At 34.8% G+C, this 65930-nt stretch overlaps 1 pseudogene; it reads right to left on the bottom strand.

Annotated features, from left to right (window-relative positions):
- Positions 1–43017: 43017 nt before the first annotated feature.
- Positions 43018–58727, bottom strand: LOC120245564 (annotated as a pseudogene).
- Positions 58728–65930: the final 7203 nt, after the last annotated feature.

The following is a 65930-nucleotide window of genomic DNA, read 5'->3' as shown; positions in this document are numbered from 1 at the left end:
TCTCTCCTTTTCCCCTCTCACTCCCCGTAGAGGGTAGAGGGGGATCGCCTCCCACCCTGGAGTCTCCGATCCCGGCCCGATTTTATCTTCCCCGGTTCGCACTCACGTTAGAAGGCTCTCTCAGTGGATTCTGCGTCTTTTTTCTCCCAATCTCTCAGGTTTTGTAAGGTTTCCAATGGCTTCAGATCTTTTCTGTGTGATGTATGGGCGCGAGTGCAAGTACGGAGCTCCTTACTTCTCCGCCATCTTGCCCTCTCTCCTTAATTTATTATTCTTAATCATTAATTTACTGGCTTCCAAAGCTACATATTTAGGATTTTCTTTCTTTCAATAATAATATACTGTGCAGAATTTTATTGAAAATAAGAAAAAAAAACATTACTTTGTTAGGAAGAAAAGAAACTTGTTTTATTCCCTGAACTAGTATAACATTATATTTTCAATAAATATGATACAGCTTTTAAAAGCTTTGGGATACCCTAAAGTATTCTTTAATTGTTTCATTTGTTTCATATTGCATATTATAATAGTACCTAAAACAATAGATTTGTTCAGACTGTTGGGAAATGCATATGCATTTTCACAAACTATTTCAAATACACATCCTTATATATAAGTACTGCACTCTGTTTCCTCAAGAATGATTGAGTTTGACTATGTTTGAAATTGTTTCAAAATTCAAAATTCTATCTATTACAATTGAAATATTTTTTGTTTTTATTTGGGCCCGTGTTGATTTACCTCTCTTCAATGTCTCTCTGAAGGGGTTCAGAACAGCCCCCCAGAATGTGCCACTTTGGCATGTGGATTATTTTGAGCTGGAGGCACTTGAGACCGTGCATATTCAAGAGAAACTTTTGTCCCTCGCTTAACCACACAGAAGAATCTAAATTGGGAACCTTTCCCAGAATAAGGGTTATTAACAGAGATAATTTTTTATCTGAGTTACACAGCTATATGGTAGGGCAAACATCTAATTACCAAATACCTGCTCTTCTTATCACCTTGTGTCATGCATTCCTTCCCAGGATCCTGCCCCCTTGTTCTTAGTTAAGAGTGACATATAAACCTCATTTTGCCTGACTGCCTTTGGAATTTCCATGTCTGTGGATTTCCCCTACGTATGCTCTTAAATGTGATTTTCTCTTGTTAATCCTTTTCCTATCAATCTGCTGCTTAGTCCAGCCGGAAGCAACTTTGAGGGGATAGAAATTCTTGCTCCCCAACATCTCCTTATCATTTCCATTCATAATGGAATTTTACTGCTGCATCTTCTCTTTTCTCAGCTGTTATCTACCTCCAAATTTCTAACTCCGAGCATGCTAGTCAATATTCTTCTTCATTAAATCGCCAAATACAAACATTCTTTCCTATTTTTAAATTCTGAGGTTCTGATTTCAGGTAAGAGAATACTCCACTGACTTACAGTCTACAAGTTTAAGAGTAGAACAATTTCAGGAATTCCTTGGGCCTCCCTGTCTTAACAAAATACATGGAAAGGGATGATAACAGCAGATAGAGATGACTGAGCAAATTATAGCTGTTGGCTCATGTTAGGAGCCAGTCTCCATTGATTTTTAGTGTGTGTGCTCCTTGCTTACCCTAAAGCTGATTAAAAGACAGTAGTGCCCTTTTTACGTTTTGTGTTGGGACACCAGAATTTTATTCATTTCAGATCTATCCCATGATATATTTGATATTTTCTAATCCATGAAACAGAAGGGGGAAATCCAGACATTAAAATATCTTGATATTTCTGGGCATTTAGAACCACTATTACATAAAAGTAAAATATTGCTATATAAAAGAATAGTTGGAGTTTGTGAAACATGAAAATGTGAGACTTACAGAGAGCCTTTACAAATTAGACATTAAGTTAATTTTGAAAACTATATAACTCAAGATAGACTCTGCTATTTGTCCAAATAGTACATGGGAAAAGGTGTTTTAAATGATCTATTTTGTAGCTTCTTATATGCTGACATTTAAAATATTTTAGCATTATCATAAAATATTTTAAATAAGTAAATGATATGCAAGCTTCCTCAGAAAATAATAAAATGTATTTCAATATAAGCAGACTTTATCATTATAAGGTATGTGAAAGTAAAAGGCATAAACTATTAAACTTGTTTTAAATCTAATGCTTGAGGGGCGCCTGGGTGGCTTAGTCTGTTAAGCGTCCGACTTTCGCTTAGGTCATGATCTCGCGGTTCGTGGGTTCGAGCCCCGCGTCGGGCTCTGTGCTGACAGCTCAGAGCCTGGAGCCTGTTTCAGTCTGTGACTCCCTCTCTCTCTGACCCTCCCCTGCTCACGCTGTCTCTCTCTCTCCTAGAAATAAAACAACAACAACAACAACAACAACAAATCTAATGCTTGACTTCCCTCAGGTATAAGATATTTCAGTATTTGGTTTTAAAAGTGATTACAGATTAATTTCTATATGTAAAACACTCTCCCTCCAAAAAAAACAAACAAAAAAACACTTGGAATGTAGGTAATAGATGAGAAGAAGAGACTCATAATAAGGAATAAAGGCTTTATATTTTTGACTAAAATCAGAGAAATTAAATTACAGTTAGGATATGAAGATAATAATGGCTAGGTTAATTTATTAACAATTAAAAAGTAACAATTACACCAAGATAGGCAATGCATACTTCACTGACAAATTTTACTCAAGCTCATTTATGGTTTTACTTGTAAATCAACCCACTATTAAGAGGCCCTTCTAACAACAGTCTCCAGAATCTGCCCCAATTGGAATGCAACAGGGACTCCCATTTGCCCCACACCTCCCTCATCTTCCCCACCCCAAATCTCCTTCACTGTTGTCATAATAGAAGCTTTAGCCATCTCCTCTCATGTCTCCTGGTATCTTTGGATAACACCTGATGGTCATAAAATGACCAAGAATTTATCTTATTTGGTTTTACCCTATGTGCCATTTAGAGTGATAATTATTGTTGTAGACCTAGCTCTCTGTTCTTGGGGCCTGACTTTCCTACTGTACAGCACATCTGAGCCACCATCTTGGAGCTGTGAGTGGAGACAGAGGTCTACTTTTGGAGTGACACTTCTCCAAAAGTAAGTAGACTTTTGCAGACCAAAGTAAGACACGAGAAGAGTGGTGGGCTCCTGTCCTGTTGGCTTGTTCTGCCTGGAGCAGAACATTTGCCCTATTAGCAAGCTGGTATGATGGCAACCCAGTCCCCACTATCCTTAGCCTATCAAACCTGGGCTAGAGCCTTATCTCTACAAGTGGAAACTCGGTCGCAGAAGGTCTTGGCTGCACTTCCCTATGTCTATCCTCTGTAACACTTAGCTGAGTGGAATGAGAAATGCTGCCTCTCTCATAGAGGCACCATAGCCATCAACTTGAAGTTGGGGGAAGGAAGGAGGTCTATGTTCTGGGATGCACTCATCCAGAGGGCATTTTCTATTCTGCTGAACTAGGAGAAGGAAGAGAAGGAGCATGCTGTGGTTTTAAATACCACTCTTCTTACTGAGTTTTAGCAGGTATTTTTAAAATAAAGCCTTCTTCATTTTCTGTATGCTCTTAGGTCAATTTTTTAAAAGAATTTTCACCAATTATGCCTGTTTCATTGGGCAGCAAGTCCCTATAGCACTTTATAAAACTATGTTGAAAGTAGAACTCTCTTATGAAAACCTTTCATGGTGATACAATTAAAATAAATGTATGCAAACCATATTATGCTTATCTGATTTAAAAATACACAGGCAACAGAATGTTGCATACCTTTTTAAAAGAGTTTGTGTATATTATTTTATATAAAAAGTCTTCTTTTGTTTGGGATTTAAATATTTAATAGTCCATTTTAATCCTCATTATTTTGTTCCTTAATATATATGTATTTTCCCCTTCATAAATAATTGCAACTGAGGGGAATTAGGAAGCATTCCTAAGTTCATAGAGCATGTAAGTGGTAAAGCCAGAATTCAATCCCCATTATATCAAAATTGAATTGATTGTTCGTTGTTGCTATGCTCTAATGAGTTTATGGATCAAATTAATGTGATTAATAAAAAGTAAACAAACACATTCAAATGTGTTTTTCAAAGTATCCAGTATAGATTATCTTATTCTCTCATGAAGAATCTCATGTGGCTAGATCATCTGTAATAGGACCAATTTATTTGCACTGATGTGGTATGAAGATTATTTTAAGCTGAAAATATCAGAACAAAGAGAAGCTACAAAAAAATTAAACAGAAATGTACAAAAAAATCCCTAATCTGAACTTCTTTTGCTTACTTAAGCAAAGCTCCCTCCCCCCATAAAAAAATCCATTATAATTCTCCTTTCCTAAAGGTTTATAGCCAGAAAGGAGAGGCACCACTCATGCCTGAATGATAATTTCATAAACATAACCTATTCAAAACTTTCCTTGACTTCTACTTGTTTCCCTTTCTTGTTTCTCATTAGTTTCCCATCATTTGCTTTCTCTTGAGGTTCTAACTCCCTTTCTTGTTATGATGATATGTAAGCCTTTAATTCTAGCTTTTCAGGGAGTCACCTATGTGCTGCTATGTAGGAGAATACAGTTTGCTTTCTGTACTGCTACTCTGCCTTTTGTCCATTTACTCAGAGTCCCAAACACTACATCACTAAACCTCAGATGGCAGGTGGAAAGGTTATTTTCCTTCCAACTTCTGTTTTGGAAACTATATTGCTGCACCATGGTGACCAGATCTACCAGACAGCAATAGTTCCGACTAGAGAGCTATGAGGAGACTAATTTGACCTCAAATTGAAAATTAGTCACTGGCAGAATAAGATCCTGATTCTGAGGCAGCCAATGCACATAAAGATGTCTTGGAATGTTTTCAAAAGGAGGAAACAAGCAAGAGTATGTAGTAAATCTAATTGTTAGGGCTAAAGGATAGACTACTGATTCTAAGGGAAGCAAAACACTGAAAATAATAGAAAGATTTATTTGTGCATTAAATCAAAGTCAAATTAATCAAATGATGTAAAAAATTCCTCACTGAAATTTTGTCACTCTAAATATGATGCATTTTTTTTTTACATGGTGAATGTATCTCAAAAACCCTATTGGAAAATTTGGGGATGATAGATGTCCTTCCCAAATTTCTGTGAATTTCTAGGATCTGGTTACCAGGTTATCTTTTCATGATAAATACTTGGTACAAAATCTTTCTTCTGTTGAATTCATTTAGATTACTAATTATCACGCAACTCCTTTATGCTGTCTCTATACCGTAACATAGTCTGACAAGGTACTGGATCCCTTTGTCTAAATTTTAAAACAACCACAAAATAACATCATGAGAGGATCAGGGACATGGCATAAATAAAGATTTTGAGTGATAAAAGTTTATAGCATAACATTTTAAAGAGATTTAAAATATGTTTCTCTACGGGCACCCTCCTGCACTGTTGGTGGGAATGTAAACTGGTACAGCCCCTCTGGAAAACAGTGTGGAGGTTCCTCAGGAAACTAACAATAGAACTCCCTTATGACCCAGCAATAGCACTGCTAGGAATTTACCCAAGGGATACAGAAATGCTGAGGCATAGGAGCACTTGTACCCCAATGTTCATAGCAGCACTCTCCACAATAGCTAAAACATGGAAAGAGCCTAAGTGTCCATCATCAGATGAATGGATCAAGAAGATGTGGTTTATCTATACCATGGAATACTACATGGCAATGAGAAACAATGAAATCTGGCCATGTGTAGCAACATGGATGGACCTTGAGGGTGTTATGCTGAGCGAAATAAGTCAGGCAGAGAAGGACAAATACCATATGTTTGCACGTATAGGAGGATTAGGAGGAACTTGACGGAGGACCAAGGGGGAGAAGAAGGGCGGAAATGGTGGGGGAAAGGGAGAGAGGCAAACCATGAGAGACTCTTGAATGCTGACAAAAACTGAGGACTGATGGATGTGGGGGGGAGGGGGGGATGGGCATGAAGGAGGGCACTTTGGGGATGAGCACTGAGTGTTATGTAGAAACTAATTTGACAATAAACTATTTGTAAAAAAAAAATAAAATAAAATAAAATAAAATAAAATAAAATAAAATCCAAAAAATAAAATAAAATAAAATAAAATAAAATAAAATATGTTTCTCTAAAATCCTGATTAGCTTTCAATTACCTATAAATTTGATATAGTTTAACATGTTTTATCCATTTTCTTCTCTAGTGATAACTAAAATAATATTTTCACAAGAATAATTTATTCATTTACATTTAACCTCTTAAACTTGAAGGGAATAATTAACTTCAGAACCATTCTACTCTACCCTGTGAAACATGCAACATTTATGGAAACTAAAAATTATCTGCCTTTATATCACCACGATGTAAGTGAGTAAATTTTATAGCTCAAACCTTCTTGGTAATGCCTTAAGCATAAATTAAGATATCCAATATGCTAAGGAAGATCCTGTAGATTTTATATCAGAGGGTTTATAGTAAGAGATCCACAGTTTATATGAGATAAAATAAATAACGTTTTCTTATGATCATAATGTGATAGCACATTATTTCTCAGTAGATACAGAAGTATGTATAGTCTGCCATGTATAGCATTAACCTCTTTGCATCTCATATTTATTCTACTGATTGATTCATACCTCAGTCTCATTTTGAAGGTCCACTTTAACCCTCACTTTAATATAAACTAATTCTCCTTTATAATTTTTTAATGTTTATCTGTTTTTGAGAGAGAGAGAAACAGACAGAGAGACAGAGACAGAGGGTGAGCAGGGGAGGGGCAGCGAGAAAGGGAGACACAGAATCCCAAGCACGCTCCAGGCTCTGAGCTGCCAGCACAAAGCCTGACACAGGGCTTGAACCCATGAACTATGAGATCATGACCTGAACTGAAGTCTGGTACCTAACTGACTAAGCTGCCCAGGTACCCCTTGATTCCCCATCATAATCTCTCATTCAGTTATTTATTTTCTCTTATGTATCATAATAATTTGAATTGTTATTATATTTAAATAATATTTAATATGTTTCCCTATCAGTATGGTTTAAGCCTCATAAAGTGCAGACTCTGTATATTGTATCACCATGTTATAGAATCTCAAAGTTATTTATAATGTGAATGAATATCTAAATAACTCTTTTTCAATTATTTGCTTTCATATTTTTAATACAGAATTCATGCATTTAGGATTTTCAGGGTTTATTTTTTTCTCTCAGTATGATTAATGATGTTATGAGATACATGAATTTTTACATTTGCATATTTGTTTTGTTTTACTCATTTTCTCATTTGTTAAGTGTTGCAGATGTGGTTTTGTGTGGCACCAAATTAATTTGCATAAAGTTGCTATATTAAGTCACATCCATATGCTACGATAAAAAATTGCAGTTAATTTGTCCTTCGTTGATAAATTAAGAAAAAAACATTAGTTATAAACAAAGCAAATTTGCATTTACCTCGTTAGTGCACAAGGAAAAAAACCATTTAGACCATTTGAGATTATTTTGCAATTATAAAAATTTACTTAATGAAGACATATCCTTGTATCTTTTTCTTTTCTATGCCTGGTTTTCTCAAATTTGCTCCATTTTAGATTTATGTTGGCCCTGTCCTCAACATAAAATCCAGATACCATTGTGACCTATTGCATATAATTTCCATAGGAATGATGAGAGGATGTAAATTTCTCTATAAATTTGTATAAACCAAATTTGATACAAACTCTAACTTACATAGCACTTTAAGTGCCCCAACACACACACTCACATTGAAACACACACACATGCATATGAAAATAAAATCTGAAGGAGAAAATTAACTACACAACAACAGTAGCAAAAATCAGGACTACTTAGGCTTTTGTCATTGCATCTGAAAATATTTATTTAATATGCTTTTAATTTTGTCTAAGTTTATTAAAGCCAATTACTGAAAGAAGGGAGGAAGGAGTAGAAAGGAGTAAGACAGACAAAAGAGAGAGACAGAGACAGAGAGAGGAAACATAGACATTCTTGAGCAAATATTGAGACATTCCTTATGGGTAACACAGGTTTCTGGACATTTTGCGGGTACATTGACTACCTCTATCCCAGACTATTTTCAAAGATATCTGTTTAGCAGTCAGGCTAAGAAGATAAAAACTGTCTCCCTTTGGAGCTGTCATGCTTACTGCCTTTTATAAAAAAATTGAGTTTCCTAAACTAAGGATGCTTTTCATATAATGCAAACTAGTGCATTGGCCTGTATCCATTTGGACCCATCCGATTTACTTCCATGGACCTTAGTGGCATAGGGGGCTAAGGAAAAACCCTGAATGTGCAGGCTGCTTTCATTGCCATTAGCAATAAAATTCTTTGTCTCTGACCCATCTCTCATGTTTTGTCCATATCTATAAACCTGTAGCAAACTATCTCGTGAACTTGCAAGTAAAACAAAGTTACACATCTTACATGTTTCTTGACAATTTTAACAATGGTGATGGAATGCTGATATTAGTATTTCTGGAAAAAAGAATGTAGGCTTTTTATAGGTTGATTAATGGAATTTGAAGTAATTTCATCAAAACTGATAGTGAATATATTGTCCAAAGTGTTATAGTCTACTGGGTAATAAATAATCTTCTGCTTTATTTCTTGTAAATGTGGACAAATTTGGGATGAGATTGGATGCTGTACTAAACAGTAAGTTCAAAGACAAGTGACCAAATGGTGTCCTAATTGTTGGTAACTCTTTGGGAGTAGTTCTTCCCAATCACTCAGACTCAACTCCACCCTGTTTTAACAAGTTACATTAATTTCCATTCTGAGTAGACCAGAAGTTCTAAGCCATTTCAGACAACAATTACAGGTTCATCCTCAGCATAGAATCACCAGATAACTATATCACCATAGTGATGGTGGTGTGATGGTATCTGGAGACATTTTATAGGTGGTATCCATGAGAGATACAGGACTGAGGGTCACTTCTTATTGTTTTTATTAGAACTGACATTAAGGTTATAGAGAATGGCTATCAAATCATGATCTAAACTGTCTGTTTGACAAAATACCATCATCAATGGCTTCTGTCTCCAGTACCTATTAGGGTCTGCAGGATTTTCTCATCAGATGCCAGTGTTACTGTCCCTCCACTGCCACAAAATTGGCAATTTGTGAAAAGAAAAACTGTAAATACATATTGTTTTAATAGCAATAGATGATGCTTACACCACAAGTTTTAGTGGGAAAAGTGACACATAACCAACCATTTATAGAGAACAGGTACTACCTGAGCTCAATTACATTTAATGCATATGATTCAAAAAGTGGGAGAAAAGATATTTTTTAATATTTTAAAAAGATAAAGATAGCCTTTACTTTTATTTTTTTAAATTTTTTATTTATTTCTGAGAGAGAGACAGAGAGAGAGAGAGAGAGAGAGAGAGAAGGGGAAGGTCAGAAAGAGAGGGAGACACAGAATCTGAAACAGGCTCCCGGCTCTGAGCTGGCTGTCAGCACAGAGCCCAAGGCAGGGCTTGAACCCATGAACCTTGAGATCACGACCTGATCTGAAGTCGAACGCTTAATTGACTGAGCCACCCAAGCACCACAAAGATATATTTTAATTTTAAAAAAGATATCTTTTGTTTACGTCTGAGCTGTGGCATTATATGTGACTCATATTTTGTTCATTAACCTTTTTAAAATTTTCTTTAATGTTTATTTATTTTTGAGAAAGAGAGAGACAGAGTATGAACAGGGGAGGGTCAGAGAGAGAGGAAGACACAGATTTCGAAGCAGGCTCCCGGCTCTGAGCTGTCAGCACAGAGTCCCACATGGGGCTCGAATCCACGAACCGTGAGATCATGACCTGAGCTGAAGTCATATGCTTAATCAACAAAGCCACCGAGATGCCCCTCATATTTTATTCATTTAAAAATGTATTTTTATTTATTTAATTTTTCATTTTCTTAATTTAAATTTTTAAAATTTTATGAGTTTATCATTCAGGTATATTAAAGCTATTTTAAGCTGGATTGTTTTGCATTCAGGTAAAATGTTATGTCTTAATATATAAGAGGTTAGTTATTAGAATCTAATTGTTTATTAGCAGACAATTTCAATTCATTCAGGTATATTTTATATAATATGATTTTCAGACCTATTATCTCCCTTGTGTCATTCCTGATATCAAAATATTCTGTATCTTATCTGAATCTCAGAACACTGTTTTGCCTTTATATTTTTAATGCTCTCAAAAATCAAAATGAAGTTGAATGGTTCAAAAAACTTCCATTCAAATATATAAAACATGATCAGCACAATTTGTAACATCATTAAGGAGGACACAAAATGGAATAGAGGAAAAACCAAACTGTGTATTTGGATGTGCAACACCTATAATTAAATCTCATTTTCATGTGATATATTAATCAGTACTTAAAAATCACATATCGATTTATACATTATAAATAAAATTATGAAATGATATATATATTTATTTTATATATCAAATTTGCATAAGCAATATCACTTCTTTATGGCTCCAATATGACTTCATGTAGAATATTTGGTAGCAGTGATTAGACTATCATCAATACTTAGTTTTTAAAAAAAATTTTAATGTTTAATTTTGAGAGTGAGAGAGTGACAGAGCATGAGCAGGGGAGGAGCAGAGAGAGAGGGGACACAGAATCTGAAGCAGGCTCTAGGCTCTGAGCTGTCAGAACAGAGTCCAGTGAGGGACTCGAACTCATAAACTGCAAGATCATGACCTGACTTGAAGTCGGATGTTGAACTGACTGAGCCACTCAGGTGGGAAAGAGAGAAAATCATGCACTCTCATATTTGAGGGGGAGGGGTGAAGGGAGAGGGAGACAGAACCTTAAGCAGGCTCCACACCCAGCATGGAGTAGGAGGTGGGGCTCAATCTCAGGCACCTGAGATGATGACCTAAACTGAAATCAAGAGTCAGATGCTTAACCACTGAGACATCCAGGCACCCCAATACTTAAGTTTTTATACAATTCTTTTTGTGATTCTGAAGATTACATATACATATATGATTTTATTTTATACAGTCTAATTTACTTCGTCCATATTTTGCAATTATATTGTCAGTTTAATGATAAAACATAATGTTTAATTAAAAGATTGTTCAAATTGATACTTCTTTCACTCCCTTTCCTTTTCCCTTTCAATGGTCCAAGAAAAAAGAAAATTTCTTCTTTCCTTTTCCTTATTTTATTCTCTGTAGAATTCCAATTAGAACTGCATTTTTTATGAATAGGTGATTTTTCAGTCTTATGAGAGTCTACTAGGAACAGTAGCTTTCTGTGAACAAAGCATAAACCTGGAGAAGTTGTGCTGATCAATGAGGAAAAGAGGAGTATGTTTAAGATGTATTTCCACATAGAGCAATTTCTCATACTTGAGTTGTAACAGCAGCCCAGATGTTATAGAACTCACTAACCCTTTGTGATCATAAAACAATTTTTTAATATCTTTGTTGGGATATAATTGATATATAAAAATTGAAAGTATTTGGGGCACCTGGGCGGTTCAGTTGGTTGAGCATCTGACCCTGGGTTTAGGCTCAGGTCATGATCTTGTGTTTCATGGATTTGAATCCCCTTGGGATTCTCTCTGTCTCCCTCTCTCTCTGCCCCTCTTTGGCTCATGTGCTCTGTCTCTGTCTCTGTCTCTGTCTCTCTGAAAATAAATAAATAAATTTTATTTAATATTGGAAATATTTAATGTATATAATTTGATGAGTTTGGGCATAAGCATATACCCATGATACCATCATCATAATCAAAATAACAATCATATCCATCACTTCCAAAACTTTCCTTGTCCCTTTGTCACCATAACCCCTGCTACAGCTGCTGCTGCTGCTGCTGCTGCTGCTTCTTCTTCTTCCTCTTCCTTTTCTTCTTGTGGTAAGAACATTTATCATGAGATCTACCTTCTTAACAAAATTTTAAGTGCACAAAACCATATTTTTAACTATAGACATTGTTTTGTATAGCAGATCTCTAGAACTTATACATCCTGTATAATTGTAGCTTTACACCAACTGGAAAAGCAACCTGTGGAATGAGAGAAAATATTTGCAAACCATTTATCTGAAAAGAACTTAATTGCCAAAACATATAAGGAGCTCCTACAATCCAATAGCAAACACAAAACAAAAAACCCCAAAATAACCCAAAGAAAAACTTGAACAGGTAGTTCTTCAAACAGTCATACAAATGGCCAACAGATACAGGCAAAGATTCTCAACTTTAGCAATCATCAGGGAACCACTAATCAAAAACCACAATGAGATATCTCACATCTGTTAGAATAGCAATTATACAAAAAAGAAAAGATAACAAGTGCTGGTGAGCATGTACAACCAGTTCATTCAATGTTCATCCCTTTCCCATTATTTCTTGGTGTTCCCAAAGAGCTGTCTTAACCTGTATATACAAAACACTCCATAGAAGCAGTTGTAATGCAAGATCACTGCTCTTTCTCTGTGTCCACCACCTGCTAAAACTGCTAATGAACATTGCAGTTACTTTCCACAACATAAAGATGCTGACATTCACCTAAAACAACAAAGCAAAACAAAAACAAAAACAAAACTTCTTAAATCTGGATACTCTCATGTGGAATAGTGAATACCAGGTTGATTTTGAATGTGAGAAGGATTGTCATTTTAACATAATTGTGAAGTAGTAATTCTTGCATCAATGTTTCTTATCTCTAAAACCTTCTATTTTAGAAAATTCTAAACTCTCATCTATTAATTTGGAAAGTGAACCTAGTTATAAGACCTAATACTGATAGATGTCATATTATATGCACCCTTCTCCTCTATTAACACCTATGTTTTCTCTTTTATAACTTAAAATTTTTCTATGATCAGTACAAAATTAAATACATCATAGCCATCAGTTGATATAAACTGATTTAAAGTGAAGTTGTCTCAGGAGCAAAGGAAATATATATACCTGATTATCTACTTGAAACAATGCATTTAACTTTCACATATTAGTGAAGAGCTTCAAGAGGAAGCTAAAGTAAAATTCTATCATGTTGATGTATTTAGATTAACAAATATTAGATTAAGAGGAAAAGGGAAGGAGAAACAGAAAATGTTTGTTGCAGTATGTAATTCCTGCTGCTATTGCAATAAGGAACAGTGTTTCTTCAACAAAGGTGCTGTGGAGATGTGAACTTCAAGGGTTTTTTTGTTTGTTTTGTCAACAGCCATTCTCTTTTTACCTTTGATACAGAGCCAATTATGACTTCAATGTAAGACATCTATTTAGAATATAATCCATAATGACAAATTAATGTCTTCATATGGTGATCAGTCCCCAAAAAGTGTCTATTTCAACAATGAATTAAAAACTGTCTGTTTTAAAATACTTTACATGTGTTTTGAATGCAGTGTGTGTGTGTGTGTGTGTGTGTGTGTTCTACTTAAAGATGTTCAAAGAAGATATAAAGAATGAATTATTTTCCTTGTTACTGCTGACTTTGCATTTTATCACATAATAGGCAACTCAAAAACAGGTGATGAATAAATTTAAGAAGTCAAAATACTAGTACACTGAACAATATAAAATATTGATAAGAAATTAAATAAGAAACACACACAAAATGAAAGATACCCATATTCATGGACTTGTAGAATTAATATTGTTAAAATGTGCATACTGCCCAAAGTAATCTAAGGATTCAGTGCTGGTGGCTCCACACTCCCTAATTTCAAAATATATTGCAAAGCTATATAGCCAAAATGGCATTGTTCTGGCATAAGAACACATATATGAAACAATAGAACAGAACATAAAGCCCCAAAATAAACTCATGTGTACAGTCATTTCAATGTCAACAAGGTCGCCAAGAATACATAATGGAAAAACAGTCTCTTCAACAAATAATGTTTTAAAAAACATGAATATTAGTATAAGGAATCTTATCTTTATACTTATCTTATCTTACATCTATCTAACATGAATATTAGTATAAAGAATCTTATCTTTATACTTATCTTACAGTACACACACAAAATGAATTCAAATAGGATGGAAGACTTAAAATATATATCTTAAATTGTAAAACTAGCAGAAGAAAATAGAGGGAAAATGTCATGACGTTGGTATTGGCAATGGTTTCATAGAGATGACACCAATGCACAGACAACAAAAGGAAAAATAAACAAGTAGAACTACATCAGATTAAAAAGTTTCTGCACAGAGGCACCTGGGGCGCTCAGTTTGTTGAGTGTCTACATCTGATTTCAGCTCAGGTCATGATCCCAGGGTCTTGGGATCAAGACCCATGTCACACCCCACACTCAGCTTGGATCCTGCTTAAGATTCTTTCTACCCCCTCCTCTTTCCCTTTCCCCTGCTCACATGCTCTCTCTTTCTTTCTCTCTAAAATAAAAACAAATAAATAAATAAATTTTGCATAACAAAGAAAACAATCAGTGGAGTGAAAAGGCAATATGTTCAATGGGAGAAAATGTTTGCAAACCATATATCAGATAAACAGTTAATCTCTAAAATAGATAAGGAAAACCAATATTTCAATACCAACAATAATTTAAAAAACAAATAAATTGATTTTTATAATAGGCTAAGCAATTCAATAGACATTTCTCTGGGGAAGACATACAAATGGCCAATGTGTATATAAAAAGGTGTTCAATATCACTGATCATCAGGAAAATGTAAATAAAAGCCACAATGATTCTGGGTAACACACTGATCAAAGAGAAATGTCAAGAAAATTTTATTAAATTCAACTAAATTAAAATAAAATACAATCTATCATAATTTTGGAAGGCAGTGAAAGCAATACTGGGAGGCAATTTCATAATGATAAATACATACACTTAAAAAAAGGACAGATTTAAAATCAATAATGTATGCCTCCACTGAAAAACAGAAAGAAAAGCAAATTATCGAAAGAAAGAAAGAAAGAAAGAAAGAAAGAAAGAAAGAAAGAAAGAAAGAAAAGAAAGGAGAAAGAAAGGAAAAACACAGAGGAGGAGCAGAAGGAGGAGGCGAGAGTAGAAGTGAAGGAGGGGGAGAAGAGCAGAGGGAGAGAGAAATTAGAAATGACTAATCAATGGGTATTAAGTTTCAGTGAAGTAAGATGAATAAAGAAATGCTGTATAATATTATATCTGGAGTCAACAACACTGCATTGTACACTCAAACATTTCTGAAGATGATAGATTTCATATTAATTGTTCTTGCTACAATTAAAAAAAGACGAGAGTAGAATTTTCTAACTCTAGGACATACTTCTTTCCTTCATGTTAGCCACAAAAGCGTTACTTCAGACATATAGGATTTGGTGAAACACAGATTGGAAAACACCGTTGTAAGGCCATTTATGATTATTAGTGCTCATTTTTGTAATCATTAGTCCAGGTGAGTGCTTCTTACCATTTAATGTACATACAAATCACTTGAGGATCCTGGTAAATGTACATTTAGATTAAATCTGGATAGGTACAGTTATTCTACATTTATAATTAGCTCCTAGGAATTAATGTGGACTATTCTCACTGTGAGAGGCAAGGGAATATATTATATACATCAATTTACTTTATTTTTTGCAAACATTATAGCATGTATTTTGGGCCAACTCTGATATGTATCACTAAATTACAATAGATTATATTTTTAAGTTAATTTGTGATAGCCAATTATTTCTTTTTTTTAAATTTTAATTAATTTTTTTATTTTTATTTTTATTATTTAGAGGGAGAGAGAGAGAGAGCACACATGGGAGTGGGGGAGAGGGGCAGAGAGAGAGAGAGAGAAAGAGAGAGGAGAGAGAGAGAATCCCAAGCAGGCTCCACATTCAGCATGGAGCCCAACATGGGACTCAGTCCCACGACTATGGGATCATGCCCTAAACTGAAATCAGAGTCGGATCCTCAACCGACTAATCCACCCAGATGCCCCAATTGCTAATCATTTCTTAGGCACATGAAGAACTGAGTATTGGGGTAACACAGCTTGATATGTATGGACTGTCAATCACTAGAGGACACTGCTCATAATAAAAAATGTTCTAGGTAATTTCTTTAAAGAAGATAAGTAATGGCTGATAAATAATATACCATAATTATCACACATTTATTCTTAGTAGAATACTCAAAAGCACTGGGTTGTATTCCTACTTTTCAAAACAGAGGAATAATAACTCATTGAAACAATATCAAATATTTCCAACAATTCATGAATGTTGAAAATATGGTACTGCCACCTCTTGGTAAGAGATATAGTAGCAAGATGAGTGATGTTTCAGAGATTACATGTATTTTCATTGTTTTATAAACTAATATATTTAGTAATAATAGTAATATGCTTCTATCATTTTATTTACTAACAGTTGATGACATCAGATTTAAGTCACTTAGGTAGAGAGACACCAAGTATTTGGACTCATTTGTGAATACCTTACCTTATGTTTATATATTATGATAAACAGTTTCTTAGTGCAAACTAGCTAGCCTGTTTCTCTTTATTCTGGCATCAGTAGCACAAAAGATAATGTGAAACTATTTATTTGTTAGAAAGTCATATAAGTGCTGATTTTCATTAGGTATAAATTTAGGCTATTTTTTCTTCCTTCTTTCATGTAAAATTGAGCCATTCAATCTGCTTAGCAATGGAAAGAAAAAACAAGTAACTTCCCACATTATTTTAAAAAGAGGATGAGATTTTACTACTCAGTAACATCCTGGGACTTAATACATCATTTAATGTCATATTAATATGACTTCATGGACTAATTCATTATTTGGGTAGACAAACCAAAGAAAAATCAAATATGTATTTGTATATATAGTTCTTTTAGAACATGAGCTGTAATTTCAATTGCCTACCAAAGGTAGAAAAACCAAATCACTGAACAATATTAGAATATTGAGTGTCTGACATTTGATATATATTTCTTTAGACAGTAAATGATAACCAAAATGGAATGATCATACCATTGGTATAAACTGATATGTGCAAGTTTAGGAGGGAATTGCCAGATCTTATGTTTCAAAGAAATATAGCCATTTAATATTTTCTGTAAAATCTTATGTTTTGTAAATGATGAGTTCCTTTTATTCTTCTTTTTAAAACTGTAGGCCACTGGTTTGCTACCTATCTTATAGTATATAGAATCTTAAAATAGGATGTTTTTTACAAATGAAAATCCTAAAATAAAATTGATTTGACCATGATGTCAATCAAAGTGCCTGGAGTAGAAGTCAGATCTAATGATATTTAGTCCGATGTTTATTGGTAAAGTATACTGAAAAACATTTCATGACTAGCCTTACTATACAAATATTAAAGGAAAATTTAACTAGATTATATCAGTGCTTTCCCCTCATTATACTTCAGAATACTATATCTGGTGTAGGTTATAAAACACAGGGTATGCATGCATCTAACCATGATTCTTCAAAGGTATTATAGACAGTTTTTACTCTTGTCCTTAGGTGTTTTTCATTATTCATGTCATGTATGAATGACAGAGTCTCTGTTGAATATATTAAAATCTATAATATATGATGGTGTTAAAATGTCAATTCTTTGTTTATTTCTTGCAAGGAACTCAATGTGTATTATGAAACTAGCACATTAATCTTGCATTATCACTTTGAGATAGTGGAAAACAAGTACTATTTGACATATGACTTGACTTATGAATACAGAAGAGAATCTGAAATATATTTTTCAAATAAATAGGAAGATAGTGATAAGAAAGTGATTACATTTGATGATAGTTAATTTAGTGCATCAACTTGAGTGGATACTGAGAGCCCAGATACTTGGTTAAACATTATTCTGAATATTTCAGTGAGAGTGTTTTTGTGTGTGATTAACACTTAAATTGGTATCGTAAAGCAGATTGTTCTCCCTAATGTAGATGGGTCTCATCCAATCAGCTGAAGGACTGAATGGAACAGTGGGACTTGCCCTCCTCCCAGTAAGAGAGAACTCCACTGCCCAATGGCCTTATACTCTTGGTTCTGTTTTTCTAGAAAACCCTAACTAATACATACTACTTACATACTATGCCTTTTAGCTGAATGAGTGATATCTCAGTTAGTTTTAGTTTATTTTACTTTCTACAGATGATAATACAACCCCTATCATTTATTTTTCCAATAAAAATATGCTAAGTGGTGGTTATAAGCTCAGAACAATAGGGTTACCTGATTAACTCCTCTAGCTTCCCTATGAAATATTAATGAATACTCAAAAGGGGTATGATTTGCTCAAACGCAAATCATTGTAAGCAATTTGTTATATGCCAGAAACACTGAGGAATTTCTACCTTCCTTATGTCACAAGTCATCTGGTAAAACATTGGTAGAACAGTGAGAAAGACAGTTGATTATCTATGTACTCCTTTGAGTTTCCCTATATTCCAGGTATCCTCTAAACTTCTTAGAGGAACTTAAACAATTGTTTCTTCATATGACCCCTACTATCCACCCTAACGTATTGATCTTGTTAAATTGAATACTCATAACCAGGTGCTTTAAAAAAAAATGCCTTTTCTTTAAAATGAGACCTATTCAGGCCTCCTAGGTGGTTCAGTCAGTTAAGCTTATGACTTTGGCTCAGGTCATGATCTCATGGTTCATGAGTTCAAGCCCCGTGTCAGGCTCTGTGCTGAAATCAGGAGCCTGCTTTGGATTCTGTGTCACCCTTTCTCTGCCCCTCTCCCTCTGGCTCTCTCTCTCTCTCTCAAAAATAAATAAACATTAAATAAATAAATAAAATGAGAGTTATTCATCAGATCTCATGGACTTCTAAGGCAAAAGAGGAAGTGCTTTAATCATCAGCTGACTACCTATCCTGTACCATGATATATTTACAATCTGAGATTTTTCCTCTGGTTGGGCTTAGCTACTGACAGATAAGGTGGAAATGACCAATGTGGCCAATACTTATTACTTGATCTCTGTAATTGAGTTGTTTCTCTTACATGAGCAATTATTGTAAAAGACTTGGGCCACAAAAGACCATGTAAGCAGAAAATGTGCATTTTTCCTTACATTTTCATCTCCTTGGCAGAGTTTAGTCATTTTCATATCGACTGATAACAAAATGCATTAGTGAATATGTATTTTGTTTGTTGAACAAAAACATACTTAATATCTTCACTATAGCTTATTTTCTGAGAAGTATTAATTATAATTATATTAATGGCATTCTCTAAGAAATTTTCTTTTTCTTTCTTAGATTATTTATTTTGAGAGAGACTGAGACAGCATGAGTGAGGAAAGGGCAGAGAGAAAGCAGAGAAAGAGAGAATCCCAAGCAGGCTCCATGCTGCCCGTGAAGAGTCTGATGCGGGACTCAAACCCATGAAGCCATGAGATCAGGACCTGATCAGATATTTAACCAACTGAGCCACTAAGGCACCCCAGGAAAATTTCCAAATATATATGATTGCTATTTTCCATTATCTTTACTGAGAGAGTGGTTATAATCAGAAATCCCACACAGTAGACTGTATTTGTAAACTGTGTATCCTTTGAGAAGGGTGGGAAGGGCTTTACCTCACTCTCACTCCACCTCCATGCTTTTAGACCTGAGTTTCTTTCCTAAATAGCCAGTATCATTTTAGCCCCATCTTAATTCTATAGCCATTTTCTACTGCATTTCATTATAGACTATTACCATCATTGACATGATATCATAGGAGATATAAATAAAAATCAGTGGCTCGTCATAACTGAGTATGTGCATATATTACAAGAAAGTTACTAAACTCAGTATATTCTTTTTTTTAAATTTTTTTAAATGTTTTATTTATTTCTAGGAGAGAGAGAGAGAGACAGAGTGAGCAGGGGAGGGTCAGAGAGAGAGGGAGTCATAGACTCCGAAACGGCTCGAGGCTCTGAGCTGGCAGTCAGCACAGATCCCGACGCGGGGCTCGAACCCATGAACCGCGAGATCATGACCTAAGTGAAAGTCGGACGCTTAACCGACTAAGCCACCCAGGCGCCCCTAAACTCAGTATATTCTTAAGGTTATTACATTTTGCTTATTCTCAGGAAAGATAAAACTATAAAGACCATTAGAAGATTTAAAATAAACTATATTCCCCCATGTAATTAGACCAAGCACTGGCATCAAAGATCCCTATACAGACCTACCTGTACAGCTACAGATGTGTATTAGTAAGTACTCATATTTATGATAAAGTTTATGTATATTGATCTGTCTTACAACTTAGGGTTTAAAAGGAGAAATTAATATTGAAGAGTTAGGAAATATGATGAAGCAAGAACAATCTGTAGATGTTCAAAAGAAAGAACAAGTCTATAGTAATTCGCAAACAGATCAACATATAATCACAAACAACAGTCTATATAAAAGTGTATTCAACTTCAGAGCATGACAATTGAACGTAAGACACAGAGGACGAACATTCTTCAAAAATCACGACTACAGACTATGATGCAAAAAAGCAAACTGAACTCACAAAACAACAATTGTTCCATTTCAAAAGATGATTTTAAATAGTGTGATAAAAGATAGCAAGAAAAGTATAACAGTATTCACATTGCAGAGACATTAGCTACTCACATGCCCAGTAATTTGGAGGAAAATCTTAAGATATAATCAGACAAGAGAAAACAAGAATAAAACAAACCAATAAAACTGTGGAAGAGAAGCCTACATAGAAGAAAAATACTGAAAGGTATTACATGAAAAGCACTGGCATCTCTCACTCCTGAGGATAACAGGAAAGAAGAAAAGAGGGGTTGTTTGGCAGTTGATAAAATATAGGTTAGTACAATAGGATTAATAAAATGGGTTACTTGCCATTGTATGTCTTGGTGTATGCTATAGTAACAGTCTGTAATCTAATGGCTTAGCATTGCAAAAGTTTATTTCTCACTCACCATGAGTCTATCATGTTGGCAGCATGTTTAGCTCATTATAGTTATTCTAGGATCCCAGCTGATAGTAGCTTCATCTTAACATTTCCTTCCAAGATCACCTTGGCAGGCTTTGAAAAAATCCCAGTGGAAATGATACATGCCACTTCTGGTCACATTTCATTGAACAAAGTAAGTCAGACTACTGTGCTCAATTTAATACCCTATGTTATTTCATTTTTCTGTATTCTACCTTAATTTGGAATCATGTTTACAAATAAGCTTGTAGAGCAGACACTATAGCACTCATCATAGTGTTTGTCCTGCATTAAAATTGTCTCAGATTATTTTAAGGCATATTTTAGTCTATTTTTATATATTTGAGTGTTGCCTGAAAATGACATTCCTAAAACGCACGGCAGGTGTGTTATTGCAGGTGGTCTGGGTATCAAACGTTGAGTGAACAAAAAAAAGCAACCACCTTTAAAGATAGCTCAAAGATTCCATCCTCCTCCTCTTTCACTCCTTGCTTCAGTGTCAGGGAAAACACCAGGTATGAATCAAGTCAGAAAATTTCAACATGGTAATATTAATTGAAACTTTTGGAGGAGGGGCTGATGGGTAAAACCTTTTTGTCAATGGAACTGTTGACTGTTTTACTTTTTCTCTTTATAAAATTCTGATCTCTCTTTGCTCTGACATACTTCCAAGAAAATGGAATCATATGCATCAAAAGTCGCTTCCTCTTCCACTTGTGAAGGCAGATGCCACCAAAATTAGACATAGGATAAAGTAGTTCTAGGAAGGTCTGTTAGCATGATTCTAGGATAGGCAAAATATGTTAAAACTGCTTGATTTTCTACTTTATCTCAACAAAGTAGCACATCAGTAAGGGGTTAGAATCAGATTGATAGCTCAGCATAGTGTCCATTCACTAACTTGTTCCCCCCTCAGAACAAATAATCTAAATATCCTCACTAGCCTAAACTGTTGTGTTAGGTCATTCACACTACTATAACAACATGCCATGGACTAGGTGGCTTATAAATAAAAGAAATTGATTTATCACAGTTCTTTGTAATTTATTTTTTTGTTTTATTTTAGATAGGGAGAGAGTGAGTGAGTAAGGGAAATGGGCAAAGGGAGAGAGAGAGAGAAAATATTAAGCAGGTTCCAAGTTCAGCACAGAGCCCTACGCAGGGCTCGATCCCACAACCCTAGGATCAAAATCAAGAGTCATTCACTCAACCTACTAAGCCCCCCAGATGTCCCTGTTTCTCATGGTTCTTGAGGCCAGAAGTCTGAGATCAAGGCTGTGGCAGATTTTTTTGTCTGGTAAAAGAATGCTTCCTGGTTCATAGACATTTGTCTCTTGGCTTTATTTTCACACTGAGGAAGGGGCAAGTACTCTATGAGGTCTTCTTTAGAAGAGCATTAATCCCATTCTTAATGGCTTCATCCACATGACCTATCACATTCCAAAAATCCCACCACCTGGTACCATCACATTGGGTTTAAAAATCAACATTATGAGTTGTGCGGGGATAGAAATAATTCCTCTGTGCCAACTGGTAAAACTGTGATCATTCCAGATTCACAAATGAGAATTTCAGGCTTTGAAATTATAGTCATCATCATATTAACTAGAATACCCTTTTATCTTTAATGAGTGCCATTATACTTACTCTACTTATGTATTTCTCTTTAAAAAAAAATAACAGCTATTTTAATTTCTCTACGGGAGAGTGTCTTTCTGTCCATTCCCCAGCTAGTGATCTAGCTTTCTACCACATTAAATTAACTGTCTCTACAGATTTTCTTTCTACTTCTTACAGCAACTTGTAATTTCTCAGTCTTTTGTCAAGCTCTGGGTTCTTAGTTGGTCATTTGGTTTTCTACATAATTGTTTATTTTCACCTTTTCAAAGACTTTAAAACATTCTCATTGTACTAATTTTATTTTAATGGGTGCTTTTGAATTTTTGCATATGCATATTTCACACTAAATTTACATGACATTATATTTACATGAATGCCACATCTATATCACATAAATTCAGGATGTATATTTTACTTTGCAACCTTACAAGAAATTAGTCATCTCCAAATACCAACAATGACCTTTTGTCATACTATTAAATAATTTAAGAAAAACACTGTTGGTCTATTTGCTCATTCATCTGTTCTTCTCTAATCCACTTTTTATTCCTGTATTTTCTCTTTTGTCTAACAATAATTCATTGACCACTCACAATGCTGCGTGCTGAATAGATAGAGTAAAATTATATAAGTTATCCAAACAGTAAGAACTACTAAAGTTTAACTTTAGGCACCATAAAATGGTATTGTATAAGTATGAATAAAGTTTAGGATATAAAATTATAAGTGATTGAAAAGTAGTTGCAGTCTAGAATAGAAATATTCCAGTTTCTCAGTAATAAGCTTTACTATTATCCTCAAAAGTATTTTGATATTGAACTATTTCAGACAAAGTGACATAATGATCATATCTAAATTTGAATACAAATCACTCTGGTAGGTCTATCAAAAATAGGTTCAAGAGCATTAAATCAGAAATAGGGAATAACCTGGAAAAATTTTTAATTAGCTGCGATAAAAATTATGAGCTCTTGAACAAAGGAGAAGTAGAAATAATTCAAATAAGTTGATAGATATCTTGGGAGAAGAAATGATCAGGATAGGTAACAAACTGCATGAGGGATTAAGACACAATAAGGAGTCTCAGTGGCCTGCCTTCCAGTTTTCTAGTTCTTCAGGCTGCGTAACTAGGTGTTGCAAAGAAAAGAGAGAAAGAGAACTGAACACACATACTTGAGTATGTATGAGATGATGTATCATCTCTGTGTGTATGTGTATGCAGATGTGTGTATGTTGTCATATGTACTACCCCTACAGCTGCATCAGCTACCTAAAGAGCTCTTCCTCTTCCCTGACCAAAAGCTAGGGTCAGGGGCACATTTGTGGCTCCCTATATGGTGGAAAATGTTTCTGAGGTGCTTCTGCAAAGTATTCTCTCTGTGGTTTTGGGAGAATCCATGTACAAAGAGGATTGTCACTTTAGAACACAGTACAAAGTCACCCAAGTGAAAACCAGGAGGACCTATTTCCAAGGAGAGGTCCTACTGTGGCATTCTAATGTGAAGAGGGGGGTCTTGGGGACGCTGCGGAAAACCAAGTGCTTCTGGAACCAGGAGCTGGAAAATCCACCTTATGCAGGAGTTGGGACTGGAGGAAGTCACATCCAGCAACAGCCTAACATTGATGAAATATCACACAGTGGGAATACAACACAGGATTAACTGTCCTATAGAGGATTCTCACCTGGGAGACAGCTTTGCCTTGAAGGAGACTGGAGACAGGACCTGGAGACAAAATGGAGAGAAGGAAAGGAAAACTTCTTCTCCCCCAGTGTCCTTTCACCACCCTCTATTGATAAGGTTAACATAGTGCCAGCTGTCATATGAAAATATTGGCAAAGCATATCTACAGTATCACAGAGCAGGCAAAGGGTATATTTGGATATTAGGGGTAATAAATCAATAGCTGGAGAGTCCACAGCTTTATATATTTACTTAAAAAGATACATCTAACCTTCTTACAAGTGAAGAAGTTCTCACCTCTCAAAATTAGGAGAGGTATAGTTCCAACAGTCATTCTAGGAGGTTGATATGCATATTCTGTTTCCTTCCTTCCTTCCTTCCTTCCTTCCTTCCTTCCTTCCTTCCTTCCTTCCTTCCTTCCTTCTTTCCTTCCTTCCTTCTTTCCTCCTTCCCTCCCTCCCTCCATCCCTCCCTCCTTCTTTCCCTCGATTCCTTCCTTTCTTCTTCCTCTTTATTTCCCTCTCATTTTTTCCTCTCTTCCTTTTCTCTTCATCTCTCTCTCCCTCTTTCTCTCCCTTCCTCTTCCTTTTCTCTTTCCCCTCTGTCTGTGTGTACATGTATATGTATGTGTGTGTGTTTGTATACATATGTGTGTGTTTATATATGTTATGTATATGTATGTGTATGTGTATGTATGTATATATGTCATATATATAAGGCAAAAAAGAAACTATTAGAAATACTATATAAGACTAGTATGGTTACAATCTATATTTGGTCACAATGTATTAGTTGATATCTGTGATTTCCTATTTCCTCTATGCATTTTATATTTTTCTGTACTCAGTCAGAAAACGAGTTGATAAGGGTTTTTATCTGGTATAGTGATGTAAAATTGGTAATGTAAAATTTGAGGGACTGAGTCTCTCAGTCTCTCTCTTTTTGCTGTAGTTTTCCATCAATCTGTGCTACTGAGTGTGGAAGTACTAAGAGGCACCACAGAACATCCCCTAGATTTCAGACATAGTCATCTGTCACCTAATATGTAGCAGCAACACAATATCTCCATGATAATTGACATCAGTCACTTCAGCAAAGAGAGGAGGCTTTTTTCTGCCTATTGATTCAGTAGTAAAAGAAGCCCAAATAACCTGTAGCGGTCTCATCTTAATTTGAATTGCAATTGTATCATGTTCTCTTGACATGTATTGAGGATTTTCCATGTCTTAGGGACTAAGACTTTCAAAATAGCAGAAGTCATGGTTTCCAAGATGGGTAACAGAAATTAGAATGAATATTTAGACATAAGACTGAGACAAGTCACCACTTCTGCTGCTTGTCTTCTGGACTCATGCATTACAACTTTGGGGAAGAAAGCAAGATATAATGTTCTCTGATTCAAATTGTACAAATAACATACTGTATTCTTTTAGGATATTGTCCCTCAATTGATGCCATAACCAAATCTTTGACAAACCATTCCATTTTTAAATTAATCAAATCATTTCTTGAGTGTAGGAGTATGTATCAAAACAAGTTAATTCTATGAGCATGAACCCATCACTATTCTTTCTTTGCTGAGAAATTGTTTTCTTTATCAGAACTGTTGTTATGAATTTGGGTAAGCCATTCAGGCGGTCCATGAATGATGATGTTGGTGGAAGAATTACATGAAGAGAAGACACATTGATATACAGAATATGTATATTCCAATGAGAACAAATCTCTGTCCCTTTATGATAGAAAAAGTCCAATTTTATCAACAGCTACCAGGCAGGCTTACCTTCCTTCACAATGGTGCCAATTTCTCACAATGTTCCTCAGTGTTGGCCTCCATATTAATGAATTAGACACCCAGCAGTATTTTTAGTCAAGTCAGCCATGGTAATGGAATTCCATGTTGTAGAGCTCATGCATAGCCTTCATTTCTTCCACCAGGATCATTTGGGTCATAGGCCTCCTGAGCCAGCACTGGATGGGTTGGGGAAAGGTGTTGCCTGATATGCATAAAGCATATTGGTTTATCCTCTGATTAATTAAAGTCATCTCTCATTGTGAACATTTTTGCAGACATTCACACTGCCACAAATATATTCACAATATATGCAAAATCTGAAAAGTCTATCCACATACTTCTTTACCAGATTTCCTTGTTACTAATTTTCCAATCCTTCTTTTTTCAGCTTACATCCAGTTGAAACATTAACATCTTCTCTTAAATAATTGAAATATGTGCTTCTGGCCATCTGCCACCAGATATATTAGACAATTAAATGTACTTCAAGTTCTGCCCACTGGAAGAACTTCTTTCTATTATTCTTTATGGTGACCCTAAGTGAAGCTGGAGGACCAGAGCTGTCCACTTTTGGGTGGTACCAGCATATTATGCAAACACATAGGTAAATTAGACTTGATATATATATATATATTTTTTTTTTTACTCTTCAGCCAACTATTTATAAGAAATAGCCCAGGAAACCACAGGCATGGATCTGGCAGAAGAGACTACAACAGGAATCATAGTTGAAAGTGTTTGCATTACCTGCTCAGGCAACTTACTGGTAACTTCTGGTCCAGCTCAACTTTGGTTATAATTTCTTGGTTACAATTTGCTTATTTTATGTATTTGTTTATTATGTATTCTAACCAAGTTTTATCAGCTGTCCCATTGAAAGCTTCCAAGTAGGTTGTGCTGGTGTTCCTGAAGGAGACTTTCCAGCAAGTTTCCATAACACCCCCATGGATACTTTCCCAGTGAATTCTATCTCTCACCTCAGCCAGCTTCTGAGCAAGTGTTTTGATATCTTGTGCATTTTTACTGCTTGCCAGTCTTGGCCTACGGCATTATGGATAAGTTTTTTGTCATGCAGTAATGGAAGTTCTCCTGTTTACTTAAGAGATCTAAATTTCTGACTTGAGGATGGAGACCTTCCATATTTGTGCCTACATTGTACTTTCTGTCAGCCATACAGATAATGCTTTTATCTCAATGTCTGCTACTCTTGTATATTTAAGTTTTCTTTATTTATTAATATTTAATCTGTTGTTAACTAGTTAATGAATCTTTAAGTAAAATTCATTGTTCAGATTATTCTGTGGTTTTATTTCATGATTGAATCCTAAATGATACTTTATCTCCTCCTTTGAGGTTCTTTTCTCTCTCTAGAAATTCTGGGGTCACACCATTTTGACATTCAAAACCAACATGTAAGAGAAACTACCAACAGTGTTTTTGGGAAATCAATAATGAAATAAAATAATGTAGTTAACCTCCTCATTTTGCCTGAAGAATAGTTGTGGTGGTGGTGATGGAGGAGGGGGGGGTGGAGAGAAAGGAAAAGAAGGAGGGAAAGGAAGAGGAGGAGGAAGAAGGATAGAAAAGTACATTGTGTAACAAGAGGAACTATTATGGACAGATGGTAAGGAGACAGTTTCCTAAGGTGTTAACATTAACTAGACATGGAAACTTTAATATTATATAGATGTCTGGAAGAAAAACTATGATAAGTCATCCCCTGCCACCCCTCTCCCCACAAAAAACAAAACCTTCTTAGAATACTACTTTCCTAAATCTGAATTTAGAAGACATCTGCCTAAATGAATGAGCTATATACAATTCAAGGGTATTGTTTAATTTTATTCTTAGAATTTTGTCTTAGTAGCTGCACATCCAGCTTTAGACCATTCTTAACTAACAGAACGTTGCTGTTGATTTGCCATAATTTAGAGAAATTATGATCCCTTCTGTGTTCCCTATAGATAGTATGTATTTTATCTCCACAACTTTCTCAGATTTCAGAGTACACTATCATATCAGTGACTTATTATTATCTGGAGAAGTTCAACAAGAACTAGCAAACACTCTCTTCTTTCATGTGATAGAATAAAATAAAGAATGTACCAACTGGGGCTAAGTACTGGAAAGAGGTATCTAAGGGAAAGTTATTATTTTATTCTTCTTCTAATGCATATTCTTCAATAAATTCAGAAAATCATCCACTATGTCTTTGCATAGAAATTAGTAGTACAATTTTGATAGTTCCCACTCCCCTATACATGTGTAACTATCTATACAATCTAGATATAGTGTTCATAATTCAAAATATCCAAGTACCACACATTAGTGGATAATGGATCTGGCTGCAGTAATATGAATAATCTACTACAGGATCATATTCAAACTACCCAGAAGGAATGGAATTCATACAATTTATATTTTTCAGAGTATTTTTTTCATGCATTCTTCTAATATACTGTTTCAGATTTCTGCTATCCAATACATGACTCCATGCAGTCAACTTTGCATACTATTTTATTTATTGATTTATATAGTAATTATTTCATGTGGAAGACCCCACGAGTCTTATTTTTGTTAGTTATTAGAGAATAACAATTTAATACTGCTACAAAGCTCAAATATCTGGTGGCAAGGAACACAATGGCTACTTATAGATAAATTAATAATAAGCAAATAAGAAGGAATAAAAGAGAATAACAGAATGGGCCTTGCTTTACATAAAGTAGGAGAGCTCATCAGCCAAGTACAAAGACAACATTGCACGCAGAGGAATATACAAGCAGATATGCCAGTTCGGAAAGCACTAGATTTATGTCATTGAACTAAAACATCAGTGTGTTCAAATGGTAGTAGGTAAAGAATAGATGGCCAGATAATGGAGTTGCTGAGCTGGTCAGGAGCAAAGGATAGCAACTAATGACATTTAGTAGAGGCTTCTTTCTAATAACTCTATTCTGGGCCATCTTCATTCACATAATCTGTTTAAACTAGATTACCCACCATAAACCTGCTTAATGGAAGATTCTACAAGTTCCATTGGTTTAGGCAAATTCTAATGTGTGTATGTAGTTACATTCATTCAGCTGAACTATAATCCTAGAGAATTTGGAGGTATCTAATTTAATACACAGAAAACTTATACAGTAGCATTCATTTAGAATTTGAGTTACACTTCAGATTTCTTTGAGTCAAAACATCTGTGCTTTTTGCACTCTGTTTAATTTATGAAAGTAAAACCAAGTAAAATGGTGTGGATGGTATTTTAAAAATGCATGATTATTTCCACCTATGAAGGGACACAAAAGGGGAAGGAGAGGATACACCTAAACTTGGAAGTAGACAGATATGTTTGGAGAGGTTCTATTGTGTTTGGTTATAGAATGTAATAAGTGCTTGAAAGCTCAAGAGTAAGTCAGACAGATTCAGAGTGAACAATATTCTCTAGTTGTGTGATCTAGAGAAAGGTACTTAACTTCTTTAAACAGAATTATTGGGGCACCTGGGAGCTTCAGTATTGGTTACGTGTCCAACTTTGGCTCAGGTCATGATCTCATGGTTCGTGGGTTCAAGCCCCGCTTCGGTCTCTGTGCTGACTGCCAGCTCAGAGCCTGGAGCCGGTTTCAGATTCTGTATCTTCCTGTCTCTCTGACCCTCCCCTGCTCATACTATGTATCTCTCTCTCTCTCAGAAATAAATAAAAATTTTAAAAAATTAAAAAATAAACACAATTATTAACTTCTTTCAGTCCAAATTTATTTAAAATAAGGCTAATAGTAACTACTTAATAGGATCATTCCAAGAACTTTATCATCACTTCCTAACTTTCACATTGCTGTACACAGAGAACCCAATATATATTTGTCCCAATGAGTAAAATACATAACCCTACTCTGGTTTCCACAGGTTCCTACCAGTCACTTCTAAGGCTGAAAATAACAGTAACACAGAATGCCTAGAATTTTTTGGGACACCTTAATTAGGAAGGCACTCTGTAGATAAAGAATGTATAAGGCACATTGCTTGATAGACAGTTGGTTATCAATAAATACTAGCTATTGTTATAGAAGATTTTTCTCTATAATTAAATGGGTCAAAATTTTCTGCTTTTTAAAAAATTTTTAAATGTTTTATTTATTTTTGAGAGGTGGGGGGGGTGGAGGAGCAGAGAGAGAGGGAGACACAGAATCCGAAACAAGTTCCAGGCTCTGAGCTGTCAGCACAGAGCCCAATGAGGGTTCAAACTTGTGAACTGTGAGATCGTAACCTGAATTGAATTCAGACACTTAACCAACTGAGCCACCCAGGCACCCCAAAATTTTCTGTTTTCTGTTTGTGTTTGGGATGCCATAGAATATGTGCAGTAAAATGAGGAATTCTTACCAACTCCATATTCACAGAGTTTAAGTTAGGACATATATGTTATTCAAAGTACATTCAATTTTCAGTGACAATCTAAGGTCCAGGCATTAGCATGATACTTGGATTAATCTTTGGGATATGTGATCCTAAAACAATTTTCTTTTCTATAATTTTTTCTTAGCTGTTCGTTTTGCATCTTGTAATGATTTTTGATGATGAAACAAGAAGAATGGCAAAATATGTTTGTTTCTTTTTTCCTCAACCTTTTCAGTTTCTTTTTCTTTATGTTCTTTTTTTCCTGCATGATTTCAGAATTTCTTACTGTTTTTAAAGTTCCCATTTGCAATAGAATTCTGACACTCCCCATGCATCTGACTGAAGGTGTGTGTGTGTGTGTGTGTGTGTGTGTGTGTGTGTGTATTCTCTTCAGTTTCCTTTTTCTTTATAAAATACTAAGTGTATTAAGCCAACACCATAGCAACACAGTTGAAACTTCTCGTTCTGCCAATTTAAGGAATTATAATATTTCGCTTAATAAATCCTCTCATCTTCTCTATGATCACCATTTATTCTACAATAATGTTAAATGTGATTCTGTGATTTTCACATATTCTATATGAGATGCTTATGGTAGATAAAATTGACATAGCAGATAAGGTCAGGTATGTACTATGCTTTTCCTTAGATCACTAAGTGTTGATTAATACATATAGGATTAATCTTTGGGTGAATTAGCTCTGAATTTACACATACTACCCCAAATGAAATGTTCCACCTAATTCAAATTTGTCTCAATGTCATATTGAGGTGAATGCAATTATTCTCATGTAGATCCCATAACTACTTCATATGGTTTGGATTAAACTGAAATGTTACTTATCTATGTATCTGGCAACATGGATTTGATATTCTATTTCCTCTAAAAAAAGGTGCTTACATAAAGACAGTCTAAAATAACATCACTCAATTTATTATACCACTTATAAGAAGTCACATATATTTTATCTTCAACTATAATGGTAAATGAATTCATGAATCTTTTCTTTCCTGAATAAGAAATTCTTAATTTCTGAGATCACTATTTTCTTGCTTTTCCCAATAGGCTCCTTCTTGAGCATTTGAATAAAATGCTTTCATAACATTCAAAAACCTTCATGTCATGAAAAAAAATGTATAGATATTTTATATAATCGGGAATTTAAAAGCAATTCTACAATAACCAGTAGCTATTTATTTTTTAAAAAAAGTAAATAGAATTGAAATACAATATTAAAATATTGATTGCAAGGTAAATTCCCATTTTGGAATAAATAGTAGAATGGATACTTATATTATTTGCTTTCGAAAAGAAAGAGAAAGGGAAGATAAGGAAATTAATGTTAGCATGTGAGTATATACTTTTACAAGAAGAAAAATCTTTTTTTTTCCCCTTATCTAATCTGTGTATCTTGGAAACATCAGGAAAAAGAAAACTCTACAAGGTTGAATTACGGATTAAATAACCCTTATATCTTTATTTCCTTGAAAATACTAAAGACAGGTATTTCTCCTCTAAGAAGTGCTGTGATATGTGAATAATTTCTGTAAGGAAATCTCTCTACAAAATGATTATCTGAGTTTTTTAACTTTCTGTCTTAACTTGAATGTTTACATATTTTCTTCACAAAAATATACTTGCCTTAGTAAAATCAACTAATGTGAAGCTTGTAAAAGTCTGGAAGCACTGCATTTCTCCTCATGATTGCTTTTCAGTTCTAAATAAAAATATCAAATCCTTTTCATTAATCAGGCTTTGCAGACTTTGGCTGTTGAGAAGGTTGGGGAGAATGGAATTTACTCAGGGAATAGTTGAGAAAAGCTCTCTTTGCAGTTGATGTGCACATTTGGTTTAGCAGATGTTCTTTGTTGATTGAGCCACGAGTGACTATATCCTAGAACTGTCTAACCTTTTTTCCTTCAGTCAATCTTTTCACAGCTCAGGTTAATCTACTAACAGATACTTCAGCAGAATTCAATAAATGGAGGAAAACTGATTAATATTTAAACATAGGAATGCTTAGTTTAAGCATTTTCAGCATTTTCAAAATAAAGAATGTAAAAAATAGTGACAATAAATATAAACTATATATTGAATAAAAATTTTCAGTAAGGGTCAGTACATTGCTATTTCGGTAGTTAACTACTCAATAATGATTATTATGCACTGAATTGTGTCCCCTGAAATTTGTATATTAAAGACCTAAACCCCTATGTAACTGTTTTTGGAGATAGGGTACTTAGAAGGTAATTAAAGTTAAAAGAGGTAATAAGGATGGAGCCCTAACCTGATAAGATTGTGACCTTATAAAAAGAGAACATGGGGGATCTCTCTCTCCTTGTCTGTGCCACGGGAGGCACAGTGAGAAGTTAGCCATTTACAAACTGGCTGCTGATTAAAATATCAATTATTTTCTCATGAACTGTGGGAAAGGAGTAAAGGAAGTTGAATTTCTTCACATACTAAGAGAAGAAAATTTGAACCCAATGGAAGGAAATTAAATAAGGATTCACTATAGAACTAACATGAGAAGCCATGAGAGACCAAGGTATTATTAGCAAGATGAATGTTAGATATCTGTGTGTTCCATACCATGGTCAAGTTATTAACTAAACTTTGTTTGGTTTTAATGAGAGTGAGGATGTCAATGATTGGTAAAGAAGAAATATCATATAACTAATCAATGAAAGGAGCACTTTCATGAAAGAGGAGAAATGGAGTTTCTGGGAATATTGTTTTAAATGTTAAAGACATTCTTGACTTCCATCATCCTTGGGATTTGGGGTTTGAAACAAACTTATATTTATCTCCAGAAGTAAGAAAAGCCAAATACTGTCTAGGATACATGTAGGTTGTCCATTAAAAATTCAAAATATACTTAGTTGTTGCAGCCTGTAGAAAATTCTGTCTTTGTTACTAAGTATTTAAAGCATGTGCACAGACACACGCGAATAGAATCCTAAGGTTTTGACTATCAACAGTACCGTACCTATATTGTCTCAACAGTGTACCTTGAATAATAGACTAAGAAGATCAGAGAAATCACCTAGATAAATAAATGATATGGCTCTTTTCTATATTGGTAAAATGACTGGAACAAGATTAATGCAGTGGCTATGGTAGTTCATGCCTGTCAGTAAGCAGAAAATTCTCATTTTAATACCACCTCAATTACCTCTCATTTAGTAAGATCCAGAAAAAATACTAGAAAAAAAATGACAGGAGCATGCACTGAGAACTTAAGATTCTATTGAGAAACATCAAACACAACAACTAAATCATGAACATGTTTGTAAGTCATAAATTAATCAAAGTGATAATCATAGTGCTTTAAGCCTAACATAATGAGTTAACAAAACTTATGCAGGTACTCATTTCAAAATTTAATCAATACTAAAAATATAGACTTAGAAATATACATAAGGAGAATCCCATTTTAAAATGCATTGAGTTAGGGGTGCCTGGGTGGCTCAGTTGGTTAAGCATCTGATTTTGTCTCAGGTCATGATCTCGTGGTTTGTGGGTTCAAGCCCTGCATAGGGCTCTTGTGCTGACTGCTCAGAGCCTGGAGTCTGCTTCCAATTCTGTGTCTCTCTGTCTCTCTCTGCCCCTCTCCTGCTCACACTCTGTCTCTCTCTAACATAAATAAACATTACATATTTTTAATGCATTGAATTGAGGAAACATCTATCAGACACTAACAATTGCCTTTGATCCAAAAACTTAACACATTAAAACAATTTAACATCATACCCATAATGGCAAAAATAGCAATGAGATTGAATAAACCTTTTCTTCTTACAGACAGCAATTATAAAAATTGAAAACAGTGTGAACAAATTATCTAAATATACTGGAGCATATAAATAAGACAGAGAACTCTGGTAAAAGTATCCACAAAATTATTTTGGCCAAAAAGTCTGAATAGACTTTAATAGTTATCACATCCCTCAAATAAATTTGTCATTAGATGAAAAAAAGAAAGATAGAAAAAATATAAATGACCATATCAGCCATCAAATTGAACTGATATTTGTAGAACACTATCCTTTACAGCTGCAGGTTGTATTATTTCAAATACATATGGAGTGTTCACAAAGATAGATCACTTATTGACCTGTAAAAAAAATCTCAATAGAGATAAAAAAATAGGTCTCTTTCAAACTATGTTCCTTGATCATCACATAGTTAAACTACAAATAAATAAATTAACACATATAGAAAGACCCCAGATATGTAGATATTAACTCATTTCTAAACAACACATATGTCACTGTATAAATAGAAGGAAACTGTACAATATTTTGAGTCAAATTATATTTTAAAACCGGCATATCAAAATTAATGTGAACCTGCTAAAGAAATATATAAAGGGAAGTTTTTAATGTTAAGTGCAAATATAAAAAAAATGTCTGAGGCCAATGCTGTAAACCTACAGCCACAGGAAAATAGTATAAGGGCAGCAAATAAAAATATGGTAAGCAGAAGGAAAGATTAAGAGAAGAAAGCAATGAAATGGAAAACATGCAAAAATAGAGAACATAGAGCTGCTTCATATAATTCAGAACAATCAGTTAAATTCACATTTCAATTAACGTAAAATTTTAGTATGTCATATATATTATATGGAATATGACTATGCATGTAAAAATATCCATTGTCTATCTGAATTCAAATTTAATTGGGTTCTTGTATTTTTTTTGTTCAATCTGACAACCCTGAGATAAAAATCAATAGCATAAAAAGTTTATTCTTTGAAAAGATCAATAAAATTATACATTTCACACTCTATTGATGAAGACTAAAAGGAGACAAGTGACAAATTATCATTATTACCATTTAAAGAAGGGATACCACTCAAGGTCATTCCGATATTAAAATAATGTAAAGTGGACATTATAAGTGACTTAATGCCAGTTATATGAAGAAATTACTTGGAAGTCACAAATTACTAAAATTGACAAAAGAAAATAGATAATCTTATAACAGGCTAGAGAACCTCCTCTTTCTGCTATGTGAGGACACAGGAAGAAGATGGCCATCTATAATCCAAGAAGAGGAACTTCCCCCCAAACCTGACCCATTTGGCACCCGGAGCTTGGTCTTCAAGCCTCTACAACTATGAGAAACAAATATTTCTTGTTTAATATACCTAGTCTGTGATAGATGGTTATAGCAGCCTGAGCTGACTAAAATATTTTTCCATTTCCTTCATGATTGTCTAAACTTGTGGCCTCAGGGGCTTGGCAAGGTGGACAGTAAGATACCCCATTACTTTATCCTGTAGTTCTCTTCTGTCTAAAATTAAATTCTGCACAGATATTTGCTGACTTATGGGAGTGTAAATGTGAGTCCTTAACAGTCTTTTCTGAGGCTTTTCTTCTGCCAGGATCTAGGAAGTTAGAGTTAACATCTGGCTCAAATTTTTTTCATAGCTTCTAAGCTTTCCTTCAAATGTAGAAGCCCTCTCTGGTAGGGTAACTACCAAATGTTCAGGTCTTCTTAGCATGTTCTTCTTGACCCAAAATAAACTCATAGATAATAGAAAATAGAAGTATAGGTTACTCTATTTGTATCCCTTTCTCAAATCTTCTCTTTCTCTCTCTATATATCTGTCCATCCATACATCCATCCATCCATCCATCCATCCATCCATCCATCTATCCATCCACTCATTCATTCATTCATCCATCTATTCATTCATTTATTTGCTGTTGATGTGCCCAGAGGATAAACCTAGTCATTTATTACTTAAAACATCATCCTACTGTTAGAGCCCTGAATGGTCTTTCCCATCTTGCAGACACTTTCAAGCTGACTGAGATTTCTGCGGACCATTTCCATTTATTTGGTTATGAGACAGGTGCTGGGGACAGAATTCTGGATATACCATCCGCTTCTCTATGGTACAAGGAGGAATTCACTGCTGAACTTCCATCAGGTAGGCAATTCTGATATTCCTGTATCCTGCTTCCTGGGTTATGAGTAGGCTCAATGCATATCAATTCATCCTGTTATACTAATTCAGTGTTATCCTCAAATTTTTACATATATAGACATACTTGTGCCTTTTTATCTGATTATGGTAAACAAAACAGAATATGTATCAAGTAGTGGAGTCTTAAGTATTTGAACACATGAATGGTACATATGGTGGATTTTTTACATATTTTCTTTTCATTTTCTGAATTTTATAAATTATCTGTAATTATAATATGTTTAGAATCAGAAAATCAATAAGGAAATTTAAGCACAATTTATCCATTCTTAAATAAATAAATTCTTTTTTTAAAATGTTTATTTATTTTGAAAGAGAAAGAGAGTATGAGCAGGGGAGGAGGAAGAGAGGGAAAGAGAGAATCCCAAGCAGGCCCCACACTTTCAGCACAGAGCTCAACACAGGCTCCATATCACTACTGTGAGATTACGACCTGAACAAAATCAATAGTCAGACACTTAATGGACTGAGCCACCTAAGTGCCTCAAATAAATAAATTTATAATATATTGCTTCCCAATTATAATTATAAAATTATATAGTACAATTATATAAGTATATATAATTCTAATAATATTTTATTTATTTTTATACTCCAATTATATACAAATAATAGATTAGTCTCAAATCTAACACTAGTTTTACCAGAAAAAGTTTCATATTCTGAATAGCTTAATACTTAAGGTACAATTTACTATATAGATGAAAATTTTATTTTTTATTTTACTTTTAAAAGTTTATTTTAAGAGAGAGAAAGTGAGCATGAGTGGGGTAGCGGTAGAGAGAGAGGAAGAAAGCGAGAATCCCAAGCAGGCTCAGCGCTGACAGCTAATGTGGGACTCCAACTCACGAAAAATGAGATCATGACCTGAGCCAAAACCAAGACTCAGATCCTTAAATGACTGAGCCACCCAGGCACCCATGAAAGTTTTAATTTTAAAAACTAAAGTTCACAATTAAATGATACATTAAAACTTGACAAAATATTTTGTATTCATGTCACATTAAAATATTTTCTTTTCCATGACTAAAAAGTAGAAGTGTGTTTGTTAATAAGCAGTACTAATGAGTAACACTAGTTGTTCAAGGTTTAAACGTTTTCCAGAAAATTTATAATCAGCTTTAATTCAAATGAAAGATTAAAAAATGATGGAAATTTTAGTCTCAGTGACATGATAAAATAATATTCTCAGCCTAATTTCAGAATATGTGTCAAAATATTGTATAACTTTATATAATTATTACTTTACTATTTTTAAAATGTCATTTACAATTAAAATTACCAAAAAGTGGAAACCAGGCAATAAAAGTGATTGAATGCACAAGAATACTGAAAACATATAGAAAAATCTAAAAAAATCTGATAGAATATATCCTGTTTAGTTTACCAATCATTAGTTTTCCTTTAGTTTCCTTAATAATATAGGTCTATATGGAACATACACATATTTTTTTTTTTTAATTTCAACTTTGTCCTACTGGTAACATCAATACCAATAAGTGCTTTAAGTAAAATAGTAAATAATTTATATGTACAAAGTTTCCATTTATTTATAATTGTGATTGTGTTTCTTTTAGAAAATATAATGTCCATAAAAATCTGCAAGAAAATTAACAATATTAACAAACAATAAAATATATGGGTGTGTATTCATAAGAAAATGTTAAGGAAAATAGTAACATAAAATATGAAAAATCGTCCCAATATGCCCTTTAAATAAAAAATCTAAATGGTTTCTCTGTTTTCTAAAGCTCTATGATTGTATGCAAGGATATAATTTGATGATTCAGGAAACTATATTTTGATGTCTTTTTTTTTATAAAGCCAAGAAAATGCTTGATAAGCCAGATTGTTATGAATAACTAAATGGAGGTGAATTTCTCCACATTTCAATATCAAATACTTACTGAGGCACCTGTGAATTCAGAAAGAAAATAATGTACCTACAAATATATGAAAGGAAAAAAAAAATTCAGTGGTAATCTGAGACCAGAGAGGTAAGGCCACAAACAACTTAACTTTTTTTTTTTTTTTTTTGCTGTGAGTCTTATAATATCCTGTCTCTCCTCTCCCCACTCAAAAGTTTTAAACACATATATATGATTTCTATTCATGGTTATTTAAACAAATAGGGAAATTGAAGAACTTTTCTGGAAGATGAAAGCAGTTATGAAAGACTTCAAGTTGAGATAGGTAATTTAATGAAAAGAGAAAATTAGAGCTAGAGGTAACAAATCAAATGTAAACATTCTCAAAATTTTTCTTCAGAACATATATATTTCCTGACCAAAGTGAGATTTAGGCTGAAGTCTAGTGACTAAAATATAAACAGAAATGTTGAGGTTATCTGTGTTGCAGACTTAAATATTCAAAGAACATAAAATTAGTAAGAAATTATAGAGGCAGTGCAATGAAATAATAATGATCCTAGAATTTAAATACACATATTCAGAATGAACAATTTCAGTACATGCAAAAAAGAAAACAAAAGAAAACAAACTGAACACACACGCACGTACACACACACACACACATACACACACACACACACTTTTTCATTCTCAGTTCAATACAGTATGACAAAGATATTAGCTTGATAATGGTCTGTTTCTTCTATGAAATTTTAACTTGGCCATTACCCAGATTGCTCTTCTCAAGGACAACTGGTCTATGCATATTCGATTTGAAGAGCACCATTTAGATTCATGACCAAAACTGTTCTTTTTGAAAGACCATTAATGTATTTTCAATATTTCTAATCAATACTAGCTAAGAGATCTGGACACTATTCATCATTTAGCAAATGCGACAGAACAATTTGGATTGTTCTTTAAATGTTTGCTGTCCAGGTTATACAGCCAACAATGTTACTACACTGAGAAAGAACACTTTTATTGGTTCAGAATTGGTTGTATTTCAAGTTTGCTTAAGTATCAAATTGAGGGGAGTTACCTTAAAAGACTTTCCTATTTGGGGCCGTTTGTTGATTTGTCATTTTCTGTAAGTGTTGAAGTTAATGTCACATTGACCTTATCAAGTTTCTAAGAGGGTTCTCTTCTAGAAACATCTTTGAATAATTTCTCTGCTTATAGTTTGAATACTAAGTATTCTTAGTAGGTTTTAGAAAACTTTCCCCACTTATAAATATCCTGTCCTTTCTTTTGTGGATAATACTTTAAATTCTTTCCTCTCACCTCAGTCAGATAAAGGTGAAGCCAAAAAAATTGAGTGATTAACTTTCATCAGAAATTAAAGTAAGCTTCAAAATTAAGTCGCACATATCAACTGAAAAAATATCTCTGCTGAGTTCTAACAATAATCAAGCCCTGTACCCACAACCTGCCTTGGATGATTTGTTTTCCAAAGTAGCTCTGGAAATTTTATTTGTGTATCTAAGCTTTTCTGTTTCTATTGTAAATTGTTTTTTCTCTTTTATTATTTATATTGGAAATACTTTTGATTTAGTTCATAATCTTCCTGCAAAAGATACATTGTACATCGGTGCTTCTTCATACATTATACATAACAATAAGCAAAATTTACAGCAGTGTAAGCAAAAGAATAGTTAGCTTTACTGCAATATACAAAATTCAGCCAATTCAGCAAAAGCCTTGAACTCTAGAAGAAACATTTTCACAAGTTATATGTTATGTGTTATAATAAACCCTTCAAATATGTGCACATATACATTTTTTTTTTTACTTGAGAGAAAATTGAATGGTTTAGTAAATTGAAAGTGGCAAGTGGAAACACAGCACTTTCCGTTTTGCAGTAATGGTGTTTAGTGTGGCAGCTCCAAGTCTAAGATCTTCCACAGTATCTGTGAAAGGAAAATACTACTAATTGCAAATCTCCATATAAGGACTGAAGCTAATTCGGTGGAGTGTATAGTTGTCATACAAAGAAAGTATTAAACAACAGAAGAGTCTGACGGAGAGACCCTTACATTCTCCTCAGCTTGACTAAACTTCAGATAGGTTTCTTCCTGATTACAGGCCTCTGACTTTCCTTTCCTTGGTTTTCACTGTAGAAACTACAATTGTGAATTCTTTTCCTACATTTTTTGAGATGTAAATCTTCTTCCAGCTTCTTGCCAGTTTTACAAACCCAGATAATTTTTCACAAGGATCTGGGGTCATCCTTTGAAATGTGGTCCCCAAGAAAGATTGAGTTTCTATGTCCCAGTCTCTGAGGATGGGTAGGAGCCAAATTTAGATGAGGATCAGTTAGCGAACAGAGATGGCCTAAGCATGTTGACCAACCTCTCTCTCCCCTAACATTCTTCAGAAGTTTTCTAGTGGCTCATCCCAGCATTTAAAAACCTTCCTGCCTTTTGCATCAGTGGAGTTGAGTTCAATATCTCTGTCCTATTGCATTACTCTTGACCTTGCAATATTCTTGAACAAAGTCCTCATTGCCAGTTTAATTCCATCCAGTGAAATTTTTAACAAGTCTTTGTCTAAAATCACTGTGCAATAATCTCTGGGGAGTCCATTTCTATAAAACTTCAGGAATGGTCTCATCAGACTATATTGGAGTGTGATAATTTGGTGCTTTCCTAATTGCCTACACGGTTACTAATAATTAGAAAAAGGATTATTTTCCTCATTTAAATATGTTATTTTCAATAGCTGTAACTACTCATTCCTTGGTTTTTATTTTCTGACCTTGAGCTACAACAAAAAAGGTATCTCCAAAAGTAATTCAGATCTTCTATTCTGAAACATCATTCCATGTGTAAGTTTTCCTGGGCTTATTCCTCAGCAAATGTGTAATAAGGGCTAGACTTTTGTCAGTCGTCAGCACATAAGCTTCATTCAGATGTTCTTGGTCCTCTTTGCTCTTAAGGAAGAAGGATTATTTTTAAAAATGTAATTTAGTTTCAACAGAGTTGTAGATTTTATAATTTTGGGGGGAGGTCAATATCCCAATGAGAATTCTATTTAAGGTATAAAAAATTATTCTCTGCAAACTGTATCTTTACATAGGCAATTGAAATTCTGTTTACATTTCAAGCACTGATGGAACTCTTCACCTGGGAGATACGTATTCTCTAACACAACTCTGTTTCCAACATGTCCTCTCCAACCTGAATTGATGGACTAGTATAACAACATTGGCTCTGTTCCCTCTGCTGTTACTGCTTCATATTCCTCGACTCCTTAAGTAACTGAAGATATTTCCATGTTAATCTGGTTCTACTACTTAGAAATCCTCCCATAGGGATGCAGTTGGTTAAGCATCTGACTTCGGCTCAGGTCAGGATCTTATGGTTCGTGGGTTCAAGCGCCACGTTGGGCTCTGTGCTGACAGCCAGCTCAGAGCCTGGAGCCTGTTTCAGATTCTGTGTCTCCCTCTCTCTCTGACCCTCCCCTGCTCACATTGTCTCTCAGAAATAAATAAAACATTAAAAAAACAAATAAAAATCCTCCCATAAATTCAGAGATACTTTGCCTATAATATTGTAATTCCTAAGTCAATGAGATTTTCAACTAAAAGTGAGTTAAATTACACTTGAAATTTAACTTTCCGACTATTGTGGGTCATTTCTGTTAGATTTCCTGTTGTAACTATTGCTCTAGAAAATCTTTAGCAGATTTTTATCTGCTTTAGCTGAGTTCATTTTAAAATGGTTTTTAAATATTTTCTAGTATCTTCTCTATGATTATTTTCTTTATTGTATCATTTTTGCTCATACTCATTATCTATAAAGAATCTGCCTAGAGTTGCTTTATTCATACATCTGGAATACCGTCAATACTTGCTAGTTTTTCCTTGTCTTCTGTTTTTGGTAATTATTATCAATATTCCCAAAGATCCCCACCAAAGTTCACAAATTGAATGGCCCATGACAAAGTTTATTTTCCCTTATGATTAAATCTTCCAGGGAGTTTGCTGAGTTCCTGCCTAATTCTTATATTTCAGCCTGGTTAATCTTGGCCCAAGTGATCACCTTTTAACTATGTTCCTTTGCTAGGGATTTGAGACAGATTGCTAGAGAATTGACTGACAGAACTGATTATCAGCATTGTGACAATGATTTATCTTATCCCTGGACTAGGAAAGAGAACATGTGGTCAGTGACTCCATTGGTACAGAAATGACATTCATCCTTGCTTCCTTACTCTTCTCTTATGCTAATGCACAACTTTGCAGTTTAAAAATATCTCTCATCATGTTTCCTGAACATTACTTTTAAAACTTCATAGTCCAAATGATCTAAGTGGGCAAATTTATTCCTCTTCTTGCTGCATCATACAAAAAAAAAAAAAATCAACTTACGTTATTCCAAAATAGAGAAATTGTCATTAGGGTGTTTTCTTTTATATTCCAGAAACTCAATAGAAAGTCTAAACAGTTATCAACATGCTGTTTAAGTATAATGTAATATTCGTAGTATTAAATAACCACAAATCATAGTACATTTTATACTACCTTGTGTTTTTAATGAAACACGGCCAATTTTATTCAAATTTCCCCAAATTTATGCTCAATATGTTGTTTGTAAAATGTATGTTATGCTTTATATAATGATTTTATTATTTTGTCCTTATTTTATAGTTATTTTGTTTTCATCTTGTCTTTATATAGTACTTTAGTCAGAGTCCTCAGTTGCCCAGTTAGAAGCCTCTGACCTCCTTTTCTGATAAAGTTTCTTCTCATGGTCAACATCTCTGGCTTTTAAATGAAAGGCTTTCGGTCTTTTTAGTCACTTGCTGATAGGGTGAGGCTGCATTGTTACCCATAACCACATGACCTGACCTATTTTACAATCAGTCTTGGCAGCCAGTCCTGCATTTCTAATCATACTGACAATCCACCTTTCATGTTCAGTTTGTTTGCCAACATGTGAGTGCTGATACACAGGTGGATTTAACAAAAAGTCTCAAATATGAAGTCAATGATTTTCAATGAAATCCTCAAGACAAGTCACCTGGAAGTCATTCACAAGTACTGAGTCACATTCCCTCAGTTTTTTCTGAGCTCCATCAAAGTCAAAGTTAACATATAAGCATTTAACAAATTCTGTAACTGGGTGTCTATATGTATAAGACTCTCTTCAATAATTTATGAGGTCTTTTAACAGCTGCTGGAATTTTCAAACATCTTTGTTTCTTATGATGGCTGTAGCCCAATAGTGTGGAATATGTGGACACATCATCTGAATTGCATTAAGATACGATGACTTTTAAAGGACGAGATCGATAATGTTATTATGCCCCTCAGTTTAGTTGAAGAAAACAGAGGAAGTGGTTGAACCATTTTTGCTGCTGAAGAGACTGAAGTGGAGAACTCAGAATCATTATCTATGGTCTCTTTTAACCATGTAAAGTCTTCCATAGCTGTGTCCCAATTCTGCCTTAAGATTTCAGAAGGCAGTTTTCCCCTGATTGAACTCAAAACATTTTTGCTGTTGCTGGAACCAACACTCTAAAGAAGTAAAGATATTCTGGTGTTCCAGAGTAATTCCCATATTCATATTGGAATTTTACATAACTCTACAGTATATCTAAATATTTCTGCCTAAAACAGTGCCTGCCCACAAGGTAGATAAACAGCATCTGCCCATCTCTGGTTGATTGCATCTGCCTTGTAGTTTCTGGATCTTCAAATGTCTTCACAATTGGTTCCATTTCTGCCTGAAGCTATTTCAATCATGCAACAACTGTGGCTCTTTTTTTCTCTCAACACATGTGGAATATTGTCAGAATAAAGGTTTTTGTACACATTGACAGCAAAGTGTATCATGTTAGTATCACTAAAAAGATTCAAAATCCCTTGTAATATATATATATATACATATGTATATATATTACAATATATTGTATTGTAATATATATATATGTATATATATTACAATATATTGTATTGTAATATATATACATATATATTTTATTATACATCTCTTATGGGAAGAAATTCAACAGAAAGATTAGATATCAGTCCAAAAATATATGTGATGGGAATAGTCAAGTTGTATCCACCATCTTGCCAAAGAAAAGTGTTTCTGCTATGTTCTTGACATAAACACAGGAAAGAACCACAAATTCAACAAATGTAAAATAACTTTTATTTACTCTACAGTGGAGGAGGGACTTTAAGGTGACTTCCATGATCTTTGTCTTCTGGTATTCACACTCTTGTATAATTCTTCCCCCTTCAGAGCAGGAAGACATGTGAATTGCTCTAAATAATGAAATATTGCAATGATGATAAGATGCTTATGATTATATTTACATGGTTTCAAAATATTGCTATGATTATGGTACCTATTTGGCTAGCATCTCTATGTCCTGCTCTTGCTCTATTACTTGCTTCTCTCTCCCTGTCTCTTCCCATTACTTGTTTTGCAGTAGCAAGCTGCCATGTGTCTTATAGCAACAAGAAAATAAATTCTTCCAACAACCAGAGAAAGCCCAGAGAGGGATTTTTCAGTAGCAAAATGTCCAAATAAGAAGGCAGTCTGTCTGATGTTCTGATGGCAGCCTTGTGAGCCCAGAAGGAAATAACCAGTTAAGCCTTGACTGGACTCCTGAATTACAGAAACTGTGAAATAATAAATGTGTGTTTTAAATTACTACAAATATGGTAATTTATTACACAGCCGTAGAAAATGAATATACCTATAAATGCTACTTTTTGTTGTTGTTTTTCTATTTCACTTACTAACGTCATCATACATTCATTTATATAGGCTTAAAACATGTCACCATATTTTTTTTTTCCTTTTCCACCATTACCAACAACACCTAGTCATTCAATAAACCCTATCTTTTATATCTTAGTGAGATTACTTCTGTGACCATTCAATCAAGTAATATAATATTTCCATAATCCAGAAATTTTCCTTATGCATATTCCTATTCACTTATTCTCATGCCAAATTCTGTAAAACAAAGGTATGATTTCAACCATCATAGATTAGCTTTATTGCTAGAACTGAAAACAAAAAAGGAATTCTCTAATAAGTACTCTTTTGCATTTGACTTTTTTACTCAGTATGTTTTTGATACTCACCCATATTTGTATATACAGGTCATTTTCTTTACTTATTCACTCATTGAAAAATTTTGTGTTATTTACAGCTTTAGACTAATCTAGATCAAGCTTCTTTGAACATTAATGTATTTGTCTTTTTGTCAGCATATGTTTTGATTAAACTTGGCATTATATCTAGGAATAAAATAGATGAATCATAGTCTAAGTATATGGTTAATATAAAAAACTGACAAAGCATTTTCCAAAAATAATGTAATATTTACACAACAGAAATAAATAAAAGTTCCATTTACAACCAATCATCATCATAAGTTGATATTATTTAATCTTAGCTATTCTGGTGAGGTAACCTGTTTTATTACACACAGATTTTATTTATCTAGTCATATATAAATGTTCAGTCTCCTTTTAGTAGTCCAATACATCCATTCATAGTCTAACCACCCTTCTACACATGATCCAATATTCTATCTTATTTATGTCTTTAATTCATTTCCTTTCCATATAATTATTTATGTTTTCATCTTCCTATCAAATTTAAATGAACTATCAAACAGCTAGTTCATGTCTCCTGATAATTCTTCCTTTGTTGAACAACTAAAAGTAAAAAAATAATAATAATAATTCAGTCTGCTGTAGTATTACAGCAGTGATTTTAGAAGTATCATTCCAAGATCAGCAGCATCAGTATAATTTGGGACAATGTTAGAAATTGAAATTACCCAGGCCTTATACTACACCTACTAAATCTGAATTTCTGAGGATGCAGCCAAATAAATCTATGTTTTGACAACTCCTCCAGATAATTCTGATGCCTGCTAAAGTTTGAGAGCCTTATTCCATTCATATAAAATTACTACTTGATATTTTGTATGGAAGTTTATGAATATGTTTTATTAAATAGACTGTGAGCTCACTCAAGTTAGGGGCTATAAGTTAATCATTTCTGTACACATTCTGTAACACCAAGGACCAAGCTTTGTGCATCATAGAAAAACCAATGATTGCTTGCTAAATTAAATCATATTGAAAGATGAAACAAATTAGTTTTTCTTTATCAACTGATTACTGAATAATGATGTTTGTTTTAAAATACATGCCCATTGCTTCAATTTTACTCTTAGTTAGTACCTCAAAATAGACAAAATCAAGAATATCAAAAGACATGTGTTGACTTGCAATATTTAACTGAGCCATATTATTTCATTTTATTTTTAACTGAGCCATTTTAAATACAGAGAAACTAGAAATATTTTTTTTCTCTTCCACCTATTAAGTCTGACTCTCCTGAAAGGGGAGACATCTATAGTCAGAGACACTAGAGGTTATTAAGAAATAATCTACTTTATGAAAAAGAATGTTATGTGCTTTTGTTTTCGAAGCAATCGTTATTGTGTTCCTCCTTGGAATTAATTCTTATGGGCAATCAGGGTTTTGCTGCAGTTATAGTCATCCTCTCCATTGTTGCTGATTAAGCTGGTTGGTTTGCATAAGGAATCTCAATTTATCTGATTATTTTACATAGGAGGAATTATTGTTATACCCGAACTCAACTGAAGGCTCAGATGTATACTCTTTAACAATGTTTTTCCCATTACTATTGGAAGACCATCTTTTAAGGAGCATGATCTTACCAGAGTTCTAAATTATTATAGTCATAATTCTATTGACATCTCCCACTACCAGAAAATATCATGCATAGAATAACTGAGAAGTTTTCTTTTTCAAGTTTATCTGTAGACAAGTAGTAGTCAAATCAGCTTTTAAGTGAACTTTTTTATCAAACCCTATTTTAGTTCAGGTCTTCTAGTGCAACATTAGTAAGCATGCAGTACTGTTCAGATTTAAGTTTGCATACAAACTCATACAATATAAATTTATTGATTCTATGGATTCTTCCAGATAAGGCTTATTTTTTTTTTAAACAAATTAGGAAAGTGTTTAGCAACAAGTCATTTCTATGCAAAGATCTACTTTATTCCTTTTTTAAAAAAAATTATTTAACCTTTATTCATTTTTGAGAGACAGAATGCAAGGGGGGAGGGGTAGAAAGAGAGAGGGATACTCAGAATTTGAAGCAGGCTCCAGGCTGTGAGCTGTCAGCACAGAGCCTGACACAGGGCTTGAACCCACAAACTGTAAGCTTCTGACCTGAGCCAAAGTTGGACACTTAACCAACTGAGCCACCCATGTGCCCCATAATCTAACTTACTCTTAAGGAATTATCTTTAGTGGTATCATATGTGACTCATTTTCTTCAAGTTCTTACTTTGGGCAGAAAAAAAGAAAAATCTGTGTCTAAATGCTGCATCTCTACCTTAGGGGAGGCCATTACAAGTTTTTCCGGCAATAGAGGGTTAACAAACTCAGACTGGGGTAGAAGAGCTGCTTCTACTGTTCAGTGTCCCCAGGTTCATCAGGATCTGCCAATGTCCGTATTCCAGCTTCAAAATCTCATTCCTTCCTAATCAATGCCTTCTATTTAACAGATGATACCCTGCATGGTTGGGGATTCAAATTAGACTGTAATTCAGTCACTTGTATGATGAAACTTTGGATTTGGTTTTCTGAAACCTCAGCTCTGGGGCTCCAGGGGATAAGGTTTCCTTTAGATATAAAAATTTTCAGGTCATATTTGCTGAGCACGAACTGGGAATTTAAAGCTCTCAGTTCATTCTTTTCTTTTCCAACTTATTCCAGCCCAGTTATCATCCAATCTCATTATACTAGTAAATTTGATAAAATTGTTGTAAGGTTTCAAATACACTTAAGAGTATTCAGTGATGATAAGAAACAATACACACACACACACACACACACACACCCTTTTATTATTTTTTATTTATTTATTTTTTACAAATAGTTTATTGACAAATTAGTTTCCACATAACACCCAGTGCTCATCCCCACAAGTGTCCTCCTCCATGCCCATCCCCCCTCCCCCCCACATCCATCAGTCCTCAGTTTTTGTCAGCATTCAAGAGTCTCTCATGGTTTGCCTCTTTCCCTTTCCCCCACCATTTCCGCCCTTCTTCTCCCCCTTGGTCCTCCGTCAAGTTCCTCCTAATCCTCCTATACGTGCAAACATATGATATTTGTCCTTCTCTGCCTGACTTATTTCGCTCAGCATAACACCCTCAAGGTCCATCCATGTTGCTACACATGGCCAGATTTCTTTCTCATTGCCATGTAGTATTCCATGGTATAGATAAACCACATCTTCTTGATCCATTCGTCTGTTGATGGACACTTAGGCTCTTTCCATGTTTTAGCTATTGTGGAGAGTGCTGCTATGAACATTGGGGTACATGTGCTCCTATGCCTCAGCATTTCTGTATCCCAGGGGTAAATTCCTAGCAGTACTATTGCTGGGTCATAGGGGAGTTCTATTGTTAGTTTCCTGAGGAACCTCCACACTGTTTTCCAGAGAGGCTGCACCAGTTTGCATTCCCACCAACAGTGTAGGAGGGTGCCCGTTTCTCCACATCCTCGTCAGCATCTAGAGTTCTCTGTTTTGCTCATTTTAGCCACTCTGACTGGCGTGAGGTGGTATCTCAGTGTGGTTTTGATTTGTATTTCCCTGATGAGGAGGGATGCTGAGCATCGTTTCATGTGTCTGTTGGCCATCTGGATGTCCTCTTTGGAGAAGTGTCTGTTCATAGCTTCTGCCCATTTCTTCACTGGGTCGTTTGTTTTTCGGGTGTGGAGTTTGGTGAGTTCCTTATAGATTCTGGATATTAACCCTTTATCTGATATGTCATTTGCAACTATCTTTTCCCATTCCGTTGGTTGCCTATTAGTTTTATGGGTTGTTTCCTTTGCTGTGCAGAAGCTTTTAATCTTGATGAGGTCCCAAACATTTATTTTTGCTCCTGATTCCCTTGCTTTTGGGGATGTGTCAAGTAAGAAGTTGCTGCGGTGGAGGTCAAGGAGGTTGTTTCCTGCTTTCTCTTCTACGATGTTGATAGTTTCCTGTCTCACGTTCAGGTCCTTTATCCATTTTGAGTTTATTTTTGTGCATACACACGCCCTCTTTTAAATGCATGGTGCTGAGTCAATTAAATATCAACATTTGAAACAAAAAAGAAGAAATAAGAACAATTGAAGTGGAAGGTTGATCACTACCTTAAATCATATGCATAAGAAATTTCAGTAATACTATCAACTTGGATGTGAAAAGCAAAAACTATAAAGCTTCTAGATGATAGTATGGCTGAGTATCTCTATGACTTTGAGGGATGCAAAGATTTCTTAAATATGACACAAAAGGCACTCAGAGGAAAGATCTATAAATCAGATTATATTAAATTTAAGAACTTCTGTTCATTTAAAGATGTTATAATACTCGAAAGAGAAACCACAAAATGGGAGAATATGTTTTTCAGTCAATTAGATTCCAGAATGTATGGAGGAATACAAAACCATAAGAAAAAGAAGGACAAAGAAATAAGTAAAAGACTAACAAATCTGTGCAAAGGTTTTCAAACTCATTAGTCGCAAGGCCATTGAAAATTAAAAACACAATGTGAGAGTTCTGAACACCCACCAGAATGGCTAAAATTGAGCAAAACATTTAAAAGCTAAAACAAAACAAAACAAAAAACCTGACAGTGACAAGTGTTGTCAACAATGGGAAGCAAATGGAATTTTCATATACTGCTCCCAAGAATCTAAATTAGTATAATCTTCATGAAAAGTCTTTTACATATCATACTAAACATACATGTACTTATTTTATGAGCAAGAAATTCCATCTGAGAATACATCCAACAACAAAAAAATCACTGCATTCTAAAAGACATACACATGAATGTTCTCGAAATTTTATTCAGAATACTCTCCCAAGATAACTCCCATGTCCATTTGTAGAATGGATAAATATATCGGGATATATTTATGTAAAGAAATCTTGGAATGCAAGGAAAATCTATTATACCTATACACAACAACAGGGATATCCCCTACAAGCATATTGTTAACCCAAGAAGACTTTTGTAAAAAAAGTATAATTGTATAATTCCTTTTGTATTTGATTCAAACAGGCATTAGAAGTCATGATAGTGATTACTTTGGGAGAAGAGAAATATTAATAATGACGAAGGGTATGAAAGGAGGTGTTTGAGATATTGTCATAGCCTTAGCCTAGGTAATATTTACATAGGTGTGTCTATTCTTTCTTATTTAAAGAGCTGTATACATATATGCTTTTCATCTTTTTTCTGGATGTGTGTTGTACTTCAATACAAAAAATCAAGTGAAAATACTCATGTTAACTACAGAAAAGAAATAGGCCTTTAACACTTTATGTTTTAATTTGTTTTAAAAATCTTAATGTTTATTTAATTTTGAGGTGAGGAGGAGGGGCAGACAGAGAGGGAGACAGCAGAATCTGGAAAGCTCCAAGCTCTGAGCTGTCTGCATAGAATCTAGCCCAGGGCTCAAACCCAGGAACCAGGAGATCATGACCTAAGCCAAAGTTGGACACAACCGACTGAGCCACCCAGCTGCCTTGGCTCTGAACACTTTTAAAAGATAGTTCAATGAAGACAATCAGGATTTAAATGTGCATATATTTATCCAAAGCCAAAAAACCAAGATGCTGAAAGTGCTTCATTAAAATGGTATTTTAAAAAAAGAATATGCAGTGATGATATTTTGCCTATCTCTACTGCTACATCATATCATGGACTTTCATTGCCTACTTTACCACTGACACTAGGGTGATGAACATCTTTAAATCTAATCAGAGTGGAGAACCAATTCCAAAAACTTTGGACACAATTCAGAAAACTCATCCTTAGGATTGTATTCTCCAGAACAAATCAAAATATGTGTCATGCAGGGTTCTCCAAAGAGAGAAACAGAGGCGTTAGATGTATGTGTCCATACATCTAATATAGATAGAATTAATTATATATAATAATATATATATTTAATGTTCTATGCATTTAGAGTATATTGTAATATATATGATGTATATTTTTAAGAAATATCTTCACGGACGACCCGCATAAGCTGGCGGACAAGCCAGAAGGTGGGGACCGCACAGCTGAGGCTGCTTTCAGTCAGCTGAAGCTCTCATGCAAGCTACGCAAACTACGCAAGCTACGCAAACTACACAAGTTACGCAAGCTACGCAAGCTACGCCTTCTGTAGAGGCCACTGATAGGTGAGCCCCACGCAGGAGCGTGTGCATAGTGGAGCGCGTGAACCACGCTTGCAGCCACAGCAGGGTGGTCGAGGTGGGCCCCTTGCCTGCTGCCCACCGTGGTCAGTCTTGGAGCCACTCTGGTCCTGTTTTCCTGTGCTTGTGCCAGATTCTGAGAATCAGAAGACTCAGGAGTCCAGGTGGGCTGATCTGAACCAGGCAGCAGGTGGGGCTGGTGTAACATTCAGAAGGGGAGGGCGGAAGGGATCGACCGTGGGAGCCACTGTTCTTTGCGGCCAGTTCATCCCATTCAGTAACCGCTTTTTAAGCTTTTTTTTTTTTTTTTTTTTGGTTGTTGTTTTTTTTTTTTTTTTTTAACACAAATGTAAGCCAGAATAAAAATGAGGAGGGAGGAAAAAAATAATATATATACACGTACAGACACAAATATATGTGTTTCTATGTTTATATNCAGGTGGGGCTGGTGTAACATTCAGAAGGGGAGGGCGGAAGGGATCGACCGTGGGAGCCACTGTTCTTTGCGGCCAGTTCATCCCATTCAGTAACCTTTTTTTTATTTTTTTTTTTTTTTTTTTTTTTGGTTGTTGTTTAATTCATGATTGGAAACACAAATGTAAGCCAGAATAAAAATGAGGAGGGAGGAAAAAAATAATATATATACACGTACAGACACAAATATATGTGTTTCTATGTTTATATATGAATGCTTGTTTATACTTTCCTTCTTGATAAAATATATATAGTTAACCTTTTTGTTATAGACAGTGTGCACCAGGCACAGAGAAAAAGGCAAGGACTCTATCTTTAAATGGCTGCTTAAGAGTTGGAAAAAGCACTAATATTACACTGTATGTTAACTAACTGGAATTTAAATTAAAAGTTTTTTTAAAAAGAAAAAAAAAAGAGTTGCAAAAGCAGTCACCCCGCAGATGATTACATAAAGTGTATCAGTTTATATGATAGAGGGCCAGTGTGCTGTAAAAGCTCAGAGGAGAGTCATATAAATCAGACCAAAAATGTCAGGATAGTGAGACATTATAAACTGATCTCTGTTTTTCCTAGACTACTACAACCTACTTTTACCTGAGGGCACCCTTACCCTGGCTGTTCTATCATCTTGGAAACTGCTCCCCCTAAATAATTGTATAGTTCACTGCCTTAGTTCATGCAGGTCTCTGCTCAGAAATATATCTTATCAGCCTGGCTTCCCTGGCCACTCTATCTCCTCGTGATGTTTTATTCACCTTACCCTAATTTACTTTCCTCCATAACACCTGATGTCACTTCTGCCTAAGCTTTTGTTTGAGAACCAGTAGAGCATAAACTCCTTCTTTATTATTCACTGATGTATTTATTCTTAGTATCTACGATAAATTTTGACACTGAGTTGGCACTCACAGTTTTGTTGAAACAGATGAATATATATATATATATGTAATATTTAGAATTTGAAATATGAAAATAAATTAGCCTGAGGTGGAGTAATGGGAAAGTGAATTTTATGCAGACAAAAGTCTTGAGACAAAAATCCAGACTGGTAATGATAGCTTAAACTCACCGAGATGTGGTAAGGTGGGAATTATGCATGGAACAATGTTTAGAAAATAGAATTACATAGGTTTATTTTTTTTAATGACTATTTTTGAGAGAGAGACAGAGTTTGAGTGAGGGAGGAGCAGAGAGAGGGGGAGACACATCTGAATCAGGTTCCAGATTTTGCACTGTCAGCACAGAGTCTGATGCAGGGCTCAAACCCACAAGCTGTGAGATCGTAACCTGAGCCAGAGGCAGACGCTTAACTGACTGAGCCACCCAGGCACCCCTAGAATTACATAGCTTTGAATTAGTTGGAGATGGAGGTAAGGAAGAGACTCATACCAATAATACAGTTTAAGTTTCTTGTTTGGAAAACTTGATGTTATGCACAGGAGAAGAAACGGGGCCCATGGTGTGAATCGTGAGTAATGATTGGAGTATTGGACATTTTGAATTTGAGGTGCTTACAGAATATCAAATTGGACTTGTCTGATTTTTAAGAATTTGCTATATGAATATGAATATTGAGCAAGATCTAGGGACTGGAGATAGACATCTGAAAGCCTGTAAGTGATAACTGATGCCATAGAAATAAATCAAAGAGATGTGTGGAATAAAGTGAACCCAGAGGCTCTAGAGATGAGTGAAGAATGCCACCTTGTTCATAGAACTGAAGATGTTTTTATCTGATGGCTTCTATTTTTTATATCCGTGTTATTGTATATAGTTATGACATGTCCTAGTCCCACTCATCAAACTTTGCCTTTTGTCAAAATATATTTATGTACAATGCAGAGCTGCTTAATATAGATTCTTTATTATTAAAAGTTGTATGATTGAGGATAATTATACTTACATTATTTGTATGTAGATGTGTCTTCTCCCAGAATCAGTTCCAGAGCAAAGAAACTGAGTGGAAGTAGTTATTGGGGGGCGAGGGTCCAGGAAATATCAGTGTGGGAGTGGAGAAGTTAATAAGGAGAGGACACTCTCTCCATCCTTTCACTAGCTTGAGTATCTGGAACTTAATTTCAAGGGGGAAATTATGGAAAATGGTGTAAAAACACATGCCTCAAAAAAATTTTTAAGGGAGTTAGTATATGTACATAAAAACTGTCAGACATACATTGGGATGCTCTTGAAGGTGTGATTTTTTTTTTTTTTTTTTTTTTAACACTACTACCTGTGTGCAGTGTATGTGGGCAGAGGACTTAAGGCTTTGGAGAATGTTCTAGGCAAAGAGATGTTGATGTTGGCAAGGCACAACTAAGGCACAAGACTTGAAGTACCTGGGCAGGTCACTGAAGAGTTTCAAACAGTTTTAGTATTTTTTTTCTTATTCATAGGTAAAACCATTTTATTAGTCTGTCACAAATATTTTTGACATAATTGACTTTGTTTTTGAAAAATTAATTTTAGATCCAGTGTTTATTAAGACCCAATTTAATGTTTTCTTAATGTTTTCAAGCATCCAAGAGTGACTAGATAGTACACAATCAAAATGATCTTCCTAATGCATATTGCCCTTAAAATATAGTTCAAATAATAGTAAAATAATTTGAATACCAAATCATAGATGAATTATTCTATAGAATAATCATTTTGGGCAGTAACTGTACTGAGTGGCTTTTCTGAGTTGATTCATATATAACTTCCCTTATACTTGAAATTATTTTGATTATTTTAAGATAATTAAAATGAAATAGTACATAATGTCAAATTACTGTCTCCCGAGAGCTGCTTTGTTGAGAATGTGCTTCATTAGCCTATTTTTCTATCCTTTTTATATTTTCTACGGATTTGACTAATCACCAATTTAGTTATTGAATGCATTTTTAATGAATTACATAAAAGAGATTTCATACAGTGTCTTTATATTTTTAAAGTTTTATTTATGCTATTGAATTGGTTTATTGGTTCTTTTTTAGCATAATTTTTTATTCTTTTTCATCATACATAGTTTGTGTTTCTCATGAAAGTCCCTTTTACCACATGGTACTTGTTTATTATATCTTATTTGATAAGCCTCATCTAATATGAAATATAAATATTGGATAAAACATTCTATTAAATCTTTAAAACAGCAATGTCATTATTACCAGTTTTTCATTTACAATCTATATGGACCCAATCATTTTATGTTTTATGCCCTTTAAAGTGTATTTCTCTTTAGGAAGTATGCATGCAAACATAGCCCTTGAAAAAGATTCATCTCCTAAAGTATAGAGTTATTTTTATGTTTATTATGTACATAATATATAATCAGATTTTAAAAAATGGTTATGTGATAAATTTTAAAATCATTTAGGTACCAAATATGTAATGATTGTCTTTAAATTGTTCTTGAAATCTTTAGAGCTACATGACTTTAGAGTAGTATTTTAGTTGATAAATTTTTCTGTATACCATCAAAAATTTGCTAAGAGATCATTACTTTAAATAAAAAAGTTTTGTTGTGGTGTAGTTGATATACCAAAACCTATACATATTTAATGCATCTAGCTTAATGAGCTTGGACACATGCATACATCCTTGAGACAAGCATTATAATAAAGGTAGTAAATATATCCATTACCTCTCAGTGTTCCCTTATGCCCTTTGTGTGTGTGTATGTGTGTACTACAAACACTTTACTGTGAGATCTACCCTCTTAATTAAATTTTTAAGCACACAATGCAATATTGTTAGCTATATATCGGCACTATGTTTTACATAGGTTTTCAGAACTTATCCATTTATATAACTGAAACTTTATTTCCATTGAGCAGCAATTCCATTTCCCTCTGCCCCCAACACCAGGGCAGCCACTATTCTACTCTCTGCTCAATGAGTTTGACTACCTTAATAACTCATTTAAGTGGAATCATGCAGAATTCCCCCCTCCTTCTGTGACTGGCTTACTTCACTTAGCATAATATCCTCTAGATTCATCGGTATTGCCAAAAATGGCAGGATTTCCTTCTTTTTTTCAAGGCTGAATGTTATTCCATTGTTTACACCACATTTTCTTAATCCAATGTTTATCAGTGGATGCTAATTTTTATTGTGAATAATGCTGCAGTTAACATGGCAGTGCAGATATTTCATCAAAATCCTGATTTTATTTCATTTAGATATATATTCAGAAGTAGGATTGCTGAATCATGTGGTAGTTCTATTTTTAACTTTTTGAGGAACCTCCATACTGTTTTTCATGGCAGTGACACCAATTTACATTCCTTACAATACTGAGTAAGAGTTCCAGTTTCTCCACATTCTTGCCAACATTTGTTGTCTTTTGCCTTTTGGATAATAGCACCCCTGACAACTGTGAGGTGATATTTCATTGTGGTTTGGATTTACATTTCCTTGATGACTGATGTTGAGCATCTTTTCACACTTCTATCAGCCATTTGGCCACTTATTTGCCTTTAGTGAATATTTGTTCAGGTCTTTGCCCATTTTCTTATTTGCTTTATATTTTGTTCATTTGTTTATTTTTGATATTGAATTGTCTAGTTCCTTATATATTTTGGAAATTAATAACTGTCAGATGTATGGTTTGAAATATTGTCTTCCATTCCGTAGGATGCCTTTTTATTCTGTTGTTTCCTTTGTGGTACAAAGAGTTTTAGTTTGATGTAGTTTTACTTGTCTCTTTTTGCTTTCATTGCCCATGCTTTTGTCAGGACCTGGGAAGTGTCTGTCTGTGTTGTGAATGGAGGTCTTGGTCCATGGATTCCCCATGAGAAGATTAACATGGGGATCTGTGCTCAGACTAAAGAGAGCCAGAAGGAAAGTAGTAAGCACAAAACACTTTATTAAAGCAAAAGTACAATCTCAATGTGTAAGAGTGGGCAGGTTCTCCAGGGTGGGACCAGCCCCAAGGTTGTTTTGGGATTGGATATTATTGGTTCTCTCTGAGCTGGTAGGAGCTGTGATGTACCCTGAGATGGTCTCTAATTGAGGCTACTTCCAGTCATTTGGGAAATTCCTTCCACAGGTTGGGAGGGGGAGTTTTGACCCTGCCAGGTTTGTATGCTATGGCACCATTTCCCAAGGGGGAGTACTGGGGGGCTGTGCATGTGAAACAAATGCATCATAACGAGTCTAGGGGTTACCCTAGAGCAGAGGAAGAAGAAGAGAGCATTTGTTCTGTACTTGTGGCTGTTGTTCTGTCAGGCCCGAGGTCTTGGAAGCTACAAGGTCAGGATGTGGAGCTCCTGGGCTAATAGTGTATAGATTTTATTTATTTATTTATTTGTTCTCTCCACTTTCTGTCTCATTCCTCTTCAAGAACTTGAAATTCTTCTGGGGTATTCCTTCCACTGTTCACATCCAGCTTCTACCTAACACTTTGGTATCATATCTAAGAAGTCATTGCCAAGACCAATGTTAAGAAGATTGTCCCTTAAGTTTCCTTCTAGAGTTTTTAACAGTTTTAGATCTTACATTTTAGTCTTCATATTGAGTTTATATTTTTGATTATGGTGTAAATAAGGGTCTGATTTCATTTTTGTGTGTGTGAATGTCCAGTTTTCCTAAAAATACTGGTTGAAGAAACTATCTTTTTATCCACCGTGCATCTTTGGCAGCCTTGTCAAAGATCAGGTGACTGTATATGTTTTGGTTATTGCTGGACTCTTCTGTTCCATTGATGTATATGTTAATCTCTGCCAGTACCACACTTTTTAAAATTACTGTAGTTTTTTAATATATTTTGAAATCAGGGAATGTGATGCCTCCAGCTTTTTCTTAAGATTTCTTTGGCTACTTGGGGTCTTTTGTGGTTCCATATCAATTTTAGGAATGCCCTTGAAAAATGCCATTGGGATTTTGATAAGCACAACATTGACTCTATAGATTGCCTTGGGTAATTTGGATATAATAACATTAAGTCTGCCAATCCATGAATACAGGATGTCTTTCCAATTATTGTGTCTTTTAAAATTTTGTTTGTTTTTGTTTGTTCGTTTATTGGTGCTTTTTAGTTTAAAATTTAGAGTTTTTTCCACCTCCTTGGTTACTCCTTGGTTAAGGTTACCTAAGTATTGTATAATAATAACAATAACAATAATAATAATAATAATCATTTTTCTTCTCCTCCTCCTCCTCCTCCTCCTCCTCCTCCTCCTCCTCCTCCTCCTCCGACACCAAGCACATTATTAGCGAAGAACTTTGGTTTGAGGAGTGGGGAGCTGGGATGAACAAGAAAAGCCCATCTCAAGGAATTTTCCTGGACATCAGGTGTTCCTCTATGTGTATATCAAGTAAACACATTCATGGATGAAATCCCCAGAGGGAAGAGTGCTGTGACTGCAAGCAGCATGGATGGAAGGACTCCCTAGGCACAGCTAGGCCCATGGGACAGCAGGGCTTCAGCGTCAGGCTTGTTTTGGTTAGTTGGAAGAGGATGGCTGTACTGTACACAGGCAGACCATCTGGGCCCACCTGGAACTTCCTCCAGGTGATATCAGTTGCTTTACCTGGAGACCAGGTGATGAACTTGAGGTTGTCATGAGTGTAGTGGCATCACCACTGGAGGCAGGCAGTGCCTCCTGTAGGAAAGTGAAGAGGGGGTGCGCTTGTGCACCATTCACCTCGCATTTCTCAAAAAGCATGAATTTGGGCTTGAACCTGTCCTGAGGTCTGAGAAACGGATGCCAGCACTGGTTGCATGGGAAGCCAAGAATAACCAGGACTCTGGCAGAGGCGCTGCAGCCGCTTGTTCATGGGGTGTAGTCCTGGTTAGTCATGCCTTAGAGCAACACTGCAGTTTTGGTCAGCAGCATCTTGGACCCCAGGAACCCAGGCTGACAGACTCCTCCCTGGCCAGCAGGTCCCTGGAGAAGGCACTCATGGAGCGCTGGGGGCTGCAGCTGCCAGGGTGGTGGCCAAGAACGCATGCGGCGTGATGGGGGGACCAGAATACAGAGCTCACTTGGTGCTTTTTTAAATGGGATGCTGAACCCATTGAGTAAGCAGAGTAAGGAGATTGGATTTGTAATTAAATACCTGCAACAAAGGAAATCCCAACACCAAAAGGCTTCACTGGTGATTTCTACTGAACTTTAAAGAAATAATAACAATACTGCACAAACTATGCCAAAAATCTGAAGAGGAAGGTCTATTCTCAAACTGATTTTATGATGCCAGCATTATCTTGAAACCAAAGCTTGAAAAAAACACTACAAGAAACTATAGGCCAATGCCCCTGATGAACAGAGATGTAAAAATCCTTAATAAAATATTTACAAACCATATTCAACAGTACAGTAGAAAGATCATATACCAGGACCAAGTAGATTTATTCCTGGGAGGCAAGGATAATTCAGTATGTGCAAATAAGTTAATATGATATACCACATTAACAGAAATAATAAAAATCATATGATCATTTCAGTAGATGCTGAAAAACACATTTGAGGAAATTCAGCATCCTTACGTGATTAAAAAAAAACTGTTAACAAATTACATGGAGAAGGAATTTACCTCCATATAATAAATGATAATTTACCTTCACATATGACAAACCCCTAGCTAACAGCATATTCATCCATGAAAAACTGAAATCTTTTCTTTTGAGATCCAGAGCTATTCGCGGATGCACACTCCTACCACTTTTACCAACATAGTAATGAATGCACTAGCTAGATCAGTAGACAAGAAAAGGAAATAAATGCATCAAAATTGAAAAGGAAGAAATGAATTTATCTGTTTGCATAGGACATGATTTTATACGTAGAAAACCCAAAACACTCAAAAGAACAACTATTAGTACTAATAAATGAATTCACTAAAGTTACAAGATGCCAAAATCAACATACAAAAATCTGTTGTGTTCCTATAACAATGGGGTAACTGAAGAGGAAATTAAGAGGTCATTTCAGAATATCACATTAATACTGCGAAATAAGTTACCTATTAAACTGAATTGTTATAAATGTACTTAAGAATAGATTTGTTAATATTTGCTAATCAGTGTTGTGCTAGGCAATTTTTGTTATGATTACATGATATTATAGCAGAATGGCACTGCTTTCAGGCCATAGAATCATGAACGAGGAATAAATCCTAAGACTGAGTGAATCAGTAAAATGAGGTCCAAATAAAGGAATATGGAATTTCCATATATTTGGGATAAGTTAAATTAAGAAATATGAAGTTAAATATATTTAAATAATGCTGAGATATCCTTCAGATGTTACTTTAGCTTTGTTCCAGTTCATTTTAAAATTGTAACATTAAAAGTTTCTCAAGCCTGCTGTAAGTCTCTTCCTATTTTCTCCTTTCCACTCCTTGGGGCTGTGGCAGACAGCATGGGACATCACTCCCAATGACAACAACTCTTAGTATTCATGCTGTTGCATAAGCTTCTCCTGTTATATGTGAGCCGGACCTAGTGATTTGGTTCTAATGAATAGAATATAGAAATTAATGGGTTGTTTCTTCTAGTATGAGTAGTCACTCACTCACTCACTTCTAAGTCACACTTAGAAGTAACAGTGACCCCCCATCTTGCTTGCACTCTTTCTCTCTTGCTGGTGTTCTCTCTTGCCATCTCATTTGACCACTTTGACGAAGCAAGCTGCCATGTCGTGAGATGGAGCATATAGAGGAAAATGTGTCAAGAGACTGAGAGGATTTGGTTCAACAGCGAGTGAGTAGCTGGATCCTGCCAACACCCACATGAGTGAGTTAGGAAGTCAGTCCTTCCCAGTGGAGACTTGAGAAAAATTTATGCTTGTGAGACATCCAGAACCATATGCATCAAATAAGCCATTTCTCATTCCGAATCCACAGAAATTGTGAAATAATAAATGTTTTGAGCCACTAAACTTTGAGGTAATTTGTTATACAGTAATCAATGCCTTGTATACAGGCTGTGGACTGACTTATTCATCCCCATCATTTTTTATCAATTTACTGAAAAACTAAAAGATTACACACCTATGATGTTTACTGAAATTCACATCCATGTTTCAAAATTCTCATGTTATATCCACATATGACACTCCTCAAGAACTATAATAACCAATATACACAAAATTAAACTTATTATCCTCCCCACCCCTGCAAATCTGTTCTGTCTCTTAAACCTTAGTTGATGAGATGACACTTTTCCAAACCAGTTTCCCATGATAATGCTTCAGATTCAGTCATTCTTAGCATCTCCCACTCTGTCATAAATCTACCATCTGATTTTTAAAAGTTAAATTTATTTTATTCTACTTTTAAATATGTCTTGAATCTGTTTTATAACTACTGTTTATACCTCAGTTTAAAATGCTGTCAATTTTCAAATGAATTGCTCTACCAGCTGCATGAAGAATATCCATTTTTGACATAGTAGTGAAAGTATTTTAAAAATAAACATCTGCTTACATTCTTCTTTTTACTCTCTATTGTTTTCAGGTGAAAGTCAGAGTTTTAACATGGATTTAAAGGATCTGATAGAAATGCCCTGTTTAACTCTCACATATGACATTTTTATTTGTCTTAGACTTAAGATCACAAAGCAGTCACATTTTTCTGTATTCTGTATTTCTTCATCCTCAGGTCCTCAGGTCCACTTCAGTTCCTTTTCAATAAATTCATGATAGAGTGAGCAAATAAACGATTGACCATAGTTTTACAAATTTCAAATTATAGTCTTTTTAAATATTAGGATTGTGTTAACAGACTCTATAATCTGTTAATCATATGGACTTGTAAAGACAGAAATGTGTGGATTTTAGGCCCAACTTTGCCATTAATTTCTTGTCTTTGACCTTTAGCAATATATTCCACAGAACATCACACTGGTTCACTACAATTATAGTATAATTGAACCTGGTGAGCAAGAAGAGTCAGCTTCAGAGCACTAGTAAAATACAGGAATGCAAGAGGGTAGAAAGCACATAAATGAAAATAACAAAAGGGAATTAGAAACATAGTTTAACATGTGTTCACATTGAGGCTGTAGCAATATCTGACCATCTGTTTCAGGCTACAGGCCACAGAGTCAGGCTGGATTTTCTAATAGGTAACAGTCTCTCGAAGTAACCATTGTATCGGAGATAAACCTTTGTTTTACCAGTTGACTGTCATGTGTCCACCACTGCTAAGAGTAGATCCGTGGCACCAATATTCGTTAGTGATTACAAATGCTTTTTATTGAAAGAGGAAAAAAAATCAGCAACTCACTCACTGGATTAGCTTTCTTCTGCCATTAACGCCAGTTTCAAGCGTGGAATGGAATTTTGTTACATTCTCCTCTTTTATGACACATTGCACAGTCAAAGATGCTGTGGACACGGATCTTTATGTTTTCCTTCAGTATTTTCCTGTACGAATCCAATTGGAAGAAACTTTGAAGGCTTTTGTAATGTAAATAGGAGCAAACTATTTCTACCTCCAGTGTATTTGCCATTTTAGTGGAAATAATGGTAAATGGTATATAAGTGGAGAACAATTTGTTCCCTGTAGTCTGCTTAGATTTTCACTTTAAATGTGTACTCAAATGTATACTTGTAATACTGTATCTGTAAGTACTTGTGATACTTAGTATACTCAAATGTATACTTGTAATACTGTATCTGTAAGTATTACCAAGGTACTTGGACAAATATAGAACATAATTTGAAAATCATTACTTTAGATTAAGATAATTTATTTGAAAAAGTCCTGCATTCAAAATATAAAAAGGAATATATCAGTTGTGTAATATCAGCCTCTCAGTTTAAATTTAGCAAGGTTTTCTTTAATTGTATGAATTATTAACTTCATTTTTCTTCCACCATTGCTAATTAAATTTCTTTATAATGTAGCAATCATAAGAAGTAACTAAGTTTTCATGATAGTTAGAGTGTTACATATACAGAAAATTGAAGTAGAGGAAACACACAGATGGGAGTTGCAGGTGGGCCATCCTCTAGGCTTTGTGGTAACCATGGGATTGAACACCAAGCAGAATTATGTCAAGAATGATGAAGGATCTGAGATTTACCCTAATTGCAGAGTCGCAAGTTAGCCTACCATACTTTTATGTATCAGAGAAAAAGGACTTTGTTATTCAGATAGAGCAAGAATAATAATAATCATATCAGTTCCTCTTCACATCTCCCAACCCACCTTCCCAGCACACGATGCAATACACACACAGGGGGTTTGTGTCCCAGATGGACAAGTTCAAGATTATGAAACTTTAATCTTTTATAATTAATTGCAAGCAAACTTGCCCAGTCTGTTCCACAAAGAGAGACCTTATCTTTATTAAACTCAACAGCAGACAATTCTGCCTTCAGCTCTGGAAGGAAACACTGTCTCTGTCTATCAGTGCTATTCCCTATTCACCGCCCTTGAAAAGTAATCCAGGAAAAAAGAAATTTAAAGGCTGTCACTGTTTCTACCTGTCAGGGTCTCTACTTGCAGGTGTTACTGAAATGTGAGAGACATCATGAACAGGAACAACAAAAAAGGCAGTTGATGTATTGTGTGAATTAATAGAGATGGCAGTGGAGGTAGGGCTTGGTCAAAAATCCATCTGGGGTTGCCACTGCCAATCCTTGAAATTCTCTCATAAATAAATCAGTTGTTAAAAATATATTGACTGCACCCTTAAAATTGCCTTAAATTGTTAATTCTTTAAGGATGGAATATTTTGTTGCAATTAATATAATTCAGCAAACAGGTGCTTAACAGTAACACACTAATAGTCATTAGTATCATTTTATCTTTAAATGTGGTTCTGAACTGAGATCAAGTTTGTTTTTTTCTTTTTGAAGTTTGGAGTGATTTATTATAATGAATTATTATTTAAAAGTTTAATGAGTACAAAAGTCAAATCCAACTGTTTGGGAGCAAGCATGCTTAAAAATGCCTTGGTTAAGTAGATAATAGTTGACTATAAAATAATTATTCATCTCAATAAATACCACATCTCTTGGCCTACATGCCATGTCAGATACTATTCACCCCTCAAAAATTAGGTTTATATATTATTAAGCAAAGGACAATATCCATATCATAGGAATCCCAGAAGAAGAAGAGAACAAGTTTTAAAAATGGGAGTAGTGAAAATAGTCTAGTAGAGGAAAATTTTCAGGAGTCCAGTTATGTACAGAGAGTGGTGAATAGTGAAGAAAAAAGTAACCAAACAATTATGACACTTGGGAGATTGTGTTTTATGAAGTCAGGGGAAGAGCACTGGGATGAAGGTAGAAAATGTTCCAGTCAAGCCTTCTTAATTTGTAATTGCCCTTTGGTCTGCCCTCATCGGTTAAGCTGGTTGTTTTCTTAAGAAAATCACTTCCCTAAGGCTAATAAGTCACTTTAATTGTAGTTTTGTTGAATACACATTACTGAAACTTCATAAATGTAATTGATTACATCATCTAAGAGTATTCTCACTATAAAAATCATAAGAGCAATTACTCTAACAAAAATAATGTACTCATGTCATCATAATTCATATTCCAGTCACTGAAATTATATTTGTTGGATTTAACCCACTACTATTTACTGGCTCTGTATTCTCAGACAAATTTCTTAATTTTTCTGAGTGTCATGTTATCCCTTTGTAAAATAGAAATTTGCACTTGATAAAAAATTTCTTGTGATATTCCACAAGTTTATGTATGCTAAAAACATAAAGTTATTCTGGAGGGATTCTATCCACTTAAATAGGAGGTACTATCATTTTTTTTTTAAATTTTTTTTTAATGTTTTATTTATTTCTAGGAGAGAGAGAGAGAGAGAGAGAGAGAGAGAGAGAGAGAGCAGGGGAGGGTCAGAGAGAGGGAATCACAGACTGAAACAGGCTCCAGGCTCTGAGCCGGCAGTCAGCACAGAGCCCGACGCGGGGCTCGAACCCACGAACCGCGAGATCATGACCTAAGCGAAAGTCGGACGCTTAACCGACTAAGCCACCCAGGCGCCCCAGGAGGTACTATCATAATTAGCATTATTATTATTTAAAGGGCAAACGAATAACCTTGGGTAAACAACTCTGGGAGAAAATAAAAAAAAAAAACAAATATTATAAAATGTAAATAATACGGAATCTAGAGCAAAACTTGAAAGGATGAGAAATATACTGGAAAGTTATTTCCATATATTTGGAGAAGAGGATAATAAAATTTCTGAGAATAGAAAAGAATACATCTAGTTTCAACTTCCTAATCAAAATTAGTTTCATCAAAAAGCATCCATGAAAGAGTATAACAGGGAACTGGAAATGAATTTATTATTCAGGGCAAGAAAACTTTTGGAATATAGGCCTTGCTTAGAATTCAAAAGAAGTGATATATAAAATATAAAAGAATGGAAGTATGTTCCCAAAATAAATAAAAATGTTTCATTTACTGTTTCATCTTTACACAGTTCCAGTGTGTACAGTCCTTCAGGAGTAATGAAAATCCAAGGGATTTGGGTTAGAAGAGGACACTGCATAATGTTCTGTTCTTTATCTCTCAGCTGTCTAAACTTTAGGCACAATATTAAGGACAAATTAGTTAGGATTGAATAGCCAGAAATTCTTATATGGCTTACATGTAACAACAGCATGAAAAAAAAAATCTTTGGATCATGTTGCTAAGTGTGACCTTAAAGATAAGTAGTATTCTTCCTTGTATACATTAAGAAAATTTAATTCAGAGGAGTGTCTGGGAGGCTAAGTCAGTTGAGCCTCCGACTCCTGATTTTGGCTCAAGATCATGATCTCACTGTCATGTGATCAAGCCCCACATTGGGCTCCATGCTGGCGTGGAGTCTGCTTATTATTCCCCCTCTCCCTCTCCCTCTGCCCTGTTCATATGATGCTTTTGCTCTCATAAATAAATAAA

Source organism: Hyaena hyaena, unplaced genomic scaffold, assembly GCF_003009895.1.
Source record: "Hyaena hyaena isolate Hyena2069 unplaced genomic scaffold, ASM300989v1 scaffold_423, whole genome shotgun sequence".
Lineage (NCBI taxonomy): Eukaryota > Metazoa > Chordata > Mammalia > Carnivora > Hyaenidae > Hyaena > Hyaena hyaena.
Note: the sequence above shows the minus strand (reverse complement) of the source record. Positions and strands in the feature narration are given on the sequence as shown.